A 63,753-nucleotide genomic window follows, 5' to 3' on the forward strand; every position below is an offset into this window, starting at 1 on the left:
CTGGAAATTCCAAAACAACCGTAGTGTGAGGAGAACATCGGCGATTCCTCTTGGCGGCAGTCTGAAATCCCTGCTCTCATATGTCTCATGTTCTCGTGAGGGAGTCCGTCGCTGAAGCAGAGAAATGTAAAACATGTAGAGTGGTGATAAAGAAGGCGGAGAAAAATAAAGCAGCGATGATAGATGGTGGGTGCCGCATTAAACACAGAGATCAGGGAGGGCTTCTTAGAGGAGGTGACTTTTGGGTGGAGACCTGAAGGAGGGGAGGAAAGGAGCCACTGGGATGCCTGGGGGTGGGGGTGGGGGGTGGACAGCGTTCCAGGTGGAGGAATAGCAACTGTAAAGGGCCTAAGTTTGGACGGTTGTTTGAGGGACAGTGAAGAGGCCGGTGTGGCTGAGGCTGCGTGAGCGACGGGGGGGGGGGGGGGGGGGCGGGGGGGGGGCGAGGGCAAAGGGAGCCCGCAGACCGTTCAGGGTCTCGTGGGCCACTCTGAGGGCTTTGGCTTCTACTTTCAGTGAAAGAAGAACCGAGGAGTGTTGTGAGCAGAGGCGTTTCATGAACTCAAGTTTTAAAATTATTATTACTTATAATAAATTATTATTATTGGTGTTATTGTTTTATCATTACTATTCCCATGTTAGGAAGGGAGACAGGGATGGAATTTGAACCCGGGACTGGGAGCCCGCTCGCTCACCCGTCTCGCAACGGCGCCCTGCCACTGCCCACCAGGGGGCGCCAGAGGCCGGGCGCCCGCTTTGGGGAGGGGGGGCGCCTCGTCCCGCCCCCACCCCGCGCCCCTCCCGTCCCTCCTCCCTGCTCTGGGCCCCACCCGGCTCAGACGGCTCCGGACGGGACCGCGAACGCAGGCCGCTCTGCGGGCGCCTCGGATCCCCGCGGGACCCCCGCCCAGCTCGTCTGCGCCGCCCCATCGGTGAGTGGTCCCCGACCGCGGCTGTCTCCTCCCAGCCTCCGCCCGCGGAGCCCCCGAGTCTGCCCTGGCTCTGAATTACTCTTTGCTCACCAAAGACCCTCAGTCCCCACCCCAGTCAGTGTGTAACGGCCTCCCGGGTCTCCCCAGTCCTGTCCAAAACCTCCCTGCCTCCCCCGTTGCCCCCAGCCCCTTCCAGTATGTAACAGTGCCCCCCGCTCTCCTCCTCCCTCTCCTCTCCCGCCCCCCCATCTTCTCAGCCAGAGGAGATCCCCTCCTTGGGGTCTCCCTTCACCGCCCTCATCCGTCTCTGTCCTATTTGGTCCCTCCTCCCATCCAAAAGCTCCTCTCCTGCCTCACCAACCCCATCGCCTGTCCAGCCACCCCAAAGTGGCCTCCCCAAGATGTCCCCCAGGTCCCTCCCTGCATAGGACACCGCCCAGGTCCCCCTCCCTCTGCCAACATCCTAGATCCTGGTTCCAGCATCTCTTTTACCTCTCTGACACACCTTCCCCAAATCCTTTTCCTTTTCCTTTTTTTTTTAAGTTCCATTACGATTTTATGGATTTTAACGTATTTGATGTGCAGTTGTTTTTGATGCTCAAATTGTCCCATCAGCGGCCAGTGGGAGTCCTGTCAAGCTTGGCCTGTATCTCTGTGACATGCCCCATCCATGTTTAAGCATTTCCCCACTGTCTGATCCAGGTTCACTCATTCTTTCCATGTCCCAGCCCCAGAATCAGACATTTCTCCAAGAAGCCTCAGTTTCCTTTAGTGGAAAATCATATTTAGAGACTCCAATCTGACCAAAAGTTGATTCTGTGAAAAGATCAGTAAAATTATAAGTATCTACTTAGACTGACCAAGGAGAAAAAGAAAGAAAGCAAAGACACAAATGAGTAATACCAGGAATGAAAGAGGGGACATCACTACAGATCCTACAGAGAATGAAAGGCTAGTAGGGGAAAGTAGAGAACACAGTCTGGGTGCTGGGGTTGCTCTTTGCTGCTAGGTTGGTAAGTCTTTCTCTCCCTAACTCTTTAGACCTATGATAGGAGTTCAGGCTCTGAGATCAGATTACCTGGAGTCCCAGCTTGAACACTTTCTAGCAAAGTGATCTTCGGCAAGTTATTGCTATCTTCCTGAACTTCCATTTCCTTGTCAAGTGTGGATGATAGTAGCCCTATCTTACAGGTTGTCGTGAAGATTAAATGAGTTAGAGCAGTGTCTGGCGTGCAGTGACCATAAATGTTATTATTCTTGTGAATGCCAAGGCCCATCATGATCTGGGGGGACCCAGGCAGTAGTTCAGACTCATTTCTTATCCTTGTGCCCATGTTTCCAGATACTCTATCCATCTCACAGCTCCAGCTCATGATACCCACCATCCTCTCTACCTAAATGCCCTTGTCATGCCCACTCTTTAGGGAACAGCTCAAAAGTCAGCCCAATCCTATGGTTGGTTCACCATGTCCCCCTCTGGTGCCTACAGTTCCACTGCCCGGCATTTCCCAAGCATCACTGACTGCTTGGTGCCCTGGGTTCTCTCCTCACTGGAGGCTCTGAGTGTGTGGGGGCTGGTCTCTGGTCTATTTTTGGATCTGTAGCTTTTGACACATGGTGTGATTTCAGTGAAAATGTGTGAGATAGTGGAAGGGGTGGCGAAGGAGAAAGAAAAAGATGAAGGAATACATTTCTTCCAATCAGCTTCTGCATCCTTCCCTTTGTTTATCTTTTGGTCTTCCACCATGAATCCTCCTTCTTCAGTCATCCCATTGTTACTCTCTTTCACTTCCTCCAGCTGGAATAATCACCTTCTTCCTCCTTCAGCCATCAACTCCTGCCATCTACCATTAGTGTTCTCAGAAGCTCCTCCCCTCTACCCATTCCTCCATCCTTCTCCCTCTGTTCTACTTTCTGGCTCCCTTTCTTCTCCACCTCCTTCTCCTCCAGGCAGTTCCCAGTCAACACCCTCTCCTCCCACAGGTAGCTCTTCCCCTGTGCCTCTCCATCAGCGAGCTCAGCGGGCAGCGTGCAGCCACCATGTTCAGCTGGCTGAAACGGGGTGGGGCTCGGGGCCAGCAGCCTGAGGCCATCCGCACAGTGACCTCGGCCCTCAAGGAGCTGTACCGTGAGAAGCTACTGCCCCTCGAGGAGCACTACCGCTTCGGAGCCTTCCATTCACCAGCCCTGGAGGATGCTGACTTCGACGGCAAGCCCATGGTGCTGGTTGCCGGCCAGTACAGCACGGGCAAGACCAGCTTCATCCAGTACCTGCTGGAGCAGGAGGTGCCTGGATCCCGAGTGGGGCCGGAGCCCACCACCGACTGCTTTGTGGCTGTCATGCATGGTGACACCGAGGGCACCGTGCCTGGCAACGCCCTCGTCGTTGACCCGGACAAACCCTTCCGCAAACTCAACCCCTTTGGGAACACCTTCCTCAACAGGTGTGCAGCCAAGAGCCAGGACTGCATCTTCCTGTCCCTGGCCCCCATCTCTGCCCCACCCCAGCCTGTGTTTCTCTCCTTTTCAGCCCCAATTCCCTTCTCTCTACTAGATCCTTCCTCTTCCTGCCTTCTCTAGGGGAGCAATTAAGCCAGGGATGCATGTCTAGCTGAGTGGCCTTGGGCAGATGATTTAACCTCTCTGTTCCTCTCTTATCCTCATCTGGAAAATGGGGATAACCATAGTCCTTACTCCATAGGGTTGTTGTGAGGACTAAATGAATGAATACATACACACACAGTGCTTAGAACAGCACCTGGCACAAAGTAAGTGCTCAATAAACATCAGCTCTGATTTTTTTTTGTGTGTGTGATTATTATTCTCTGTCCTGATCTTCCTTTTCTCTTTCAAGATTCTTCCCTTCTCCAAACCTGATTCTCCTCTCTGCCATCCTGGGCTCCCTTCTTATGTGTCTTCTCCTCCTGCCCCTCCCTGCACTGATCCCTGACCTTCCCTCTACCCCAGGTTCATGTGCGCCCAGCTCCCCAATCAGGTCCTGGAAAGCATTAGCATCATCGACACCCCAGGCATCCTGTCCGGGGCCAAACAGAGAGTGAGCCGTGGTGAGTGAGGTCCGGATCTCTGGGTCTGAGGGAGGAGGGGCTGGGGGCCTGGACTCCTGGGTCATGAGGGAGGAGGGGCTGGGGGCCTGGACTCCTGAGTCTGAGGGAGGAGGGGCTGGGGTCTGGACTCCTGGGTCTGAGGGAGGAGGGGCTGGGGTCTGGACTCCTGAGTCTGAGGGAGGAGGGGCTGGGGGTCTGGACTCCTGGGTCTGAGGGAGGAGGGGCTGGGGGCCTGGACTCCTGAGTCTGAGGGAGGAGGGGCTGGGGGTCTGGACTCCTGGGTCTGAGGGAGGAGGGGCTGGGGGCCTGGACTCCTGAGTCTGAGGGAGGAGGAGCTGGGGTCTGGACTCCTGGGTCTGAGGGAGGAGGGGCTGGGGGCCTGGACTCCTGAGTCTGAGGGAGGAGGAGCTGGGGTCTGGACTTCTGGGTCTGAGGGAGGAGGGGCTGGGGTCTGGACTCCTGAGTCTGAGGGAGGAGGGGCTGGGGTCTGGACTCCTGGGTCTGAGGGAGGAGGGGCTGGGGGCCTGGACTCCTGAGTCTGAGGGAGGAGGGGCTGGGGTCTGGACTTCTGGGTCTGAGGGAGGAGGGGCTGGGGTCTGGACTCCTGAGTCTGAGGGAGGAGGGGCTGGGGGTCTGGACTCCTGGGTCTGAGGGAGGAGGGGCTGGGGGCCTGGACTCCTGAGTCTGAGGGAGGAGGGGCTGGGGGTCTGGACTCCTGGGTCTGAGGGAGGAGGGGCTGGGGGCCTGGACTCCTGAGTCTGAGGGAGGAGGAGCTGGGGTCTGGACTCCTGGGTCTGAGGGAGGAGGGGCTGGGGGCCTGGACTCCTGAGTCTGAGGGAGGAGGAGCTGGGGTCTGGACTTCTGGGTCTGAGGGAGGAGGGGCTGGGGTCTGGACTCCTGAGTCTGAGGGAGGAGGGGCTGGGGTCTGGACTCCTGGGTCTGAGGGAGGAGGGGCTGGGGTCTGGACTCCTGGGTCTGAGGGAGGAGGGGCCAGGGTCTCTGCTAGGACTTGGGCTGGTGTCAGCTGGCCCGGAGCTAGCTGAGTGGCAGAAGGGAGCTGGTGGAAGGCTGTGATTCCTCCATGTTGGCACATGTTGAAGGGTAGGGGAGGCGTGTGGGTGAACGCGTGTGAACGGGGCTGCAGCTGCACGTCTGGGCAGGTTTGAAGGATGGAGGGAGAGATCAAGAGAGGCAGAGAGAGAAACACTAAGTTAAAGATGGAGAGGCAGCAGTACAGGGAGACGGGAGACCCAGAGAGGAGACCGAGCTGGGCAGGGAGGCCCTGGACCCGTGTGAGCTCCTGGCTCTGCTTCTGGGCCACAGATGGGGCCGAGGAGGACCTGGGAGGGGGAGTTTGGGCGGGGGCCAAGGGCGGCCTGGAATTTATAAACAGCTGTGCACGGGGAGCAGCGGGGGAGGGGTGAATTCCAGCGGGGCCTCCGCGGGAGCCTGGCCCCCACCCCTGCGCAGCCTGGCTCAGCATCTGCGCCCCGACCCTCTTCGCCCCCCTCCCCCCCCCCCCCCCCCCCCCCCCCCCGGCATTCCTGTCCCCTTCCGCCCCTGCCCCGCAAGGCCCCGGAGGCCAGAAATTGGGGCAAAGGAGGCTGCAGTGTGGGGCACAGGGAACTGGGAGGGGACAAGAGGCAAGGAGGCCGGGCCTCGGGGTGAGGGCGTGGAGGGTTACGGGTGTCCCTGGCCACTGCCCAGGAGGCGCCTTTCCCCAGGGAGAGAGAGCCGGAGGCAGGCTGCAGAAGCATGGGGAGGGGGGAGCTGCCCGCCCGATGGGGGAGGCAGTGGGCGGGGAGTTCCTGGGGCTGGGCCCGGGAGAGGCATCCGAGGGGTGCGGGGTGGGGGCCCAAAGGACGTGGGGGGCCGCAGAGAATGGGGTCTCCTTCCCCGGCAGCAGGGGTAAGGGAAGAGGAGAGTCTGTCTGTACGTCTGTCTGTAAGGACGTGTGTGTGAGCGTCTGGAGTCTGTGCCTGTGATCCTGGCAGGGTGTGACTTTGTGCAGCTCCGAAGGACTCCGGGGGACTTTGTGGGATTGTGTGTCACGGTGACTGACTGCGTCTCTGTATGCGGTTGTATTGTGAAATGTGTGTGTAAGTGTGTCATGCAAGGGAATTTTTATGTGACTGTGTGGATCATCTCGTGTGTGTCTGGCAAAGTGTATAATTGTGGTGTGACTCCGAGGGGTCAGGGCTGTGCTTGGGGTTGTGCTGGTGTGTGGCCGTGTGGGAAGGACTGAGGGGGTTTTGTTGGATTGGGTGTGACCGCGTGTGATTGTATCTCTGTATAGAGTTGTGCCCGTGTGTGCAAGTGAAGGGGCGTGTGTGTATGTACAATAGTGTATCTTTTGTGTAACTATATGATTGTGTTTCTAGTTTGGTGGGTGTGCAAGTGTGCATGGGCTTGGTGTGTGCCTGCTCCTGTCTGTCTGTTCTTTTGTGTGGGTCTCACAACGTCTTTGCAATTGCGTGACCATGGATATCTGTGTAGGTCCCAGATTGTGAGCGAGGGTGTGTTTGGGGGTCTGCATTTTGTAGAATGTGGCTCTGATTGTGTCCAGATGTATGCTCCTGAGTGCACGAGTGTGTGTGTGCGCGTGTGTGGGCATCGGTGGAGTGTGTGACCTCTGCCTGGAATATCTGTGAAGGCACACGTGTGGGATTGAAGCACAGTGGAGCCTTCCGTCAGGGTTAGGGTCTGGCCTGTGCTCCTTCTGAACTATGGGATGTTGGCTGAGCCACTTAACCTCTCCGTGCCTCAGTTTTCTCATCTGTAAAATGGGAACATGATAGTATCAGCCTTATAGGTTGCCCTGAGGCTTCAATTTAAATGTCAAAATGTGTGAAGCACTTAGAACAGTGTGTGGCACACCGTGGGTGCGATGGAAAGGCTGTTGATGACTGCTTTTCCTCTGTGAGGCTAGCATTGTGCAGCCCGGGTGCCTCTCTGCCACGTCTCCTGTTTCTGAGCTGACTCAACCTCCCTCCCTTTCCCCCTCCCTCTCCGAATGAGACACACTTTCCAAATCCTGGCTGGTGTGTGTGTAGACATTGCAGAGGGAGGAGGGGCCCCAGCTGCCATCGCTCCGGTGATCTGGCCCTTCCTCCCCCCAAAGCAAGGTCACTTACCCTCACCCCGTCCCATCCAGTCCCCAGAGGCTGCAGGAGCCCGCTTCCTCCCAGGTGGGACTGGCCTGGCACCAGCTCCCCAGCAGAGTGTGGAGGCCCGTGGGGCTGCAGCTCTGTTGCTTCCTACCTGTGTGTCTGGAGTAAATGCCTTAACCGCTCTGTTCCTCAGTTTCCCCGTTTGGAAAATGGGGATCATAAGAGTGCCTGTCTGCTGGGGTCCTTTTGAAGATTCAGTGAGTTGAGTTGGGGAGGACATGAGGTGACTTCTGGTGAATCCGCGACGGCTCCCTGTTCTGCCAGTGAACTCCGCATCCCCCAGGTTGCCATTCTGTTTCCTCCTCCTGGAAGCCCTCTCTGACCACCCAGGCTGGGTCAGGCACCCCTCTCTGGGCTGCTGCATCCCAGCCTGACCACTCTGGACTGTGAGCCCGGCAAGGACAGCACTGGGGCTGCCTGAGCCACCCTGTGTCCCCAGCACAGAGCAGGCGGCTCTGGGAACGCATCCTGTATGACTCCCTCACCGTGTCTCACAGGCATCATGAGTAATATTTGTACCCATGTGCCTAGCACTGTTTTTTTTTTTTAACAGTTTTATTGGGGCATAATTTACATGCCTAAAGCTCACTCATTTTAAGTGTTTAGTTCAGTGCCAGGCACTGTTTAAGCTCTTTAGATATCTTAGCTCATGTATTCTTTTTTTTTAATTTAAAAAATATTTATTTGGCCCCGCTACGTGGCATATGGGATCTTAGTTCCCCTACCAGGGATTGAACCCGTGCCCCCTGCATTGGAAGCACAGAGCGTTAACCACTGGACCACCAGGGAAGTCCCCCTGTGTGTGTACTCTTGTAACCTTCACACAGTCCTAGGAGGTAGGTCCTATGATGATTTCCATTTTGCCGAAAGAGGAAACCGAGGTTCAGAGAAGTTACCTGCTCGCTTAAGGTCACCTAGCTGATGGGGACAGAACCGGGATTCAAACCCAGGTCTTCCCGACTGCCAGGTCAGGGGGTCTCAACGGCTCCTCTCCGCTCTCCCAAGCATCGCTTTTTGCTGAGTGAATGAGCAAAAAAGCCAACAGTGGGAATGAATGAGTGACTGAGGAAATGAATGGTGAGAGGAATGAATGAATGGACTCAGGAGCCAGCTGTTGGGATGGGTTTCCTACAAAGGCAAGGACCTTGTCTGTGTGTTCTCTGTGGGACCCCCAGTGCCCAGCACAGGGCCTGGTACACAGAAGACTCTCAGTAAATATTGTTAATAAATTTAAAATATTTAACATCTGCAATGCAAGAGTATAACCAGGGCCCGCGTGAAATCTTAGTTGCTGGATGGTGGGGAGATCTGACAGATCCTGGGGAGGGGCTGGGGTGATGGAGGCATCTGGGGGCCTGGGGGATCAGGGTGGTCCGCACAAGCACAGGGGAGTCTATTAGGAAACACTTCGGTGTTTTAATAACCGGACAAATGCACGCTGCTAATCTCTGCCTAAAGAACGAATGAAAAAGGGGAGGGGGTGATTGTCCCCTGTGCTCAGATGGCTTGAGAGACTTGGGCCAGAGTGATGGGGGAAATTCTGGGGGCTGGGGGCGGGAGCAGAGCTGTGGGGCGCTCTTGGGGCCTCAGCTGTTCCGCATAGACAAAAATTTCGATGGTTAACAACCTGAACATCCGTACAGTCCAATCTGAGTCCAAAGGAACTGCTGTGTCCTAATGGCTGGAGGCTCGGGGACTGACCTCTGCCCCTGGTGCCCCTGTACCACCCCCTCCCCCTAGGCTATGACTTCCCAGCTGTGCTGCGCTGGTTCGCCGAACGCGTGGACCTCATCATCCTGCTCTTCGATGCTCATAAGCTGGAGATCTCGGACGAGTTCTCGGAGGCCATCGGCGCCCTCCGCGGCCACGAGGATAAGATCCGCGTGGTGCTCAACAAGGCTGACATGGTGGAGACGCAGCAGCTGATGCGCGTCTACGGGGCGCTCATGTGGGCGCTTGGCAAGGTGGTGGGCACCCCCGAGGTGCTGCGCGTCTACATCGGCTCCTTTTGGTCCCAGCCCCTCTTGGTACCCGACAACCGGCGCCTCTTCGAGCTGGAGGAGCAAGACCTCTTCCGAGACATCCAGGGCCTCCCGCGCCACGCCGCGCTGCGCAAGCTCAACGACCTGGTGAAGAGGGCCCGGCTAGTGCGGGTGAGCAGGGTTGGGGGCTGGCCGAGCAGTAACTGGGGATGGGGAGGCAGCGGCAGCTCTTGCCTTTCCTCTGATCCTCCTCTGCTGCTGGTCCCTGGCATCAGCTCTCTAATTAGTTAGTTCTCTCATCTGAGAAGGTTCTCCCGTGGTGTCTGGCCCTGTGCTGGCTGGTGCTGGGAACACAGCAGGGACCAAGGCAATCCGGGGGAGAAGGCCGCCCTGTCCCCAGACAGTGACCACCCAGTATGGTCAGGGCTGAGACTGGAGAGCCCAGGGGAAATCCAGGAGGGCTTCTTGGAGGAGAGGGCATCTGAGCAGCCAACTGGAGGAGGAGAAGGAGGAGGAGGAGGGGAAGGGAGTCTAGGAAATGGGACCAGAAATGCATGGACTGGAGATGAGAACATGGCCAGTTCAAGGAAGAGGAAAAATGTCAGTGTTTAAGCCAGTGTAGACAGTGGGAGTAACAGAATCTGAGGCTGGGGGTGGGGATGGGGTGGGGTTGGTGAGAGTCCGATCACCCAGGGCTGTGACCTGGAACTTGTGTGTTGTCCTGAGGGCACTGGGGAGCCATGGAAGGATTCAGAGCAGGGAAAGGACAGGGTCAGACGCTAGCTGCCTTCTGGAGGATGGATTCAAGGGCAGTGAGACTCAGCTCCCGGACCAGGGAGGAGGCTGAGGACTGAGGAACAAGGAGGAGACTGGATCAGGACAGGGCCTCCGGGACTGGGAGGGGAGAGCACTGGTTGAAGAGCATTTTGGAGGCCGAATGGAACATTCACAGGGGAGGCTGCCTGCCAGGGTGGAGGTGGGGCAGGAAGCTGGGCAGGCAGGGAGGCCTGGAAGGTTATGGGGGGTGGAGGAGCCTGAGGTGTTTGGTTTAAGGAGCTGCAGAGAGGGGGTGAGTCAGAGCCCCCTCCCCCACCCCAGGAATCCACCTTGGGAGGGAGCCGCCCAGTGTGGTTGGCTCCTGAAGCCTCCAGAATCTACCTTTCTCTCCTCCTCTGCCCAGGCCCTGGACTGTCTCTGTCTGTCTTTCTGTCTCTCTCTCTTTGTCTCTGTCTCTGTCTCTCTCTCGATCTCCTCATTTCTACCTCTTTCTCAGTTTCTCTCTCTCTCTTATTGCCTCTCTTTTTTACTCTTCTCTACCCCCATTCATACTCTTCTCTCTCTCCATCTCTCCCTCTCAGGCCTCCCTCCCTCAGTCTCCCCGTGATTCACCCTCTTCCCCCACAGACCCCGGTCCCCCAGGTCCCTCGGGGAAGCGGCCAGCAGCGGGGGCTGGAGCCCAGGGTCCGTGGGACCCAGGGGAAGGGTGGGGCCGGACACCTGGTGCCCCCGCCACTCAGGAGGCAGCTCCGGAAACCCAGACAAACCCCGGAGTCCGGGACCCGCGCTCCGGCCCACCCCGCCCACCCCGCCCACCCACCTTATCTCTTCCTGGCACCTTCCCCCGCTTCCTCTCTGGAAAAGCCATTAGCGCCTTCCCTCCTCCCGTCTTCTGGGTTCCCGAGGAGCCGCCTCTAGGCCCCGCCCCCTCTCCCCATTGGCCCACTCTCTCAGGCCCCACCCACCGGTGTGGCCACACCCCTGCTCTGATTGGCCCCCTCAGACCTGCAGACCACGCCTTTCCCTTGCCCCTGCAGATCCATCTGTGGCTCCCCAGTGCCGCTCAAGACACAGGATCTACTGTGACCAAACCTCACTGCCCCTTCCCTGCGCCGTGTCACCCGCTCGTCCCCCACGTGTGATTCTGCCACACTTGATTCAGCCATCAAACAACAGCCCAGGCCGTTTCCCTCCCCACATGCTCTCCCCCAACAATACAAGGCCTTTCTGCACTCTTGGTAACTACCCCTCTGTGCCTCAGTTTCCCCGTCTGTAACGATCTAAGGTGTGGATGAGACCGCTGACTCTGCCCTTTGTTTGAAGTGATAGCTGCTGGTAGAAGGGGCGATTTCACTGTGCTGTGACACTTGAGGTCAGAGTCTTGGGACGTTCTGATTCTAAAGAGGCCAGGATGCCCTGAACCTTCATACCGAGCTCTCTGAGGAGACTCAATCGCATTCATTCAACAGTTACTGAGCACCTACAGTGGGCTCCTGCACTGTTCTAGGTCCTGGGGATACAGCAGGGAACAAAACCAGATAAAGTTTCTTGTCTTGTAGAATTGCTTTTTAATGGGGAAGTGGGCATTAAACAGATTAATCTCTAATAATGTATTGTATGTAATAAGGATTATGAAGACAAATGAAGCAGATGAAAGACTGGTGAGGGGCTGTTGTAGGGACTGGGGTCATCCTGGAGGAGGCGATATTTGAGCAGAGACCTGAAGGAGGGTAAGGGGTGAGCAGAGTGGAGATCTCGGGGAGCATACCAAGGCAGAGGGAACGGCAAGTGCAGAGGCCCTGAGGCTGGGACATGTTTGAACAAGGAGCCCAGGGTGGCTGGAGGAGACAGGGTGGTGGAGATGGGAGGAGATGAGGATGCAGAGCCAGCCAAGGTACCACCAAAATGTTTAGCATTCTAGACCTATGACTTATTAAGAGGACTTTTTAATGAGTCTTTTTAATTGAGCATTTAAGATCATATCATGGGAAAGCACTCATGTACTGTCAAACATGCCCCCTCCCACCCCTGATCCCAATGGCTCTCAGGATCTCTTCCCTGCAGGCAACCCCAAGGAGTAGTTTCTTGTGTCTTTTTCCAGATATAGTCTATTTTTATTTAAGCATAGCCATTTAATTATTGAGCTTCCTACTAAAAAATAGGACATACGAGTGCTCATTTTTCTTCTCTTCTTGTTTGCTTTTTGATAACTTACAAGATTGTGGCTCAAAGGTTCTCAAGTTCTTTGGTTTATTCCACAAATATTTCTTGAGTATTTTCTCTGCACACTGTACTGGCCCTGGACAGAGGGAACAGACAAGGTCCCAGCCCTCTTGGATCTCACATTCTGATGAAAGGAGACAGAATAAGTAAACTAAAAAATAAATGAAATAATGATGAATTGTGATAAGTGCTGTGAATGAAACAATAAAAGTAAAGAGAGAAAGAAATTGGATGGTGGTGCTTGGGGCACCTGCTTCCCATAGGATGGCCTCTGTGAGGAGGTGACATTGAAAGGAAGCTGAAAGAGTCAGTTGTTGGGAGCCCAGGGCAGAGTTCCAGGCAGAGAGTAGCATGTACAAAGGCCCTGAGGTTGGAAAGAGGTTGACATGCTGATTAAAAACAAAACAAAGCAAAAGGAAGGCAGGTGGGGAAGCTGGAGCAGATTCAGGGAGCTAAAGTTGGATGAAGCAGCAGGAGGCATGTAGAGCAGTGCTTCCCAAACCTTTCCTTCTCAGGCCCTCGTTACACTCTTAAAAATTATTGAGGACCCCTAAAGAGTTTGTATGTACACGGATTAAATCTTTCTATATTAACCATATGAGAAGTTAAAACGGAAGGAATTCTCTGGTGGTCCAGTGGTTAGGACTCAGCACGTTCACTGCTGTGCCCCAGGTTCAATCCCTGATCGGGGAACTAAGATCCCAAAAGCCTCACGTCGCATCCCAAAAGGAAGTTAATACTGAGAAAACATTTCATATTTTTTTCTCTCATAATATTAATTCACCAACAATACTTACATAATTTTTTTTTTTTTTTTTGGCCACGCTGCATGTCTTATGGGATCTTAATTCCCCGAACCCAGGCCCTTGGCAGTGAAAGCGTGGAGTCCTAACCGCTAGACCACCAGGGAATTCCCAAACAATACTTATATACTTATTAATAAGTAACACTTTGTGATAAATGTGTTATCAATATGTTATTGATCATGTCCGTGTATATTAATGAACAGATATTGATAATAACATTATAAGATCATTTAAAATAGCAAGAAAAAAACCTATTACCTCTTAACCTAAGTAACAGATGTTTTATGAAAATTAACTGTTTTCCAACCCCCCCCAAAAAAACAACTTGAGGAGGAGTGGCCCCGTTTTACATGTGTGCAAATCTCTTTAATGTCTGGCTTCAGAAGAGACATCTGGATTTGTACATCTGTTTCTGCATTCAGTCAGTTGCAATGTCTTTTAGCCTTTAAAAACCCCAGCGTGCACTTGGGAGGAAACGAGAGTAAAAAAGACACATAGCGCTTTAGCATTCTTATGAAAATAGTTTTGAGGGTGCAGACCCCTGAAAGGGTCTCCGGGACCCCTGGGGGTTCCCGGGACCACGCTTTGAGAACTGCTGCGGTAGGGCCTTGTCAGCTGTGGGAGGAATTTTGCGCTTGGATAAGAAGCAAGTTGAGACTTAGTAGCAGTGTCTCGGCTGGTGGTTTGGCACTTGTTCAAAAAAACAAACAAAAAAAACCCTCCAACCTTCCAGCTTCTGGGGAAAGGATTGTGGGGGCCAGAGGGGAAGCGAGGAGTCCAGTGGGGTGACGGATGTGTTCGCCCAGGCAAAAGATGGTGACTGCTGGGATGGAGGTGGCAGCACCTGAGGTGGAGAGAAGTGGAAAAGTAGAAGAGAGATTTAGGAGTGAAAAGGACTTGCTGATAAAATAGATGTGACCAGGGAGGAAAGAGAATCACATCAGGAATAATTTCCAGATTTCTGGGCTCTACTGGGTAGGGAGGGGTGGGAGTGCCGTTTCTCTCCCCAAGATGGGCACAGCTGAGAGTGGCACAGCTCTGGGGGCTGGACCCGAATTCCATTGCAGGCCTCCTAAGACGGAGCTGTCCAGGAATGTTGACAAGGCAGTCAGCTCCGACGCTGCGGGGAGAGGCTGGGGCTGGTATGTAGATTTGGCAGTGGACGTGGAGGGATGTTTAAGCCACGGGAGGGGCTGAGAGTACCTACGAGAGAGGCAGAGCCCTTGTACCCGTAGCAGCAGCAGCTCACCTATAATTGTTAGAAATGCACATTCTCAGGCCCCGCCCTGGACCTAGCGAATCAGAAACTCAACCCATGTTTTCACGAGCCCTCCAGGAGACTGTGAGGCAGGCTCAGGTGAGAACTGTCCTCCCCACAGGTTCATGCCTACATCATCAGCTACCTGAAGAAGGAGATGCCCTCCGTGTTTGGGAAGGAGAACAAGAAGAAGCAGCTGATCCTCAAGTTGCCCGTCATCTTTGCCAAGATTCAGCTGGAGCATCACATATCTCCCGGTGACTTCCCCGACTGCGAGAAGATGCAGGTGGGAGGCCGCCCAGGAGGGAGGCAGAAGGGGTGATGTGGTGGGAAAGTTGGCGTCCGTGGGCTCTGGGATGGCACCTGGAAAACTAGAGGGCCTGAAAGCACCTCCCGCAAATGGTTTTGTGGGAGCAAGGTTTCATGAGTTAAGGGAGTGAAGAGCACTCCCAGAGTAACTGGCTTAATTAGGATAGAAGGTTATTTCTCTCTTTTATAAACATCCTGGAAGATGGTCCAGGGCTGGTTTAGTGCTTTACAGAGCCAGGGACCCAGTCCCCTTCTGTCTTTTTTTTAAAATATATTTTTTAATGTGGTTTTAAAAAATCTTTTATTTATTATTTATTTATTTATTGGCTGCATTGGTTTTTTTTTTATTATTATTATTTTTTATTTTTTTGGGGGTACACCAGGTTCAATCATCTGTTTTTATACACATATCCCCGTATTCCCTCCCTTCCTTGACTCCCCCCCCCTCGAGTCCCCCCCACCCTCCCCACCCCAGTCCTCTAAGGCATCTTCCATCCTCGAGTTGGACTCCCTTTGTTATACAACAACTTCCCACTGACAATTTTACAGTTGGTAGTATATATATGTCTGTGCTACTCTCTCGCTTCGTCTCAGTTTCCCCTTCACCCCCCGCCCCCTCCCTGCATTGGTTCTTCATTGCTGCACACAGGCTTGTCTAGTTGAGGCGAGCAGGGGGCTACTCTTCATTGCAGTGCACGGGCTCCTTATTGCAGTGGCTTCTCTTGTTGCCAAGCACAGGCTCTAAGTGCGCAGGCTTCAGTAGTTGCAGCACACAGACTTAGTTGCTCCGAGGTATGTAGGATCTTCCTAGAGCAGGAATCAAACCCGTGTCCCCTGCATTGGCTGGCGGATTCTTAACCACTGCGCCATCTAGGAGGTCCCCTCCTTCTGTCTTAATTCTCCTCCATGCCTGGTCTCCAGTCCTAAGAACACCTCATGGTACAAAATGACTGTGGAAACTCCAGGTCTTCTGTCCGCATTCCAGCGAGCAAGAAGAGGGGGTGGGAGGAAGGGATAGTTAGGGAGTTTGGGATTAACATGTACACACTGCTATATTTTAAATAGATAACCAACAAGGATCTACCGTATAGCACAGGGAATTCTGCTCAATATTATGTAACAACCAAAATGGGAAAAGAATTTGAAAAAGAATAGATACATGTATATGTGTAACCGAATCACTTTGCTGTACACCTGAAACTAACACAACATTGTTAATCAACTATACTCCAATATAAAATAAAAGGGTAAAAAAAAAGAAGAAGAGGGGGGAGGGGAGAAGCTAACAGTAGTTTCTCTCTTTAAAAACACTTTCTAGAATAGTACTGTCCAATAGTACTTTCTACAGTGATGGAAATATTCTATGCTGTGCTATCCAAGTGGTAGCCACTAGCCACATTAAAACTGAAATTTTAGATTTTAACTAATTTAAATTCAAATAACCGCACGTGGCTACTATATTGAACAGGGCAATTCTAGGGTCGCATGCACAACTTGTGCTGACATCCAATTGGCCAGAACTTAGTCACATGGCCACAGCTGCTGCAAGGGAAGCTGGGAAGTGCAGGCTTTCCTCTAGCTGCCCGGGTAACTAACATTCAGGAATTCCATACTGAGTAGGAAGGAAAGATGGATTTTGGGGTGGGGGAGGGAGGGGTGTCACTGGAGGCTCCTCACATGTTCAGGCCTAGGATTAACCAGTGCTGAGGAAAGCACTGGGTCTAGGTGTGGCAGCTGGGGTAAATGAAAAGCCTCAGGAGGTGGGCAGGGCAGGAGTGACCAGTGGACGTGGGGACAGAGGTCCAGGCTCAGGCATGGAGGTGAGGACCTCCCCCCTGGCCCAGGCTCTGTTTTGAGGTTGTGTTAGGCTGATACTCAAAGCATGTGACCTTTGGGTCTTAGATGTTTCTAGTCCAAGACCGAAGGATTATAATAGAGTGAATTTCCCCTTGGCCACTGACTAGCTCTGTGAACCTGGGCAAGTCACTTACCTTTTCTAAGCCTCAGTTTCTTCAGCTGGAAAATGGGCATCCTGATAGTATCTAGCCTGGATGCTGAATCGTCTAGCGTTTGCAACTTCCTTAGACGGTGTCTGGCACAGAGTTTGGGCTGTGTCAAGGTTTCTCAGCCTCCACACTCCTGACATTTGGGGCCAGATAATTCTTCGTTGTATGGGGCTGTCCTGTGCATTGCGGGCTGTTTAGTAGCATCCCTGGTCTACTCACTAGATGCCAGTGGCACCCCTGAGTTGCAACAATCAAAAATGTCTCCAGATATTGCCTGCTGCCCCCTGGGGGATACTGCTGAGCTAGACAAAGAGCAGCTGTGAATATTACACTGACATTTATTGAGCACTTGGTCCAGATGAATTTATTTAGCCTTTCCTACCTGCCAATGAGGGGAGTGTTAGTTCGCAGCCTGTTTTACAAATCTGGAAACGGACAGGGAGAGCAGAGCGGTCAAGTCACTTGTCTGAGGACACACAGCTCCCAAGTGGCAGAACTGGGTTGGAACCTGGGCAGCCTGGCCTTGGAGCCCTCCCCACGTGTCACCATCACACCCCTGTCTCTTTAAGGTCATGATCAGCAGGCCTCTCTGCCTTGGCTCCGGAAATTAATGTGATGCCCCGCTACTGCTCGGTCTTTGCTGCAACTCTTCTGGTGCAATCGACTTCACAGTCGCACGTGTGAGAAGCAGTGTGACCACAAACCCAGCCCCGCGGTGGCTCTAGCACCAGATGACTTCTTGTCCGGGGGTGGGGTGGGGGGCGGTCCTAGGATCTCCTGAGGACCTGTCCATCCCAAACGTAACCTCCAAATACGGAGGGACTTCCGTGGTCACAAAAAACCAACAACAGTGGAGCAAGCCACTTAGCCCTTACTGTGTGGTGGGGTAACAGGGCCAGTAGGGTGGCCGGAATTGCATAATGGTGGGGGTGCTGGCTGGGTGGCTGGGGTGCCGTAGAGGGTGGGCAGGGCTGAGGGCCGACGGGTGTGCTCTGGTAAAGCTGTGGCTGATGTCAAGATGTTGAAATCCTTCTCTATCAGCTGGTGAATGGCTGCACTGCTGAGTCATCAGAGGGCCCCTGCTCTCCCTGCTGTCCAGTGATTCTGGGCGCATGCCCAGCACCGGGGCGGGGGCGGGGGCGCTTTGGACTTTGCTGCCCAAGTCTCTTCTGAGTGGTGGGTACCCAAGTGGATTGGGGTGTTCAGATCATCAAATACTTCTACGCCTCTCCATCAAGAGCTGCCCAAGTGTCCTGCAGCCAGCACGGGGCTGGGGGGGGTTTCGGGATGGTGCCCGCTGACTTCTCCGTGTTCCCCTCCCCCACAGGAGCTGCTCATGGCTCACGACTTCACCAAGTTCCACTCACTGAAGCCGAAGTTGCTGGAGGCGCTGGATGAGATGCTGACCCACGACATCGCCAAGCTGATGCCCCTGCTCCGGCAGGAGGAGCTAGAGAGCACGGATGTGGGCGTGCAGGGGGGCGCTTTCGAGGGCACCCACATGGGCCCCTTTGTGGAGCGGGGCCCCGACGAAGCCCTGGAGGACGGTGAGGAGGGCTCGGATGACGAGGCCGAGTGGGTGGTGACCAAGGACAAGTCCAAATACGATGAGATCTTCTACAACCTGGCGCCGTCCGACGGCAAGCTGAGCGGCACCAAGGCCAAGACCTGGATGGTGGGTACCAAGCTCCCCAACTCCGTGCTGGGCCGCATCTGGAAGCTGAGTGATGTCGACCGAGATGGCATGCTGGACGACGAGGAGTTCGCCCTGGCCAGCCACCTCATTGAGGCCAAGCTGGAGGGCCACGGGCTGCCCACCAACCTACCCCGCCGCCTGGTGCCGCCTTCCAAGCGGCGCCACAAGGGCTCAGCCGAGTGAGCCAGCCGCCGCCTGCCCGCCCTCCCTCCCTCTTGCCCTGCTGTGGCTCCCCAGCTCTGGATGGCTGCACGCACATCCCCACCCCAGCCCACACGCACCCTGCCTGCCCACTCTCCCAGCTGTAAGGATGGGGGTTCCTCTGCCCCCTACCACCAGACAGTGGGGACCAGGGGAGAGGCAAGGCTTCTCTGCCCCCCCTTCACACCTCTACCCTCACATACACTTAACACATCATTCCAACCCTAATACACACACACACACACACACACACACACACAGAAGCATCCATCCACGCATGAGTCCTTCAAATATTTATTGAGCACCTGCTGTATTCAGGGCTCCTTCTTGGCACTGGGGAATTACAGCAGAGAGCAAAATAGACACTTCTGTCTGCCTGCATGGAACTGACATTCTCAGGAGAGAGCACCTACAGAGTCACTCAGACACACACCCAGGCCTCATCAGTCTGACCCCTGATTCTGAGCAGGACCCCCCATAAGTGAGCGACCCCTTCGTTGAAATGACTAACAGATGGCCCCCTTGCCCGGCTTCCTCTTGCCCAACTAGGCAAGGACCCTCCACCCCATCACGTCCGCAGGCCCTCGGAACACTGAAGGCTCGGAGGGGAGACACAACCTCCCACTTCCTCAGGTGGACCCCTCGTAGCCCCTCCCCCAGTTCCGGCCACACCCCTTTCTTTAATAGGATCCTCCGCAGAGGGAACGCCCCTTCCCGCCCCTCTTCTCCCAGGCCACGCCCACCCTGAAGCGTTTACGTCTTCTGCTCACCTGCTCTGGATTGAAAGCCCAGCCTGCTCCGCCCACCCCAGGCTCCCCACAGCCAATGGTCTGAATTTTAGACTGCCGGGGCACAGCCTCTCGGCCCACTTTCAGTCCATATTTAAGTGGAGCACCTGCCAGACAGAAAGGCCCCAGGACGTTTTTTTAGTCCCCTTTTCAGGGACGTCGTGGGGGGAGGGGTTCTTGGTGCTACAACCCTCCCTCCCCTCCCCTAAAGGGAACTCTCACCCCTCTACACACACCTTTTCCTGCCTTCACCATATACTAGTGCTTGACCTTGGTGGGGGACCACACGGAAAATTGGGGAAGAGTGAACTAGATGGGGACGATGCCCCCTCCAGGGTGCTCTGGGATTCCCACGCCTATCACCCTTCACCCCGTGCCTGGGAGGGGACTGTGAACATAATAGAGTTCCCACAGTGCAAATAAAGCCAAGGCTTCTTTCCATGTGGGAGTCAGGCTGTCTTGGGATGGGTTGGGGGCGGGGATCGCTCTCCCCCCGCAAATCCCCCAGGGAAGGAGAGCAGGACTTCAGGGGGCTCCCCTCCAAGCTCTCAGGGGCGGAGGTGGAGGCCATGACTCAATGCAGCGGGAGCCTTATGACTCAGGCCTGGGCTGGGGGCCAGACCGACATATTTTCCGAAGAAAAGTTGCTCTGGGGCCCTCCCTCCGGGACATCCCTCCCTCCTCCCTCCTGCCGTGGGGGCCTGGGAACCAAGCCCTGGGGTTGGTGTGTGTGTGTGTATGTGTGTGTGCCCGCGAACTTGGGTACGAGGTGTCCCCGCCCTCCTCCCTGTCCGCCAACGTCCACCCACACCACCTGGGTACACAGCTCCTGACACGTAACAGCAGGGACAAGCGGGCTTCTGGAGGGAAGGGGGTGGTGCTGCCCATCAGGACCACCAAGTGTGCGCACGCGCTCGCTCACGCCCAGGGGGCTCTGGACACCGCTGTGCAGGGCACCCCGCTCGCGGTCCCGCCGACTCACACCCAAGGCCACACCCACGACGCCCCGGGACACGCTGGCCTCGCGCCCTCCCCGCCCACACGCGCCCGGTGGCGCGGCTCCCGGCGCCCCCTGGTGGACACTCGAGAGCTAGGCTGGCGGGTCGCTGAAACCCCTGCTTCACGTGGTGGGTGATCAGGTCTCCAGGGCCTGCACCTTCCCCATGCCGAGTTCCGCTGTGTGACCCTCTCTGTGCCTCTTTCGCTTTTGAGTGGAGAAAGTCCCTATGAGGCTCTGCATCCCTATGGATGGTTGCCAGGGCCCAAGGGGCTCTGAGTTTCCTTCCTTATTTGTAAACAGCGTAGACCGGTTGATTCCAAGATGAAGTCTCAGGGCGCAAGGCAGTAACAATAGCTAACATTTAGATCAAAGCACAATCTTAAGGGCTTTGTATATATTACCTTGTTTACTCTCCGGAATAACCTATGAGGCAGATGAACCATTATCGCCACCCCCCCTTTAAGGATGAAGCAACTGAGGCACAACTGGGGCTGCCCAAAATGAATGAGTCTGAGCCTGTGTTTCTAGGATTCTAATAGTGCATATTTCTAACATTCCTCGCACTTAACGTTCTGTGCTCCCAACTTTGACATTCTGAAAGCTCTTTGATTTCCAAGATTCTGCGGTTGGAACATTGACGGGGCAAACGTTCTGAGATTGGGATGTGTCTTGTGCTGAATCTGCCACTGACGGTTCCAACTTTTCTTTTTTAAGAACACTAGATTTTTAAAACATTCAGCAAAAAAGTATTTTTTTTTATTGGCCGTGTTGGTATTTTATTTTATTTTATTTTTTACTGTGCACGGGCTTTCTTTAGTTGCAGTGAGTGGGGGCTACTCTTCGTTGTGGTGCGCGGGCTCCTCACTGCCCGTGGCTTCTCTTGTTGTGGAGCACGGGCTCTAGGTGCATGGGCTTCAGTAGTTGCAGCACATGGGCTCTAAAGCTCAGGCTCAATAGTTGTGGTGCATGGGCTTAGTTGCTCTGTGGCATGTGGGATCTTCCTGGAGCAGGGATCGAACCTGTGTCCCCTGCATTGGCAGGAGAATTCTTAACCACTGTGCCACCTTGGAAGCCCCAGCAAAAAGTATTTTAAAAGTATTCCTGGATTTCCCTGGTGGCACAGTGGTTAAGAATCCGCCTACCAACACAGGGCCCACAGGTTCAATCCCTAGTCCAGGAAGATCCACATGCAGAGGAGTAACTAAGCCCGTGAGCCACAACTACTGAGCCCGCATGCTGCAACTACTGAAGCCCGCATACCTAGAGCTTATGTTCAACAAGAGAAACCATCACAGTGAGATGCCCGTGCACCACACGGAAGAGTAACCCCTCTCACTCTAACTAGAGAAATCCCCTGCACAGCAACGAAGAGCCAATGCAGCCAAAAAATAAATTTAAAAAATTTTTTAAAAATTAGGTTTCCCTATCAGATGAATAAAAACAAAAAGTTTCAGAACAGCAAGTATTGGTGAGGTTTAGAGAAAACAATTAGTCCCCTACCCTCTGGGTAGGAGGGTAAATTGACACCACCAAGAGTAGCCCCCCCCCCCAGAGAAAGCCCGGGTGCAGCAACAAAGACTCAACCTAGCCAAAAATAAAAAATATAAGTAAATAAACCATAAAAGTTATTTTAAAAAAAGAAATTAATTGAATAAAATCCCAAAAGTGTGATTTAAAAAAAAAATTCCTAGGCAGCCAGGAATGGTATTTCACCTAGGGCTAGGGCCCGGAAACGTATAACCTGGGGCCAGGAGGGATCTGCAGAAGAGGGAGGAGCCATTTATCTTTACCAAAATGGCAGCCTCCCCGCCCCTTTGCTGCTCCAGCTACCCTGCCAAGATAGCGGTCACAGGAAGTACGTCACCAGAGGGGGAGGGATTTCGGCGCGCGCACGCTCCAAGCCGGATTTCCGGGTGCCGGGGGCCAACTTCTTCCTTTAACAAGATGGCGGCGGGAAACGGTGGTGGTGGTGGTGGTGGTGGGCAGTGCTCGAAAACCGAGGCCGATTCCGGCTTCCTGGGGCTGCGGCCCACTTCGGTGGACCCGGCGCTGAGGCGGCGGCGGCGAGGCCCAAGAAATAAAAAGCGGGGCTGGCGGCGGCTCGCTCAGGAGCCGCTGGGACTGGAAGTGGATCAGTTCCTGGAGGACGTGCGGCTGCAGGAGCGCACGAGCGGGTGCGTGCGGCGGGCCTTTCGACAGCTGGACCACGTTCTGTGTGGCTCGGGGCGAGGCCGAAGTGCCTGGGGGGACTTCCGGGGGCCTGGGACCTCCTGTCCGGGCACCGCTGGGGAAGCCGGGGTGGGGGGGGGGGGGCGCTGGGAACTCCGGGTGACAGCCTGGGAGGCTTGATAGGGTTATCGGTTGAATTAGAACCCAGATAAACCGCGAATACTTACTTGGCATTAGTAAGTCCCATGCACCCGCCGTAGGTTAGTTGCGTTTTAAGTATTAAATTCTTCAAGCTGGAGGGAGGGGCAGTGACCTGGGGGGGGGGTCCTTGGCGGGAAGAGCGTGCTCGAATGAGCATAATGGGAAAGCTGGGCCCTGAGAGGTTATACTTGCTCCTCCCACAGCGTCGTGGCCCCCCCTACCCAACTTCTGTGGCTAACATTCTGCATTTCCATCTCCCAGTGGTTTGATATCAGAAGCGCCGAATGAAAAACTCTTCTTCGTGGACACTGGCTTCAAGAATAAAGGTGAGGAAAGGTTTTTGTGGTAGTGTGTGGCGGTGATTGGTCGTTCTCTAGGCCATTTCAGCCTCTTAACAGGATCGGTGTTAACCGCGCGGTGTGGGTGGCAAAGAGCTGCAAAAAACGATGTTTACTATAAATAAGGGGAGTTGGAACGAACAGAAAGCCAACTAGGAACTAACCTAAAGAACTCGTTTTCCTTCTGAGGTTCCAGAGATCTCAGTGCCCAGAGAAGCCAGTAGGGATCTGTCTTGGTGAATATTTAAGACATAAATTAAGAGGTCTCTGTTAGTTTGTAGAAAAGCAAGTGAGGGACTTGCTACAAGGAATCAGATCTGTTTTAGTCAGTAAGCTGTGCTTTAAAGAGAACAAAGGGATCAACTTGAGTGAGTTGGTAAGAAACTCGTCTTGATCTGCTTGCTTTAATTTGCCAAAATGCAGGGTTGGAACCTGCTAAAACAAGTGGAGGAGAAGCAAGTTAGGGTTTGCTTCAGTGAGTAATAGGGTTTACTGTTAATACCTAGAAAAACAAAGAATAAGGGATCTGCTTTAAGGAAGGGTTAGAAAAGCTAAGGGGTCAGTTTTAAGGGGAAAGCCGATAGCTTTAATGAGCAGAATGTCAGGCTGCTGTGACAGTAGGACAGCGTTTATGAGCACGTATGAGATCAGTGAAGAGATGTGGTCTAAGGAAGATGAAAGGACCTCTGGTGGGGAAGAGTCTTTGAGTGAGCAGGTAAGAAAGGGTTATTAAAGAGGTCGACTTTCACAGAAGTGAGGAGATCTGCTCTGTGAACAGAAGGGTAAGGCAGGGAGCTGCCCTGGTGAGCAGGCGAGGAAGTAGTTACAGGTTCTGCTTTAGGTTAAAAAAAAAAGGTAGAAATGCAACAGCGATTGTGCGGTTTCACAGGTGATCACTGTGCTGTGGGATTTTGAAATACAGACGACCCTTGAACGGTGCGGGGGTTAGGGGCATCGACCTTCCACGTGGTTGAAAATCCACGTGTAATTTATAGTCAGCCCTCTGTATTCTTGGTTCCACACCTGTGGATTCAACCGACTGCAGATCTTGTATTCCTGTAGTATTTACTGTTGAAACAAATCCACGTATAAGTGGACTGTAGCAGCTCAAGCCCATGTTGTTCCGTGGTCAGTGGTAATTGCGTCTCCAACCAACCCTGTGAGGTAGGCATTAAACCTTATTTTGGCAGCTCAGGAAGAAAGTCACTTTCATGAGGTCTTTTAGCAAATGGAAGGATGTGGATTCCATCCTAGTATGTTTTGTGTTAGAGTTCATTTTACTATTAGGCTTTAGAAGTAAAGGCGGAAAATTCTGTTGTGCTAAGAATCGGCCATCTTGGGTCCTGAGTCCAGCTTCCTGGGCCTCGTGTCACCTGACCACCTGATTTTTTCCTTGTTAGCGTTAATGGTTCTGTGGCCACTTTCCTGTTGCCTCTGGAAGCTTGTCTATAGGGCAGTGGTCTGACTCCTCTGTGTCCCCAGCACAGGGCTGCCTTAGCTGGCCCAGGAAATGGGTGTGTGGGGGGAGTCACAGCTTGGGCACCTTGGGCCCTGCCCTTGGGGACCCCTTTCCTCAGGTGGGAGCCTGGGGTCAGCCTGGGACCTCCAGGTCTGTACTGGGATGCACGTCTGATAGCTGCAGTGGAGCTGGAATGAGGGGAGTCGGAAGTCGGTCTTGAGGCGTGAGGAGGCCTGAAGCCTTGATTCTTACCTTTCTCCCAGCCGTAGAGCTGAACAAGAAGAGGACCAGAGGCCAGAAGAGGTCACTGCTTCTCAAGAAACCCCTTCGGATCGACCTCATCCTAGAGAACACGTCCAAGGTCCCTGCCCCCAAAGAGTGAGTATCCCACCACCCCCAGACCCTTCTTCCCCTCTGGATCTGGCCTCGTGCCCTTCTGTGCGGCCCCTACTTCCTGGCCCTAAAGAAATCCTGGGCAGGGAGGGTAGTTGGTGAAGGGTGCTGGAGGGGAGGATGGGGTCAGATTTGAGCTTTAGAGAAGGGATTGGATGCAGCGAGGCTGGGGCAGGTGAGGATGGGCCTGGACCAGGCCGAGGGCTCTGGGGATGGAGGAGAGGGCCGCGCGGGCACTACGATCAGGGGCTGGGGCGGGCGGGGCTTCGTGACGGCCCCCTGAGGAGGGGAGGGGTGGTCGGGCGGTGGGGTAGACAGCATGCGATGCTGAAGTTGGTTTTGAAGTGAAGGGCAAGGTCCCTGGGAGACATCTAGGGCAGGGGCCATTGTGTTGTCAGGTGGGGCTCAGGAGAGAGGCCTGGGCTGGAGACGGATGTGGGGAGATGGTTTCTGTAGCTGCCGGATCAGGCCAGGAGGAGAAGGAGCCCGGGCAGGCCTCTGTAGAGGGAGGAGATGCGGGGGGGGGGTGGTGGGGAGGGATGCCTGGTGTGGGGGCGGGGCCCGACTTACCTGCTGCGCCTGTGCCGCTTCTCCCCACCCAGTGTCCTTGCCCACCAGGTCCCCAACGCCAAGAAGCTCAAGCGGAAGGAGCAGCTATGGGAGAGGCTGGCAGAGCGGGGCGAGCTTCCGCGGGAGGTGCGCAGGGCGCAGGCCCGGCTCCTCAACCCTCCCGCGGCCAGAGCCAAGCCCGGGCCCCAGGACACGGTCGAGGGGCCCTTCTATGACCTCTGGGCCCAAGGCAGTGAGTGTCCCTGCTGCTGTGTCCTGTATGTGAGGGGGGTGCCCTGTGGGTGTTGCTTTGAGGGTGTTTGGCAGAGTAAGATGGCTTGAAGTGGCTCCGTTTTCCCATTTGCACCCCCCTTTCTGAAGTGGACCACCTCCTGCCCCTCAGCCTTGGGTCCCTTCTGCTTTCTGGACCCCTCCACCTCCACGTGCTCTTGTGCCTAGCGTTCGAAGCCCTTTGGGGTCTGCGGATCAGTGCTGCCCTGGCCACCTTTGAATCAGTGCTTCAGTGCCCTCTTTCTGAAGGGAGGAGGGGTGGGAGGGAGCCCCTCGGGGCCACGATGTGTCCTCAGCAGCTGCCCCTCGCTGCTTCCACAGACCCTTTGGAGGGGCCCTTGGAGGGCCAGGACCCTTTTTTCCTGGAGCAGACCAAGAAGAAAGGCGTGAAGGTGAGAATTCGTCCCAGAAAGGCATCCTAGGTGATGGGGCCGGGGGACGGGGTGGGGGAACTTTCAGGCCGTAGACCCTCAGTGTCACAGCCCAGCTGTTGTGTGACCGGGAGCCCACGTGCTGAGCCAGGCAGCCGGTCCGCTGCCTCCAGGGGAGAGGGCAGAGTGGTGGCGGGTCCGTGGGAGACACTTCAGGGAGACGAGCGAAACCTTCACTGGATAATAAGATGGTACAGATGGGTTGGAGACCTGGGGTAGTGAGTGAGATTGCAGAGATGGAAGGACAGAGCCTCCAGACGAGGGCGGTGCCGTGGGGCAGGCGAGGAGCCTGCATGTGGGGGTGGGATGGGGAGAAGGCTGTGAGGAGCCCAGTTCTGGCTGTGGGCTTTTCTTCTAAGTGCTTTGGCGCAGGAGAGCAGTGGGCTTGCGGGACGCTCTGAGGAGGTGGGATTGTGGTGGAGCGGGCACCCCGGTGTTGTGGGGGGCAGGGTGGCCCAAGACACGCCCTTGGGCAGAAGCACCTGGCCTGGCACCTGGTCTGGCAGGCAGTTGGATGGGGGGGGGGGCAGGGGGGTGTCCGGGTGACCTCCGAGGCGTCCGCTGGAGACCAAGGGCCTTTGCTGGGGTGGAGGCCAGCCGGGCAGGGACATGGCGAGTCCAGACAGGGAGGTGCTGCTCAGAGCTGAGCGGGCACTCAGGTCCTGGGGGTCGGGCTTGTTAAAGTGTAGGTTCCGATAAGCGGGTTTCAGGTGAGCCCGGGGCCCTTCATTTCTCCCAAGCTCCTGGGGGCCGCAGGGCCGCACTCGAAGTGTTTGGCAGCCTTTTGTCTTCGGTGTCCCGAGCTGACAGACAACATCACCAAACGTGGCTTGGTTCGCTGTCGAACATGGCTGCCGATTTCGGTGATGGTGTGGTGACTGTACAATATGATTTTATAAGGGTCACCCCCACCCGCCGCTCGGGTGACAGGGACTCTTCTCAGGAAAGGCGAGCAGAGCTCCTGCGTGCTTGTCCTGGGGCTGCTACACCTGGGGTACCAGCTGTCCATTGTTCAGATGCCGCAGACACCTCCCACCTTGAAGGCCGTGGGCCATGCTGAGGCCTCTGCCGCCTCCCGAGCCCGGGGTCCCAGCACCGGCGCTGTGGGAGCTGGCGTCACGGGGCTCCCGGGCCTTACCCTGCCTTGGTCTCGTCCTTCCCCAGCGGCCGCAGCATCTCCACACCAAGCCCTCCCAGGCGCCTGCCGTGGAGGTGGTGCCCGCGGGAGCCTCCTACAACCCATCCTTTGAGGACCACCAGGTATGCCGCCAGCCAGGCCTCTCAGTCGGTGCTCAGCCACTGGGCCAGCGTACTCTCCCAGAGCTCATGGTCCCGTCGGGGAGACAGACCTCTTCCCAGACAGTGATGGCCTAGCTTGGGCAGGGCCGGGGTGGAGGGGCACAGGGGGGCATCAGAGCGGGGACTGGGGGCAGTTTGCTGTGGCAGGAGAGGGAAGAAGGGGGTGTTCCAGGCAGAGGGAATAGCACGTGCGGAGGCCCAGAGGTGAGTGAGACCGCACCCCCTTTCAGGAGCTCTGTGGGCCATAAACACAAGAGGCCTTCAACTGTTAGCAGCAAACCCTGTGACCGAATGAGCTTCGTGCAGGGGCGAGCGTTGTTCAGCAACAGGAAAAGCTGGCAGCGAGAGTCACCGTGCATTTCACAGATTTCTGTTGGGCGCAGGTGTCCCGGGCCGAGGGGACAGACTCCCGCCCTCGGGGAGCACAGGTCCCTGGAGGGAAGTCGAGGTCCCTGAGCAGCTGCAGGTGCGCCTGTGAGCGCTGTCCAGCGGCGCTCAGTGAGCCGGCCTCCGCCCTGGTCTCTGCCCTGCTCCACCCGCAGGGCCGGGGGCAGAGAGCACGGTGCTGAATGGCAGGAGGACAGGGCGGCCGCAGGCAGGGGGGCGCCTATCACTGTGGGCTCTTCCTCACGGAGAGATCAGACCGTTGCTTTTTGGTTTGGGTTGGTTTTTTTAAACGTAATTGCTTTGCTGAGATGTCATTCCTATGCCATGTGACTTGCTCACTCATAGAACACGGTTCAGGGGTGTTGAGTGTATTGAGACATCTGTGGCCATCACCACAGTCAGTTTTAGGACATTTTCGTCACCTCAGAGAGAAACCTTGTGCCCGTCCGCTGCTGCCCCCCGGTTCCCCGTCACCCCTGGTCTCAGGCAGCCACCGCTCTCCATCCCGTCTGTGTGAATTTGCCTGCTCAGGGTGCTTCACAGACGTGGAGCCCTGCAGTATGTAGAGACCAGACTGTCCTTTAAGAGAAGGGGCAGAGCAGACGTGAGGTTAAGGATTAGAGATCCCCTCTGGCTGCTGTGCAGGGAGGCCTGGTAGAGGACGGGAGCCCTGGGCCGTGGGGTGGGCGTGGGGGTGCCGGTGGGAGGTGAGAGGGCCAGGTCTGTAACTCCCAGGAGGGGCCTCCGGGGCCCGGGTCCTGACCTGCCTCTCCGCCCCCTCCCAGACCCTGCTGCGGGCGGCCCACGAGGTGGAGCTGCGGCGGCAGAAGGCGGCGGAGACGCTGGAGCGGCGGCTGGCCCTGCCGGCCTCGGAGCAGGCGGCCACCCCGGTGAGCGCAGGCCCCCCGCCCGCCCGCCCTGCCCGCTACCTGCCCGGCCCCTGACCCGCCCCCTCTCCCCAGGAGTCTGCCTTCCAGGAGATGTGCCAGGGGCTGCTGGAGGAGTCGGAGGGCGAGGGGGAGCCAGGTGAGGGCCAGGACGCGGGGCCCCAGGCTGGAGGAGACCAGGCCGCAGGAGCCGAGGCCTCGGCCGCAGCTGTGCGCCTGGCCTCCGCGGAGAAGAAGACAGAGCAGCAGCGACGGCGGGAGAAGGCCGCCCGGGTGCTGGTGAGCGCCGTGGGCTGCGGTCTGCTTCCCCTTACCCCGCAGCCTGATTTCTCCTGTCCGCAGCCTGCTTTGGGGGCTGTTTGGGATCCTTGAAGCTGCTTTGTCAGCAGAGACCTGGTGCCTGGTATCCTCCAGACGCCTCTCTGGGCTCAGAGGATGCAGCGGGGAACGTGCTGGACCGGGCCCCTGGTGCTGATGGGTGGGGGTGGGGAGGCTTTATGAACCCCAGAGAAAAGTGGATAAGGAAGGTCGGTTGAGAAAACAGGCGCCTAGGAGCAGCTGCTGTGCCCTGGGAGCAGGTGAAGGAGAGGCCCCCCGGGGCCGGATGGTGCTGACCCCGCCTGTCCCTGCAGAGGGTGCAGCAGGCCGCGGTGCGGGCTGCCCGGCTCCGGCACCAGGAGCTCTTCAGGCTGCGCGGGATCAAGGCGCAGGTGGCGCGGTGGCTGGCGGAGCTGGCTCGGCGGCGGGCGCGGCGGCAGGCGAGGCGGCTGGCAGAGGCGGACAGGCCCCGGCGGCTGGGGCGGCTCAAGTGAGGCCTGGGCTGGGGGCTCCCGGGAGGCTGGGAGGGGTCCGGGTCCCCGTCTGGTGCCTTCCTGCGTTTGCGCAGCCTGGGCCCCTCCTGGGAAACCCTCTCTTCCTCCAGCGCCCCGTGTTCTCAGCCCTGCTGCCGGGCCTGCTGTTCCCAGGAGGGGCCTTTGGCCCTGTGTCCTGGGCCAGGCTGACCCCCGGGTGCCCCGCCCCGTGTTCTCCAGGTATCAGGACCCTGACATTGACGTGCAGCTCAGCTCGGAGCTGTCTGACTCTCTCAGGACTCTGAAGGTACTTGTCCGTCTGAGGTGCTGGGATGCTGTAGGGGAGACGCCCGTGCCCGGTGATGACACCCATCCTTGCTCCCCGTGTCCTCCAGGGACTGTGGGCGACATCATGGCTGCCCCCAGGCTGGGCTGGTTGGGCCGATGCCCGGGGGCTGAGGGCGCAGGGTCTCGGGGGGGGGGTGAGGGGCTAAGTGATGTGATGGTTTTAGCCTGGGACCCTCAGAAGGCCTTTCCTCCCGGCCTGGTCCCGTCGCAGCCCCTGGTCTCCTGACCCCACGCTCACCATCTTCAGTCCCGGGGGGTTCTTTCTAAAGCTCAAAACAGACCCTGTTCCTCTCCCACTCAGAACCTGCTGTGGCTCCCCAGTGCCCCCGGGAGGAAGCCCAGCTCCTCACACAGCCACGGGCCCTGTGCGGTCTGGCCTGCCTCGGGCTTCCAGCCAGCTGTGCTTTTAGTGGTCTCCCTCTGACCCCGCCTTTGCCCGTGCTGCCCCTCTGCCAGCCACGCCTGTTCCCATTTCTCCTCCAGCTGCCTTCGTGTTGCTTCCTCCAAACCCAGCTCAGGGCCGGCCTGTGATCCGTGCCTGTCACCCCATGAGCTCCGGGCCACGCTGAGCCCCTGGTGTACATGAGGCCAGACTGGGGGCCTTGGCTGACGGGGGAATCCAGTGGAGAGGTCGGGGCCCTGGGGTTTCTGCCAGGTCCCGGCTGAGGCCTTCCTCTGTGTCCCACAGCCCGAGGGCAACATCCTCCGTGACCGGTTCAAGAGCTTCCAGAGGAGAAACATGCTCGAGCCTCGGGAGCGAGCCAAGTGAGGGCCTGGGGCTGCCGTGGGGGGCGGGAGTCGGGAACCTTCCTGCGCCGGGTGGGCTTGAGGTCGCCAACTGCTCTCTTCTCCCTCCCCCAGGTTCAAGCGCAAGTACAAAGTGAAGCTCGTGGAGAAGCGGGCGTTCCGCGAGATCCAGTGAGTGGTGCTCTCCTTCTCCCTGGTGGTCTTCAGTTGTCCGGGGCCCCTCCCAGACCTGGTTGTCATGGCCAGTGCTGGAGCAATGGTCTCTGGGCAGGCGCTGGAGAGGGTCAGCCTGCCAGAGCCAGCTGACCCCAGAGTTAGGCCAGAGAGAGTCCCCAAGGGGAAATGGAAGGGCCCAAACCAGAAGAGGGGGTGTCACATGGCGGAGGAGGTGGGGCCCCCCACTCCCCTTGTCCACTCTCAGCCTCCCCTCTGTCCCCAGGTTGTAGCTGCTGGAGCCCCCGCCCTTCAATAAAGCACCTGCTGAGCAACACCTCGGGCCTCGCATGTGACTTGTCTCCCTCCTGGGGTGGCTTCTCCCTCTGCTCGTCCTCCCCAGCACACAGGGATGTGGGTACCAGGACCTTCGTCTCCGCCAAAGCCTGGTGGGAAGCCAGGGCATGGCAGAGGGCCCGTCCAGCAGAGGCAGGGAGCAGCCGTCCCAGGAGTGAACAACGTCTCACAGAAATAGGAAGAGGAGATGGGCCTGTGGCTCTTGGGCGGGGGTGGGGTGGGGCCTGCACTTGGGTTTCTGATGGGAGGAGGTGGCCCATCCCGCTCCAGTGACAGGGAGGCAGACCTTGACCACAGCCCTGTTACATTGTTCAGAGCAGCAGCTGACGTTTGCTGCCCACCTGTTCTTCCTCATCGAACCCTCATGACAGCCAGTTTAGGAGGGCTGGAATTGCCTATTGTCTGCCGCCTCCCCGCCCCCCCCTTTTTTTTGGCTGCACTGTCTGGCATGTGGGATCTCAGTTCCCTCACCAGGGATTGAACCTGCACCCCCTGCAGTGGAAGCGTGGAGTCCTAACCACTGGACCACCAGGGAAGTCCCTATCCCTGTTCCCCCTTTAAAGGTGAGGTTAATCCTCCCACCCCCACTCTCACTATAAAGGACTTTTTAAACCTTTATTGTACAAGTAATAAAGGACTACGGCCTCACTGTAAGTCATTGATACGATTCATAAACATACCAGAGAAGCACATGAACGGTCCCCCTTGATCTTTGCCCTCCATTCTGGTCCTCTGCAGAGGTAGCCATCTCCGTGGTTTGCTGTGAATGGTTTCATTATGCTCCACTTGTGAGTCTGTTAAATTACATACATGTACATTGGAAAACAGAAGTGGTTTAATTTTCCTGTGTCTTGGGGTAGGATCATACCGTATGTGGTTCTGTAACTTGGCATTTAGCGTATGTTGGGGAACTTTCTGTGTCTGTGTAGGGTGTGTCCTCGTTCTTTTTCACAACTGCATAGAATTCCACTGTATGGCTGTGCTGTGATTCTACTCACCCAGGCCAATATTGCTCCTGGTGAAGCTGGAAGAGATACCTGTGTAGCTGTGCCGTTTCATATGTGTCTGTAGGATAGGTACCTAAAAGTGAATCTCTGGGTTACAGGGAAAGTATCTAAAAGGTCATTTGGATTTAGCCAAATTGCTCTCTGCTAGGCTGTGCTGATGTTTACCCTCCAGGAGCCTGGGGGCCCCGCCATTTGCTTGTAGCTTTACTACTGTATGGTCTCACTATTTTTATTTTATTGTGTGTGGTTATCAGTTAAGGTTAAGCACCTTTTCATATGATCACTGGTGGTTTCTTCTATGCTGGTTCAAACCTTTGGACCATTTTCCTTCTAGGTTGTTTTCTTGTTTATTTGTAGTAGCTCTTTATTTATTAAGGATCTGAAGACTGTCATACATGTCACAGACAAAAGGCTCTTCCTTTTGACTTTGTGCATGGTATCTTTTCAGGAGTGTTCATTGCTTTTAGTTTTCTGTTAGTCTTCCTCTATTTTTTTTATCATGGCCTTTAGGCAGGTTGCTCCAGGACAAGCTGTTTATAAAAATAGAGCAGGCGATTTATAAGACAAATAGCTGAAGGGAGAGACCAATGTCAGAACCTCCCCCTTACCCCCATGTCTCACGGCCGGTGGCAAAGACTTGATTGTGGGTTTCCCTGCATGTCAATTACATTTCACTTCTGATTTTTACATTAAAAGAAGAAACTTAAAAATGCTGAACTCTAGTTAAAGATTTGCAAGCTGCAGTTTTGCCCTCATGTCTGCAACTTCTTTTGTTATGCATAAAATAATAAGGGGGACGAACGGACAGATCAGGGAGGGACAGTTGCCCAGATGCATCATCAAACAAGTTCAGGGAAATGTTAACGGTAGAATCTGGCTGCTGGCGCGTATGGGTGCTCCCAGGAAAACTCGTTTGCATTGACTGTTTGAAACTCTTCCTAGCAATTATTGGGAAAAAGCACATTGGGATTTAGCGTGATGTTGATGGAGCTTAAGGTTCAAGGCCAGTTACTTGCACTGGTCCCTTCCAAGGTTCTGCACCTCCTTTTGAACTTGTAAGTTACTATTTCTGCTGCAGCGGGTCCCCCAAATTGTAAAAGCCCCAGGCACCACAAAACCTGAATCTGCCTGATTGTGGTATTGGAATTGAATTACCCACCAGTTGGGTGATGGCTGAATAAATGATAGAACATCTGTACTGCAGAGGGAGCACGAGTTGGTTATTTAAAGGATGGAGGCCATCTCTAAGCAGCGGCCTTAAATTGTGTTTAAGAGCATGGACTTGGGAGCCAGCATCTTGATTTCAAATCCCAGCTCTGTTACATACTAGCTGTGTGACCTTTTGAAGGTACCTTCACCTCTCTGTGCCCCAGAGTCCCCAGCTGCAAAATGGACATAAGGATAGTGCCTACCTCATCATGGGTTATTCCAAGGATGGAGTCTGCACACGGAAGTGCTTAGGGACCTGGCACAGAGTAAGCTCTAGGTGTGTGTTGGCTAGTATGATAATGCTAGGGAAAAAACTAAAATGGTTGGGGAAAAAAAGTGTGGAAACTTGTAATCTGTGCCAAAGACGACTCACACATGCTCTTACCTTTTGACCCACTGATTGTACTCCTGGGAACATGCCCGAAGGAAACAGCCGGAAATTTGGGGAAAAGCATAATGTAGAGGCAGGTCGGTCAGAGAGCTGTGTATAATGGAAGGAAGCGTGGTCATGGGCGCGGGGAAGGGAGGCCTCTGCAGCCAGAACCCAGGGGTCGGAAGCTTGTGTAATAACCGGAATGTGTTTATGTTCTGCTCTTTTGTGGAATAAAGCAAACAGGATCTGCCCCCATCCACGCTGGGGTTCCTTGAACTAACCCCATGCCCAGAACCTCTTGGGTGGGGGATTCCAGAGGATTCTTTTTCCATCAAGACTTTTTCCAGATTTCCCCAAAATTTTGAAACTAGGAATTCAAAATATGGACAAGGACGCCTCGATGTAGGCAGAGATGTTGGCCATCGTGCTGTCTGCAAGATTAGAAACAGAAACAGTCCAAATGTGGACAATAGAAAATGGGTTTTTATAAGTGAGATGTCTACACAATGGGATATTTCATCACCATTTAAGAAAAAAACAGCTTTGGGGACAATATTTGGTGGGGAGGGAAGAGGAAGACTTCTCATGATTGGGAGAAATAGTTATGGTCTGTCTCGGAGAACTGTTGAATGGGGAAGGGACACAGTATGACCCTGACTAGTTTAAAAATGTAAATAAACACATAGGCAGAGAAGGGCACTTGGGAGGATGTACAGCAGGGTTAACAGGGACTGTGCTCAGAGGGTGAGTCATGCTAGATTTTTCTCTTCCTTAAATCTGCTTTTCTGTATCTTCGCGTCACTGGGGCAAACCCTGAGTGGGCTCGGCTGACCTCCACCCACCCCCTCACATAAGGGGCTGGAGGCAGCAACTGCATTTCCCAGGTGCCCTCACAGCTGGGTGCTGGGTGTAAAACAGGCCCCAGCAGTTAGAGTCCCTTCAGAGATGTGGACAGCAGAAGTGACCCCAGGCTCACAGCCAGGACTGGGCATTCTTGAGCCCAGAGGTTTCCTGGAGGCAGGTGGGTTCTGTGCTGCCATCCTGAGCATCATCCGTGAGGGCCTGCCTCGAGCCCACTGCCTCAGCCTCCCTGGGTTTTGTAAGCACCCGATTCCCTGTATTAAACCCCTTCCTGTTTAAAACACCTGGAATGGTTTCTCATTAGGTTCTGAACCCTGCGCAAGGTGTATTGCTTTTACACTCAGGAAAGTAATTTTTTAAATTCTAAGAGCTTTCCAAGGTCTGCAAGAAACTAAACCACTGTGAAAAACTGACATTTTTGCTGTGTTCGTTTGCCAGCAAAAGAGATGGTGGCCCAGAGAGGGCAAGGGGTTTACCCGAGGCCACACAGTTGCTGAGTCAGGGGCCAGGCAGGACTTTGTCCATTCCACATAGAGAGCCCAGCCTTCCACGTTTGAGGCAGGAGCACAGACAGACAGTTGCTGGATGACGCCCCCAACCCTTCGTGCTCACCAGCCCCATGTGCTCATGGTGGGGGAGGGGGAAATTGGCCTATGATCTAAAATCCTCCTGTGACCCAAACTCTAGAATGTTATTCTGGTCCCAGTGTGAGCTGAAGCACAGAGAAGGAAGTGACTTGCCCAGATTTGAGATTCCACCCAGGTCATGTCCATTCTCCCTTTGAAACAGCCCTTCCATTGGTCCCCACCCTCACCCACCCACCCAGGTATTAACCCAAAATACTGAGTCCTCTCCTGGTAACTGACATTTGAGCAGAGACTGGAATAAAACAAGGGAGGCAGCCCTGAGGATATCACAGGGAAAATTGTTTCCAGGTAGAGAGAACTGCCAGTGCAAAGGCCCTGGGGTCGGGAGCCTCAGGAAGGGCAAGGAGGCCTGGGTGCCTGGAGCCAAGTGAACCAAAGAGAGAGTGTGGGAGATGAGGCCCATGGTGCATCCTGGGACCACATCACGCAGGGCCATTTGGACACACAAGGAGGGAGGGTCCCTCTGGCTGTGGTTGGGGAACAGACTGTCTGGGGCAAGAGATGAAACGAGAAAGCGGCTGCAGTAGTCCAGGTGGGAGATGATGGTGCTGGATGAAGGTGCAATAGGTAGAGGGGAGAAGCGATCAGATTCCGGATCCATTTTGAAGATGGAATGCACAGATTGGCTAAGAGGTTGCACATGGGTGTGAGAGAGTGGGAGAGAGACCAAGGATGACACCGAGGATATTCTGGGTGGAACATCTGGTTGGAGAGAGATGCTCTATGTGAAGATGGGACATAGATGGTTTGGGGAACCCAAGTTCCAAGAAGTAAAGCTCTAACACCTTCCTGGCTGGTGGGGAGGGGCAGGGGGAGACAGAAAATGAGAACTGAATGGATGGAGGAGGAATAGTAAAAGCAGGTTAACTGTGATGGGGACAACTCAAGTAAAAGTGGGTTTGGGGCAGAGAAATTCCGACTGAATTTTGACCGGATCAAGCCTGAATTGCCTATTGAGCTTGTAAAAGGCAAAGTGGCATAAGTGGCCCGACCCAGGAGTTGGAGCTCAGAGGACCCATCAGGGAGAGACTAAGGTGGTCAGCGAGTGGGCATTGGTGGCATTTAACGCTGTGGAAACTGAGTAGACAAAAGCAGGAGAAGAAGAGTGAGCGGGGTGGGAGAGGGTGGGTTGGGGGAGGGAGGGAGGCGAGGAAGGGGGAGGGGACCGGCAAAAGAGACCCAGCGGAAGCGGCCAGAGAGGTGGGAGGGAATCAGGGCGGCAGAGGAACCACTCCCACGAGGCTAGACGTGACCCCAGCAGGGAGGAGGGGTGGCCAGGAAGGTCGGGTCGGGATGGATCGCTGAGAACTGTCGCGGGGGATCCAGGGCGGGGACGCCCCTGGTGACCATGCCTGGAGCAGTCTTGCGGCGCCGCCCGTGGTCCTGCGTGAACATTTAACGTCACCTTCTCTCTCAGTGTCCTGTGTGGGCCGTCAGACGCGGGATTTCAGAAGTTCAAGGGGAAGCTAGTGGAGCCGCGGGAGAGATGGTGGCCACCAGGGGGCGTGGAGAGCCCCCCCCCCCCCCACCCGAAACCTGCTGGCCTGGGAGGTTCCCGCGCGACCCTAGCTCCCCGTCGCCCTTACTCAGGACCCCTCAAAGGGCCACATTGGAGCCGGCGGGATAAAAGCTAGACCCCCCACTCTGGGCAACGCAGTAGCTGCTGGTTTCTAAATGGGTGGGAGCTGATCAGAGGAGATGTCTTCTAGGCGCACCCAGAGGGGCTTTTGGAGTCTGGGGGCTGCGGTTTGGGTCTTGAAGGTCTGTGGCAGTCGATGAGACTTGATTAATTTGTCCACACTGGTTACAAACACCCTCCACTCAGACCTGGTCCAGGACCTCGGCCTGGTGGAGTACGGGTAGGCAGGGGTCCTGGACATGGAAAGGTGGGGGCAGGGGGCTGTTAAAGGGGAGGGCCAGAGGGCGCATAGGACAGACTGGGATCCTGCCATGAAGGACATGTGTAGATCCCGGCAGGGGCGAGAGCAGGAGGTGTGGAGACAGTTACTCTACAGGGCCTTTTCACTTTGCTGTGGGCAAGGGGTGTCAGGCCTCTCCCCTGACTAGCCCTCTGACCTAGCTGCCCTGTGCCTTCCTCCATTGCCAGGCTGAGCCCTTACCCGGAACCCCTAGGGGCTGGCAGGCATCATTCCACCCCATCCATCCATCACTGTATCCACCTATCCATCAATCCATCCATTTCCATCCACTATCTGTCCATTGGTCTATCCATCCATCTGTCTATCCATCCATCCACCCACCCACCCATCCATCCATCCACCCACCCACCCATCCATCCATCCACCCACCCACCCATCCATCCATCCATCCATCCATCCATCCATCCATCCATCCATCCATCCACCCATCCATCCATCCATGCATGCATCCAGACATAAAGAGTACATGCTGTATGATTTTGTTTATACGAAGTTATAAAACAGGCCAAACTCATGTATGGTGATATAGGATAGTGGTGACCCTTATTGGGAATTGACAAGGAAGATGTGGGAGAAAGCTTCCTGGGGAACAGGAAATGACTTATATCTTGATATGGGAGATGGTTAAATGGTGTTTCACATATGAAAATTTCACTGAGCTGTACATTTAATATTTGTGCACTTTACTGCATTAAAAAAAAAAGGGTAATTTTTAAAAAAGAGGATGCTCAGGGAAGGCCTTGCCTAGGAGGTGACATTTGAATAAACACTCCGGTCACCAGCACCGCTGAAGGTTCCCAGGCTTCTGCAGGTACCATATTCCTCAGTGTAGCCTGCACCAAAATACTTGCCCTAGTTCCTTCGGGTACCTCAGTATGCTCCATGTGAATGAAAGGGGCCTGGTGGAAACTCAGTGGGACTTTGGACAAATCTGCCTCCAGTGGAAGAAGAGCCTATAAGCTCTACTTTACAACATTTAAAATCAGAAATACGCCCTTTCCCTTTAAGGATGTAAATTGGCTTCTTATCGGCCTAGGGCCAGTGTGCAAGGAAATGAACCGCTTTCCCCTCACTTTCCCCCATCCAACTTGCCTGAATTCTAAGCGCCTGCTACTTGCCTAGAAAGAGATAAGAATTATCACAGGAAGAGGAAGATAAGAATTCTCCTCGTGTTAACAGATGACTTACTTTGTGTTCCTCTTTCACATACATTTTTTACATGATTCAATTGTTTCCGGTGTTTAGGAACTAACATCCAAATATATGACCTGTTTTTTTTTATTTGAATTCTATGTTTAATTTATTCAGACTGAATCTTTTTTTTTTTTTTTTTTTTGCCACACCATTTGGCATGCGGGGACATTAGTTCCCTGACCAGCGATCGAGCCCATGCCCCCTACAGTGGAAGTGCAGAGTCTTAACCACTGGACCACTAGGGAAGTCACTAACCTGTTGTTTTAAAGATGGTTTTTGTGAAAATTAAAGATGTTCACAATTGTAGCCATTGATATAAGCAACTCATTAATAAGCTTACTAAATACTTTCTTAAAGATGTATTTATCTGACAAGTATTTACTGAGTGCCTGCCACGTGCCACTCACCACTTTAGATGCTAGACACATACCACGAGGGAGGAAAAAACAGAAAAACACGGAGTGCACATTCTAGGAGGGGGAGATGGCTAACAGCATTAAAAAAAAAAGAACATAGACTGTCAAGGGCATCAGTGCCACGAGGTAAAGGGGGTACAGAGGGCTGGAGGAGGTGTTGCAATCTTAAATAGGGTGTCAGAGAAGAAGTGACATTTGAGGAAAGATCTGAAGGAAGTAAGGACAGTCGCAGGACTGTCTGAAGGAAAAGTGTTCTGGGCAGAGGGAACAGTAAATGCAAAATCTCTGAGGTTGAATATATACTACAACACAGATGAACCTCAAAAAAATTTATGCTAAGTCAGACACAAAAGACCATGTATTGTATGATTCCATTTACACAAAATGTCTGGAACAGGCAAATCCATAGAGACAGAAGGTAGGTGAGTGGTTTCCAGGGGCTGGGGGGAGAGGGGAGTGGGGAGTGACCGCTTAATGGGTACAGGCCTCCTTTGGGGGTGATGAGAATATCCTGGAACTAGATAGAGGTGCTGGTTGCACAACACTGTGACTGTACCTAATGGTAAAGTAGTATTAGGTATATTTTACCGCAATTAAAAAACACAACTCCCGTCTCCCATCATTTCCAATAAAAAATGATGATTTAGAACCATGTCTCAAAAATAGGTAGAATGTACTCTGCGAATGTACTACATGCCACTGAATCGTACACGCAAAGATGATTAATTTTATGTGAATTTTTTGAAAAGGGGAAAAAACTCCACAAAAAACCAGAAAACCTCTGAAGAGCCAGTGTAGTTGGAGTGTAGTGAGGGAGGCATAAGATGAGAGAAGTAAGAGGGGGTCAGAACATAACCCTAACCGTAACCCTAACCCCAACCCTAACCCTAACTCTAACCCTAACCCTAACCGTAACCCTAACCCTAACCCCAACCCTGTGGTCCACGGTGATGACTTTGGATGATGAAGCCGGGCGTGAGCTGCCGCTAGGGGGGACTGGCGCCCCCTGGTGGCCGTCTGGGGAACAGACTTTGAGGTAAAGCAGGGCTGGGCAGGAGCTCCTTGAGTCCTGCCCAGTGGTAGCGGCTCCATCAGTGCCAACACGTGGAAGTGCTGAAGGGTGAGGGCATCCATGATCCATTCTAAAAGTAAATCCACCATCAGTGGCTGCTCTATAAAGAAAAAAGCCAATGGGCTCCAAGGTTTTTTTTTTTTTTTTTTTTTTTGGCCTGGTCTGGAGTTGCCATTTCGAGATGGGGAAGACTGGAGAAGACAGGGCTCAGAGGTGGGCTGGGTGAATCAGGAACTCAGGTTGCTGGTGTCCGATAGACGCCCAATTGTCAGTGTCAAGTAGGCAGCTGGATGTAAAAATCTGGCATTCAGAGACTGGAAATATGCATTTGGCATTTGCATTAATTATACCCCAAACCCGAGAAAAATGCCCGTTGTCTCCCTAGCTAGTGCAGTAAAATTGAAATTTCATAAAGTGATTCCTGGCAGCCCCCCTCAAGCCCAAGCACAATGGAACAGCAAACAGCGTGGCGTGGTTTGTGTTTTAGACTTTTTCTTTCACGTACCCCCTCTCCCTCTGGGTCTGACCAGGGGTACCAGTTATGTCAGGGTCCCCAAACCACCCCCATGTTCAGAGATTTGCTAGAAAGTCCTAGAGGAGTCAGTATAGAGTTGATTTATTATAGTGACATAGTAGGACAGGCAGTGCATCGTAAGGAGAGTCTGGAGAAATCCACGTGCAAGGTTCCTCATGCTGGCTGCCTCCCACAAGGGCTCCCTCCCACGACCACGTTCGTTTCCCCAGCAACAAAAACGGTGAAACATGTGTGCGATGTTTCTGCACAGAGAAGCCCATTAGAGACTTTGGACCCAAGGGTTTGGGGGTGGGGTGGGGAGTCTGGTCATGTAGGCACCCTCTGCCCGGCGTGTACCCAAATTCCAGACTTCCAGAAGGAAAGCAGATAGTTTTGTACAGTCTAGTCAGAGTGAGAATCCTTATCTTTAGGAAAGTTTCACGTCAGTGGAGGAAAATTCTTATCAGTCAATTTCCCTGATGTGAGGTGAGGACCAAACTTGCATGCAGACCTTTTTAATGCTAGCAGACCCAAGACTACTATACTGTTTCTGGCACTCTACCCCCCCATGCCTGCAGGTTGAATCTTTTTTTTTATTTAATTTTTTATATTTTTGGCTGCGTTGGGTCTTTGTTGCTGCACGCGGGGGCTACTCTTCGTTGTGGTGTGCAGTCTTCTCAGTGCACTGGCTTCTCTTGTGGCGGAGCACAGGCTTTAGGCGAGTGGACTTCAGTAGTTGCAGCATGTGGGCTCAGTAGTTGTGGCACACGGGCTTAGTTGCTCCTCGGCATGTGGAATCTTCCCCGGCTCAGGGATTGAACCCGTGTCCCCTGCATTGGCATGCAGATTCTAAACCACTGTACCACCAGGGAAGTCCCAGGTTGAATCTTTATCTGTCCAAGAAGCCAAGTGGCAGTGATGGATTTAAATGAGATAAGAAACCAGATAAGAAAAGGAAAGCATAAGCTCTAAAGGAAGAGCTAAAACTGTTAAACTTCTCTAAGAAAATAGAGGAGGAAATTTTAGTGACCTAAGGTTTGATATAGACACCTTATACATGACACCAAAAATTATGAAGTATAATTAAAGGAAAAAAATATATTGGACTTCATCAAAATGAAAAACTTCTGCTCTCCAAAAGACACTGTTGCAAAAATGAAAAGGCAAGCCACAGACTGGGAAAATGTTTGCAAAACAGATATCTGACAAAAAAATTTGTATCTAGTATATATAAAAAAAAACTCTTACAATTTAATAAGAAGGCAACTCAAAAAAATGGGCAAAAGTTTTGAGGAAATAGACACTTCATCAAAGAAGACATGATTGGCAAATAAGGTCCTGAAAAGACTTCATTAATCTTTAGGGAAATGCAAATTTAAATCTCCATAGTCAGATACTTCCCTAGGCCCATTGGAATGTTGAAATTAGAAAGACGGATTCTCCCAAGTGCTGCGGAGGATAAGGATGCGGATGGAGCAACTGGAACTCTGGCACCTGCTGGTGGGAATTTGAAATGTTACAACCACTGTGGACAACAGTTTACCGGTTTCTTAAAACGTTAACCATACACCCACCCTCTGATCCAGGGATTCTAAGAGGAAACCAACGTGCAAAGATACGTCTGCATGAAGGTACAGGTCAGCTTTGTTTGTGAAAAGCTGTAGGAGCCGCTCAGGCGGGACCAAACTCTGAAGTTCATGGGGCTCCTCGGAAAGGTCTCCTGGCAGGCGCTGCTCTAATTGCTAAAAGCTCAGGCCTTGGGACAGCCCATGGGGCTCAGCGCAGAGAGCGCTGCATGGGGAGGGTGAAGCTCAGCGGGGAGGTGGACTCACCAAGGCCACCCAGCCAGGTCTGGCTCTTGGGACCTGTGGGTCCCATGTCAGCAGCCCCAGCGAAGGCAGTGTGGAGCAAAGTGGGAACCCCAGACGGCGAGGGGCACTCTGAGATCACTGTCCCCGCCCCTCACATCCCTGATGGAGGGCTTCCCCCCACCCCTACCTGGGCTTACGGTACCTGGCTCCCATCACCGCCCCGGGCCTCCTGCTTCTGCGTGTGCAGCACCTCGGGGCTGTTGGCAAAGACGCAGGTGGGATGCAGCACGTCGCCCTGCTTGGTCTGGGTGTGGAAGATCTGGAGAAGCCAAAGGCGGATGCTAGGTGACAGAGGCTCTCAGAATTGCTCTTCCTGCTGCCAGGTTCCCTCCTCCTTGGCTGAACTCAGAAGTCTCCTCCTCCAGGAAGCCCTCCCTGACCTCCTCCCAGGCTGGCCAGATGCCCCCTTGGGATGCTTCCAAACTTAGCCCCGCCTACTCTGGGTTTTTCTTTGTCTTGGGACTGCACAAATCAGGCCTCGGGGAATATTTGTTGAATCAATGAATGAAGGAATAGATGTCACACTACACAGTTTGAACCTTGTCTAGAAGGCACTGGGGGGTGTGGGCACAGAGGGGAGTGACAGGATCTGGTCAGTGCTTCAGGACAAGCTCCAGGCTACCCCTCAAGCCAGGGCCTCTACACATGCTGGTCCCTTGAGTGGTGGAGTCGGGGTCCTCCCCAGACAGGTCTGGCTTGTGGAGGGCTCAGTGGTCCTCCTTGGGGTGGGTGTGGGGTTCACAACAAGGAGCCACAGTCTCAGAGAGGCCTGGACTCTGTGCAGAACGACAGACAGATTGGGGGGGGGGAGCCCTGCCGTTAGCCTTACATGCACCCAGGTGTTGAAGACATTGAAAGCTTGATGGGGTCACCCAGGTCACTCTCCGGGGCCACCAGATTAGACACAGAGCCTCTGGCAGCATCTTCCCTGGGGCAGGGATAAGGCAGAGGCTAGATCTCCTGTCTTCTGGGAAGTCCAGGTCTCTTTCACCCCTTGGAGCTTTTGGGGTCCCTGACAAACCCACCCCCTGCCCCACCACACCTGCCCCCCCTTTCTCCATCTTGTTGACAGGCAGGTGGTTCAGAGTGAAGGCTCCACAGCAAGACAGCAGGGTCATATCCATGCTCTGTGCCTCATGTGACTGCAGCCCTCAGTTTACCCATCTGTAAAATGGGATAATCACAATTCCTGCCATTTGGGGCCTGAAGGAGGCTTTTGTGTCATTGTGTATTTAATAACAGAGCTGTCTTCCCGGATCTATTTACAAAACTCCCCGCCCCAGTGCTCCCTGCCATCCTTCCTGGCTTTGTTTTTCTTCCCAGCACTCACTGTGCTCTAAGTAAATAGGAATCACTATTTATTTATGTTTTCCCATGTCCATCTCCCCGACCATAACATGAGCCCCAGGAGGCAGGGACCATGTCTGTTTACTGCGTGTCCCTGAGCCTGAGAGTGGGTCCCTGTGAGGCTGTGAGTGGGAGCCTTCGTTTGTTGTGTGATTGGGCCGCAGTGTCTCTGCCTGGGTGTGTCCCTGGGGTGGTATGTGGTTGTGCAATGGTGTTCACGTCCAGACGCATCCAAGTGAGAATCTGTCTGGGAGTCTGGCTGGGTTATTGTGTTAGTTAATGTTGTGTGTGTGTGTGTGTCTGTGTGTGTGTTTATGTGTAGCTGCACTGTTGTGTGTCGGTGTCTGCCTCTAAGTGTAGCAATGCGGTTATATAGCCTCATGGTGTGTCTCCTCCCTGGCGTGATGATGTGTGCTTTTTAAAAAAAAAATTTAATTAATTTATTGCTGTGTTGGGTCTTCGTTGCGGTGCATGGGCTTCTCATTGTGGTGGCTTCTCTTGTTGAGGAGCACGGGCTCTAGGTGCGTGGGCTTCAGTAGTTGAGGCACATGGGCTCAGTAGTTGTGGCTCTTGGGCTCTAGAGCGCAGGCTCAGTAGTTGTGGCACACGGGCTTAGTTGCTCCATGGCATGTGGGATCTTCCCGGACCAGGGATCGAACCCATGTCCCCTGCATTGGCAGGCGGATTCTTAACCACTGCACCACCAGGGAAGCCCTGATGTGTGGTTTTGTGTTACTGTGTTGTTGTGTGGCTTTGTCCCTTGGGAGCAGGTAGAGTTGTGTGTTACTGTGTGTGTGTTTCAGTGGGCATTATTGAATGTCTATATGTGCCGTTGTGCAGTTGTGTATCAATGTCAGTGACCAATTCAGCAGCGTGTGCTCTCTATACAATTGTGTGTCCCAGTGAGTGGGATCTCCCGCTGAGCTGTTGTGTCTCTGGCCGGATACATGTGTGTTGTGTTACTGTGTGTCCAGGGTACAGTTGTGTGTTCTACCAGGTGGCCTGGTACAGGCAGGAGCCATTGTGAGTTGTGCATTTGGAGGTGGTGTTGTTGTGACCCTGGCTGGGTATGGGCTGGGCTCTTGTATATGAAGAGCCTGGTGTGCTTTTGTGTCGTTTGTGTAGCAGAAGAGAGGTATGTGCTGTTGCCTTGTATCTCTGGCTGGGCTGTGATTTGTCTGGATGTGCAATTGTGGAGCCAGGTAAGGGTGAGAGCTGTGTGTTACCATTTGTGTGTGTGTGTGTGTGAGAGAGAGAGAGAGGCTGAGAACGTCAGACCATGACAGAGTGGTTGGGGCAGTGATGTGGGAGCCCCATGGGGACCCTGGCCAGCCAGAGGGGCTCAGGTGTCCTTCCTTGAGGACAGCATTGTTAGAAGATAATTTTGGGGAAAAAAAGAGACAATCATGGCTCATACAGATCTAAAAGTGAACACACGGTAAAGATTCCACTTAACACGGTGAGGTGTTACAACTGGTTCAAAGGCGAATCAAAGAACAAACACGCTTATAGATCAGGAATACTGAAACAAAAGTGCAAATTGAGGCAAAAACATTTGGGGGGGGTCTTATGGTCTGAATGTTTGTGTTCCCCCCAAATTCATATGTTGAAATTCTGCCCCCCCCCAAATGATGGTATTAGGTGCTTAGGCCATGAGGGTGGAACCCTCGTGAATGGGATTAGTGCCCTTATAAAAGAGACCTCAGAGACATCCCCTGCCTCTTCCATCAGGTGAAGACACAGTGAGAAGGTGGCAGCTGTGAACCAGAAAGAAGGTTCACTCACTCACTCAACCATACTAGCTTGATGGTTGAACTTGGACTTGATCTTGGACTTCCCAGCCTCCAGAACGGGAAGCAATAAAATTCGGTTGTTTGTAAGCTATGGGCTGTAGTATTTTGTCATAGCAGCCCAAATGGACTAAGGGAGAGAGGGTTGTCCCTCCACCAGACAGAATTCATTTGCATGTCTGTACAGAAGAATTATTTTGCACTTATCTAGTTTATGGAGTTGTAAAACACACCCTATAGAATCAGATAACTCTGAATGGTTTGTTACAGGTTGAATTACGTCCCACCCAGAATTCATATGTGAAGTCTTAACCCCCAGGACCTCAGAATGTGACCTTATTTGGAAACAGGGTTGTGGCAGATGTAATTAGTTAAGATGAGGGCATACAGGCATAGGATGGGCCCTAATGTAAAATGACTGGGTCCTGGGAATTCCCTGGTGGTCCAGTGGTTAAGACTTGATGCTTCCACCGCAGGGGTCAGGGGTTCAATCCCTGGTCGGGGAACTGAAATCCCACATGCCACATGGTGCAGGCAATAAATAAATAAATAAATGGAAATTTGGACACAGACATGCACACAGGGAGACTGCCATGTGAAGGTGAAGGCAGAGATTGGCTGATGCTCTTACAAGTCAAGGAACAGCAAAGATTGCCTGCAAAACATCAGAAGCTAAGGGAGAAGCAGAGAACAAATTCCTTCTCACAGACTTTAGAGGGAACTAACTCTGCTGACACCTTGCTTTCTGACTTCTGGCCTCTAGAACTGTGAAATAAATTTCTGTGGTTTAAGCCCCTCAGTTCGTGGTAGTCTGTGATGCCGGCTCTAGCAAACTAATACGGCTGTAATATGGAGAAGCTATAATTTATCACGGCACGAAATTTTCCCTACAATTTGTTGGAGCTGATTTCTGCAGGATAAACAGGATCAGGCAGTAGGAGAGGGTAGAAACAATATATGCAAGGCCCAGAGTCACGTGAGTGGGTGAGGTCTGTGATTTCACATGGCTAAGGCACTGGGAGGGGGGAAGAAGGGAACAATGGGACCAGTCAGGGACAGAGATGCTAAGGCTTGGGTTTTATTTGTTTGGCTTTTTTTGGCCAAGCTGCGCAGCTGGCGGGATCTCAGTTCCCCCACCAGGGACTGAACCCCGGCCACATTAGTGAAAGCCTGGGATCCTAACCATTATGCCACCAGGGAACTCCCAAGGCTTGGGTTTTGTTCTGAAAGAGACCTCTGTTTAGGGCTATGTTCAGCCATGTGTTAACTGCTTTATATCACAGGCTCATTATATCTTCCCAAGACCATGGAGATCAGAGGTCACACACCCAGCAATGGGGCGGGGGTGGGGGGGGATGCGGGGGTGGAGGGGATCCTTGAATCTTGTCTGCCAAGTGCCCTGAGATATCAGGGTCACAGCAGGTGAGGACCAGCGGATCAAAGACAGAAGCTGGGGCGGTAAGACCTCGGGCAGAGCTAAGGGCAAGGACTTTGTCTATTTTTTCACTGCTGTATCTTTGGAACCTATGACGGCAGGTAGGTTACCCAATACGTATTGGGTAAATATTCTCTGAAGGTGAGTTTGCCCATCTTCTAGACGAGGAAACTCAGGTTCAGAGAGAAGCATCCGCGCCCTAAGGCCTTAACTCAGCTTCCAGCACTTTCCATGAACCCCTTGCCAGGGAGAGGACTGGAAGGCGCAAAAGTGGGGGGTGGGGTGGGCGTTGCAATTCTGATCAGGCGGCTCCCGGGTGCGGATGCCAGGCCTTAATAAGGCAGTGGGGGCCCCGGGGCGCTCACTGGAAACCTCAGCTTCAGGGGCCGCCCCTGCCTACCCCGAACCCTTCCGGACTCGGCCCTCTCGCCCTCTCCCCCCGCCCCGTCCCGGTCCTCGCTGCGAAACGACCACCTGCACTTGCAGTTCCCTTTCCAGCCAGTAGCGGTTGGCCCTGAACCCCCGCCCCACGAGGCCATACCATTCCGGCCCGGAGGGGGGGATCCGGGAGGGGGCGCGCGAAGGCTTCTCCCGGGGACTCCCTCTGTCGGGATGCTTCCTGGCCTCACAGGGGGAGAAGAGGGAGACTTGCATGGGCGGAGCTCAGGGCGGTGGGCCGCAGGGCCCCCCTCGTCCCCGCCGTGGGGGCCTTTCTCCCCTCGTCACCCCCCCGGCGTTGGTCTGCGCTGCGGGACGCCGGGTACCAAGCCTCTGTGCGCATGCTCCGCCCGGGGGCGCAGACCTCGCCTTTCCTCGCCTGGGTTCGGGTCGGGCGTCCGCTCTGTGGCGGATGCTGCGGTCCGGAGTCATGGCAGTCACCGTCCGAGTCGTTTATTGGTGAGCACGAGGGCTAGAGGTCTCCTCTTCGAATCCCACCCGGGGCCCCGTCCTGTCCCGGCGGAGCTGGGGGCGTCGGGGGCAGGACCCATGGGGATCCTTCCACTGGGAAAAGGATTCCGTGTGGGTGGGGTGGGCGTGAGAGGGGGCGGGAAACAGGGCGTTGATTCCTGTGCCCCCCCCCCCGCCCCCGTCCCCAGTGTGTGACATTCTAGACGTCTCAGGTCATAAAAGGTAGAACTGAGACACGTATGTGTGGTTTTAACCCCCCCCCCCCGTTTCCGGGGCTCAGCGTGGGTAGCAGGTGGGGGGTCAGTTTGTAATGCGAGGGGAGGTTCCATCCGCGCGTAAGTTTCCCCTCCCCCAGGACCAGGGACAATGGTGGGGTGGGGCCGGGCAGAGTCGAGAAGGTTCCAGCGTGTTTGGAGAGGACTTGGATGCCTTTCGCTACTAACCCTAGTCTTTTTCTGACCTCACTTTTCCCATCCGTGGAGGGAGTGCTGTGTGTTGGGTGTTATGCATGTGATGTAATTGCCTCGTTAAGAGTGAAAAAGTGTCAGGTGGGCAGAGAATGTTCTGTCCTGTAGACCGTTTTATCGTCCTGGCACCTAGGACCGTGCAGGCATGCACAGGCATGCTCTCCTGTAGGCGCTTAATAAATGCACGTTCAGTGAAATCCCTTGAATGGGGCGGGGGTGGGATTTTAGCTCCATTTTACGGGTGGGGAAACTGGGAGTGAGGCGGAGGCAGATCAGTAACTTGAGGTCCGGACTGAGGATCACAGGCATAACCCGAATCTGGATCCGCTGGCTGTTAATGTCTGGGGAATGTCCAGTGGGGGTTTTGAAAGGCTCAGGTTTGTCCCTGCCCGCTTGGTCACGCAGAGGGTGGAGTGACATTTTGAGGCCCCCGGGAGGCCTGTGCGCCAGACTCCAGTCCCGAAATAGGCTGCCTGCCGTGGGGATTGGGGAGGCTTTTAGATGTCGTCCTCAGGCCTGGCAGGGCCTGGGGAATCCAGGGATCATGGGTTCGCTTGGGCTCTTGCCACGGGCTGTGGGTGGGGCTGCTGTTTGGGCAGTTTGTGTGCTAACCCAGTTCTCTCCATTGCCTCCCTCTCTCCTCCGCCTCGTGCTTGTGGTCTGTCCTCGTGGCTGCCTTTCTACACCCTCCCTCGTCCCTTGTCTCCCTTGCTGTGTCAATTTTACTTGTGTGTCTGCCCCTTTCCTGTATCCCTGCCTCCACATCTCTGTGCTGCTCCACAACGCTCGGTGTGTCTTTCCTCTCTCTTGAGGGTGTCTGTCCCCTGCTTGGTTTTGTCATCTGTGTCCCTCTTCATCTCTTCCTGCCCCGGCCCCCCCAATTTCCCTCCATCCCTGCTCCTGCCTGTCTGCCTCTCCCCTCCTGTCCCTGGATCCCCACTGCCTCCCTCTCTCCCGGGGTCCACTCTCTTGGACACTCTCCCACCAGTGGCGCTTGAGGCTACAAACCCAAGGTAAGCAGGGTGGGCTCCCAAGAGGCATCCCTGGAAGATGGGGGAGGAGGGCTCGCAGGTGTGGCTCCTGGGGACCCCCGTTGTGATCCCCTCACCCCTCCTTCCAGTATCTTCAGCTCAAGAAGAAGTTAGAAGATGAGTTTCCTGGACGCCTGGACATCGTGAGTCTTGGGGATGGGGAAGGAATCAGGCATGGGTCACGTCTGTCCCTCAGCCCTGGGTGTCCGTCCCTCAGCTCTGGATGGCAGTGGGGGTGGTTTGGGTCAGCCCCACCCTTCGCCCCTGTTCTCCCTTCCCTGGGAAGGGGCGGGTGTCCCCAAGAGGGCATCTCAGCCCCTCCAACACCTCTCCCTCTCCCCAGTGCGGCGAGGGGACTCCCCAGGTCACCGGTTTCTTTGAAGTGTTTGTAGCTGGGAAGTTGGTTCACTCCAAGAAGGTATGTTGGTCTGTCCATCCTACCTCATTTTGGGCTAGTGGGGTGTCGGGACTGGGGTTGGCGTCTTGTCCCAGCTTAGCCATCCCCCTTCCTCCCTTTTCCAGGGAGGCGATGGCTACGTGGACACGGAGAGCAAGTTTCTGAAACTGGTGGCCGCCATCAAAGCCGCTTTGGCTCAGGCCTGATGTGCCCTGAAGGCAGAGGTGAGGGGGCCCAGCTCCTAGACAATAGAACTGACTCCTAGTTCGCAGAATTGACTACTAGTCCAACCCAATACATTCCAGAACAAGTGGCAATTTCCATTTTGTTCTCTGGATCATAGAACTGCTTTTCAGCCCCTTCTAAACCTGATTTTCAGTCTTCAAGCCTGTATGTTCTACATGAGCTTGAAACCCAACCTGTTCTAGACCTGGGCCCTGGTTACTAACCTAGTCCATAACCAGGCTCCGACTTCTGGTTTTTGAAAGCCAGGAAGCACTTTCTGCCCAACTCTGAGCTTGAGAGCCAGTTCCCACCCCATGGGGTGCTAGAACCGAGTGTCTTATCCCAGGATGCTGTGGTCCTGGGTACTTGCCCCAAGCATGCTTTGCACCAGAAACCAGGTTCTCAAATGCTTTGAACTCAGGTTCCATTTCTTATCCTCACTAGAGCAGAGTGAGTTTGCTTTCAGTGGGAATTTGGACCTGCAAGTTTGAACTAATGCAGTGCAAAAATAGGAGTGCCTTGCGTCATGAGCAGGTCTGAAAAGAAGTGAGTCTCCCCAGATTAAAGAAAAGAAAATCAAGAGTTGCATAATTCCAAAGCCGCCTGAGCTGGCTATGTGTGGGCTGTTGCTGTAAGGAGGGGAGGGGGCGGGGGTAGGGTGTCAGCTTCGTGGGGTTTGAATTCTTAAAGACAAATGGAGCGCATCCCTTGCGTAAACACACCATTTGCCACCTCCAGACTGTCAGGAACTCAAAGGCATTTGCTTAAATCAGCACAAGGTTTTGCTTGGATTCCAGAAAAGTCCGCCAACAGATGATTTCGTGTAAAATAAGCAAACATAGGATTTATAAATGAGAGAAGAGAGAGGGGAAGAATGATTCTTGGTCACATGTGTTTTGAATGCACTTTCAGGAGTCCCGAGACCACTCTCAGGCTCAGTGATTCTCTTGAAGGCCTCTCAGAACTCAGCAGAGCTGTTACACACACAGTACAGTTTATCACAGAGAAAGGCTAGAGATGAAAGTCAGTGAAGCAGCTCGCTTTAATCTGGCCTCTCTCCCTGTAGTCTGAACCCCCCTCCCCACGTCTTGTCTCTGCACAGTCCAGTGACCTTGGCCCAGCCCCTCTCGGCAGACGCTTCATGACAGGAAGGACTGAAATGTCTCGTGGACGCCTGGTCCTTCCCTGATGTTCTCACGGCCGCCGGTTGGGGCAGAGATGGACAGCCCTGGTCTTTGCCTGTGTGTGTGGGAGTGTGTGTGTGTCCCCAGGTGTCTAACTGTGCACGCTGGTCCTCTTCCTCCCCGCCCCACCTCCCCACATCTCTCATCTCCCTGCATCCCCACGTGTCTTCTTTCTACCCTCTGATGTTTGGGATGGTCCTGCTGCAGGCTTCCTTTTCAAGGGGAAGCTGAGAGAGGGATTGGCGTGAATGAGTTTCAGATTTCAGCAGGGATTGCAATGGTTCGCAATTCAATAAACATTGATGAGGTTAACAAAATATGCCTCTGTCTGCGTGTGTCCCTTTTAGCCCTGGAACCTCCTCCCCCTGGTCTCCAGTGCAAGAAATTAATGGTTCGATTTGTACAGAGCTATAACAGTAACTCGGGTGAATTTTTACTGGTCCCCCAAGCCAAGATTCTGGACACCGCCTGGAACTCCTTGTAACCTTCACTGGTATAAGTCCTCCAATGTGACGTGGGTCCCAGGTTCCTGTGTCTAGGAGAAACACTGGCGGTGATGGGAAGAAAAGTGCTGGGTGGTGTGGTAGATTGCGTTTTTGGCCCCTGTATTTCACTCCTCCTCATGTCTCTGCCTTGCCCCCTTCACGGTCCTCACACTAGAGATGAGCTGTACCTGCTCACGTTGGGTGTGATCACGTGGCTTGCTTTGGCCAATGGAATGAGGCAGGAGTAACTGTGTCAGGTCTGAGCCTGGGCCTCAAGATGCCTTGTGTTCCGGCAGTGTGAGGACACTGGGAAGTGCCTGGAAGTCTCACAGACCCCCTTCTGAATATTTCATGAATGTTTCTTAAGATTTACGGGTGACTGGCTGCTTTTGTACAAACCACAGTCAACTTATTTTTTAAGAACTCTATCTTGACATTATCTCAGCTGATTCTGGCGTGAAGATGTATACCAGTCACTGAGGTTTTAAAAACTACCATCAGGATCCATTTAGTAAAGGGTAGGTTGTCGTGGGTATTAATAAATAAAGGTATTTAGAAATTTCAAAATTTGGAATAGTTTCTCTCAGAAGTCCTTTCACTGAGGGTCATTATATCTTACCTGCATGTGCATATCCTCAAAAAGTTGATTCAGGTCACTAAGACATGAACAAAATTTCACCTGTATAGAATCCACTAGAATATTTATAAAAGGTCCCCCAAACAGGAAGATGTTACTTTTTTTGTGTTGAGGGTTCTCCCCTTCGATGTGGGCTAACAAATGGAGAGCTTTGACAATCCCACCACAGACACCCTGGGAAAGATTGTAGCAGATGAATCATGCCTGGTTATGCCTTGGTTTACCCTCTGTTTTCATCTGAGCCAGGTCACAGTGTGGCCTGGGTGAGGTGAGGAAATCCACTAGACGCTACAAAGAAGCGCCCAGGTGCAGAAGTCCCATTTTGAAGGTTTCTAAGTCGGAGACGTTAAGAAACCACAGCTGGAGGAGACCAGTCACTGGGCAGAAGATGAGAGGATAAGTACCTGAAAATTAGAAAAGAATCACAGCCTCAGAAATACTTTTTTTCTTTAAGGATAGCTTTATTGAGATGTTACATGCCGTGCAAGTCACCCATTTAAAGTATACAATTCAGTGTGTGTGTTTTTTTATAAATCTGTTCACAGATGTATACAGCCATCACCGCAGTCAACTTCAGAACATCGTCATCACCTCAGAGAGAAACTCCCACAGCCTTTACCATCCCTCCAGTCCCCAGCCCCGAGCAACCACCAGTCTACTTTCTCTTTCTATAGATTTTCCTATTTTGGAGATTTCATAAAAATGGAATCATACAATACGTGGTCTTTTGTGTCTGGCTTCTTTCACTCAGCATAATGTTTTCAAGATGCATCCACGTCTTGATGATGTAGCATGCATCAGAACTTCGTTCCCTTTTTTCTTTTTTTTTGCTGTGTTGGGTCTTTGTTGCTGTGCGTGGGCTTTCTCTAGTTGCACTGAGTGGGATCTACTCTTTGTTGCGGTGTGTGGGCTTCTCATTGCTGTGGTTTCGCTTGTTGCAGAGCACAGGCTTTAGGTGCGTGGGCTTCAGTAGTTGCAGCTCGCGGGCTCTAGAGCTCAGGCTCAGTAGTTGTGGCACACGGGCTTAGCTGCTCCGAGGCATGTGGGATCTTCCCTGCCAAGGGCTCGAACCCGTGCCCCCTGCATTGGCAGGCAGATTCGTAACCACTGCGCCACCAGGGAAGTAAGTCCCTTCACTCCTTTTTATGGCTGAAAAATATTCCACTGTATGGATAGACCACATTTTGTTTATCATTTCATCAGCTGATAGACATTTAGGCTGTTTCTACTTTTTGGTTACTGTGAATAGGGCTTCTATGAACGTTCATGTTCAAGTTTTTGTTTGAACACCATTTTCAGTTCCTTTCGGCAGATACCTAGGAGTGGAACAGTGGGGTCAACAACAATGATTTTTATTTTATAACCTTCCTGGCAGAAGGTTATATAAAGGCCATTAGATTCCCTCAGAATGGAGGACCTCTTCATGCTTTTGATGGCCACGAAGTCCACCCTTATCTCAAATACAATACACTTCTAACCCTGATGAACTCTCAAACCTTAAGCCATTTGTTCTAGGAGGACAGACCCGAAATTGTTTCTCCCTGTAGCCAAATGCTGATGACCCGAGACTGTGCCCGTGCTCCATGCCTCTGTCTGGGAAAACTCCCATGACAGCTGGCAATAATAGCAACAGGAAACGGAGCCCCCACACGTCTTCATTTCTGAAGATTCTGACCATTCTCTTAGTAAAACAGTTCTTTGGTGGTTTAGGTCTAAACCAAGTAGGTGGAGACAGACCACAGCGAGCGACTAAGAGCCAGTGGAGCTTGATCTTAACCCCACCGGAGTCTGCACGGTGTTATCTTCAGCTCTCCATTTGCTTTTTGCCAAGTCACATTATGCTATCAGTGGATAATTTAGATGACACAAGACTCTCACGTCCTTTCTAAGCAAGAAATCTCGTGGGTCAGGCTGGGCTGGGTTATGCTTCAGTGGAAACACACAAAACCAAACCCAAATCTCAGTGGATTAACGCAACACGTGCAAAGCCCTTTGCGGGGCAGCTGTCCGTCCTGCACCCATTCAGTGACCTAGAGCAGCACTGTCCGATAGAATTTTCTGTGATGATGGAGTTTTTCTATATTTGTCCTGTCCAACACCATGGCCACTGGGCACATGCCCCGTGGTGCTATCGAGAGCTTGAAAGGTGGTGGATGTGACTTAACTGCATTTTTATTTTACTTTATTTAAACTTACATTCAAATTCATGGCGAGTGTGGCTAGTGGCTATGTTATTGGACAGTGCAGATCTAGACAGATGGAGACTGTTTTCCTGTTGCTGCACACGGACCTACAGCATCCTCAGTCCACATGGCAGGGAAAGAGCACAAAGAAACACGCACTAGCTCTTAAAGACATCAGCCAGGAAGTGACCCCTGTCACCTCTAGTCGCAGCCCATTGGCCAGAATGGTCACACGGCCCCACCCACCTGTAGAACCTGCCTGGGGACTGGGGTCAGGAAGAGGAAGAGAGCTGGGAAAATGGTGAGCACTAGAAATACTGTCCTTTTATTTTAATTTTACCTTATGCATGGAAGAGAAAGAGAAAATGCCATGATTCTAGTTTGGCTTAACCAAGACAATTCACATCTTCAAGAAAAAGAGAATTCAGCAAGAGCATCACTGGAAGCCTGAACCTGGTGAAACAGTGAATTCTTTTCCGACAGCGACACTATGTGGCCAATTGGGAGAAGTGCATCTTCCCACACCAACTCAGATCCCCAGGAATCAATATTGGGACCATGGAATCACTTCCACTTGTTGAGGTTTAGTGTAAAGAGAATCACCCTCTTAGGCTTGGTGACATGACACTTTTTAAAGAAGTGAGGAAGGGGAAAAAATACGTCTTTTCAAATCCTTTCTCTCTCTAGACTCCTGCCCGTCCTGGTTTCACTACTTGCTGCCTGTGGGACCTCAGACAAGTGACCTCACTTCTCTGGATGAAGATTTGGTGGAGGGAGGAAGCAAGGGAAATGGGAGTCGGGGATTAAGGCAGCCCCAGGCTGGGACTGGCCATGACTAGGATCATGTTCAAAGTGATAGATTTTGCCCTCAGTGCCTGTTGCCTCCTTCTTCCCTTCTTGACTCAGAACTGCCTCTTGTGACTCCCTGCCTTTCCTCACTTCTCTTCATCCAGGGAAAAGACCGAGTCCTCCTATACCCTTAGCCTAAACCTTTCACAGACTCCGCTTTGCAGCACCTCATGACAGGCAGCTCCCCCATCCCCCCCTTTTTTAAACTTCAAGGACATTTATTGTTAAGAAGTCTTGAGGTTGGTAGTCAGCTCAACAATGTAATCAAAGTTTCAGAATTGTTCTTTTTCATGCTCTCCTTTCTTTAGCTTGTTGGATTTTCATCTGTTTGGTTTTTGCCTCATGGTGGCAAAACGGCCCTTGCAGCTCCAGGCATCACATCTGTGTTCAAAGCAGGAAGAAGGAGAAAGGCACCATACCAGCACACTTTCCTTTTGTGCTGCCATTTAAATGCTGCCATTTCCTCCTGCCATTTAAAAAAATTGAAGTAAAATACACATAACATAAAATTTGCCATTTGAAAGAAGACAGACACAAAAGAACAAATATTGTATGATTCCAATTATATGAAATATTCAGAGTAGGCAAATATATGGAGGCAGAGAGTGGATTCATGGTTGCCAGGGGCTGGGGGAATAAGATTTGTTTTGTGTCTGGCTTCGTTAACTTGGCATAATGTTTTCAAGGTTTGTCCATTTTGTAGCATGTGTCAGTGCTTCGTTCCTTTTCTTTTTTTTTTTTTTAAGATTTATTATTTATTTATTTATTTTTAAATTTTTGGCTGCATTGGGTCTTTGTTGCTGTACATGGGCTTTCTCTAGTTGTGGCGAGCAGGGGCTACTCTTCATTGCAGTGTGCCGGTTTCTCATTGCGGTGGCTTCTCTTGTTGCAGAGCACTGGCTCTAGGCACGTGGACTTCAGTAGTTGTGGGTGGCACATGGGCTTAGTTGCTCGGAGGCATGTGGGATCTTCCGGGCCCAGGAATCGAACCCATGTCCCCTGCATTGGCAGGCAGACTCTTAACCACTGCGCCACCAGGGAAGCCCTTCATTCCTTTTTATGGCGGAATAATATTCCATTGTACGAGAGTACCATATTCTGTTTATCCATTACTCAGTTGATGGACACCTGGGATGATTCCATCTTTTGGTTATTGTGACTAGTACTGCTGTGAACATTCATGTACAAGTTTTTGTTTGAACACCTGTTTTCCATTTTTGGGGGTTAATTTTTCTTTGTAAACACAATGGCCATCATTGCATCTCACAAAATTAGTAATTCCTGCGTATCATATAAGCAATCCCTGGTCCATTTAAAAATTTCCCTGATAATTACAAAGATGTCTTTTTGCAGTTGGTTTGTTTGAATGTGATCCCAAATAAGATCAAACACATTGTGTTTGTTCCTTACGTTCCTTGAACGTCTTTTTACTCCGAACCTGTCCTTTGTTTCCCCCTTGTTTTTTCTTGTTATTTAATAATACCTGTCTTAGAAGTTTGTTACCATCCTTTGGTTATGAAGCTCTGCATCAGCCTTTTACCTAAATGTGATGGTTCCTAACCCTGGCTGCTCACCAGAATCGCTTGCGGAGAGATTTGAACACTCTCAGTCCTAAGCCCACTGAGACTAATTAATTCAGAGCCCTTGGGTATGGGGTCATTGTCTCTATTTCTATTATTTTTATTTTAAATTGAAGTATAGTTGACTTATAATGATTCAGGGATACAGCAAAGTGATTCAACTATATATTATATGTTTTTTTTCAGATTCTTTTCCATTATAGGTTATTACAAGACATTGAATATAGTTCCCTGGGCTATACAGTAAGCAGGTCTTTGTTCTTTATTTATTTTATATACAGTAGTGTGTATCTGTTAATCCCAAATTCCCAATTTATTCCTCCACCTCTTTTCCTGTTGGTAACCATGTTTGTTTTCTATGTCTGTGAGTCTATTTCTGTTTTGTAAATAAGTTCACTTGTCTCATTTTTTTAGATTCCACATATAAATGATATCATATGATATTTGTCTTTCTCTGTCTGACAGTATGATAATCTCTAAGTCCATCCACGTTGCTGCAAATGACATTATTTCATTCTTTTTTATGGCTGAGTGATATTTCATTGTGTGTGTATATATATATACACACACCACATTTTCTTTATCCAGTTATCTGTTGATGGACACGTAGGTTGTTTCCGTGTCTTGGCTATTGTAAATAAAGCTGCTGTGGACACTGGTATCTTTTTTTCCTTGGCTGTGTGGCGTATGGGATTTTAGTCCCCGGACCAGGGATGGAACCCGTGCCCCCTGCATTAAAAGCACGGAGTCTTAATCACTGGACCTCCGTGGAAGTCCCAGGGTGTGTGTATCTTTTCAAATTAGAGGTTTCATTTTTTCTGGATATATGCCTAGATGTGGGATTGCTGGATTATACGATAACTCTACTTTTAGTTTTTTTTTTTTTTAATTAATTATTTATTTATATTTGGCGACATTGGGTCTGCGTTGCTGCGCCTGGGCCTTCTCTAGCTGCGTAAGCAGGGGCCACTCTTCGTTGCGGTGCACGGGCTTCTCACTGCGATGGCCTCTCTTGTTGTGGAGCTCAGGCTCTAAGCATGGGGGCTTCGATAGTTGTGGCTCGTGGGCTCTAGAGCATAGGCTCAGTAGTTGTGGCGCATGGGCTTAGTTGCTCCACAGCATGTGGGATCTTCCCCGCCCAGGGATCGAACCCGTGTCCCCTGCATTGGCAGGCGGATTCTTAACCACTGAGCCACCAGGGAAGTCCCTACTTTTCGTTTTTTAAGGCAGCGTCTGCATCTTAAATTTGAAACAGACTTTATTTTTTTAAGAGCAGTTTTAGATTTACAGCAAAATCGAGCGGAAGGTCCAGAGATTTCTCATATACCCCCTCCCCCCACACATGCACAGCCTCCTCACTACCAACATCCCCATCAGAGCGGTGCATTGGTGCATTTGTTACAATGGGTGGAGTTACACTGGCACATTGTATCACCCAAAGTCCATAAGTTACATTACTGTTCACGCTTGGTAGTTGTACATTCTGTGGGTTTTGACAAATATATAATGACGTGTGTTGATTATAGTATCACACAAAATAGTTTCACTGCCCTAAAAATCCTCTGTGCTCCCCCTCTTCATCCCTCCCTCCCCTCCAACCCTTGGCATCCACAGCTCTTTTTACTGTCTCTCTAATTTTGCCATTTCCAGAATGTCATATAGTTAGAATCATACAGTATGTAGCCTTTTCAGATTGGCGTCTTTTTTTTGTTTTTAATAAATTTATTTATTTATTTATTTTATTGGCTGTGTTGGGTCTTCGTTGCTGCACATGGGCTTTCTCTAGTTGCGGTGAGCGGAGGCTACTCTTCGCTGTGGTGCTCTGGCTTCTCATTGTGGTGGCCTCTCTTGTTGCAGAGCACGGGCTCTAGGCATGTGGACTTCAGTAGTTGCGGCACATGAGCTCAGTAATTGTGGCTCACGGGCTCTAGAGCGCAGGCTCAGTAGTTGTGGCACACAGGTTTTGTTGCTCCGCGGCATGTAGTATCTTCCCGGGGCAGGGATCGAACCCGTGTCCACTGCATTGGCAGGCAGATTCTTACCCACTGCGCCTCCTAGGAAGCCCTCAGATTGGCTTCTTTCACTTAGTAATAGGCATTGAAGTTTCCTCCACGTCCTTTCATGGCTTGGTAGCTCATTTCTTTATAGTGCTAAATAAAAGTCCATTTTCTGAATGTACCACTCTTTATTTATTCATTCATCTACTGAGGGATATCTTGGTTGCTTGCAAGTTTTGGCCATGATGAACAAAACTGATATAAACACCTGTAAGCATCTCTATTTTTAAAGCCCCCCCCCCATATTCCAATGTGTACCCAGGGCTGAGAACCATAGGGCAGATGGTTTGGTATCCACTGCTGATGCCTGTTTACTGTCACCCTGCAGTATGGTAGCCATCAGCTACCTGTAGCTATTTAAATTAGTTAACGTGATATACAATGAAAAATTCAGTCCCTCAATCATAGAGGTCACATCTCTTAGGCACTTGTAGCCAGTGGCTACTGGATTGGACAGTGCAGATGTAGAACAGTTCCATCATTCCAGAAAGTTCTTTCGTGTAGCATTGGCCTAAACTCCTTACTTCACAGGAGATGCAAGAAGATATTTCCTAACTCCATCATTTCTTCTTTATTTATTGGCTATAACTCTTCTACAAGGAAGAAATATCTCTTTAGATATTTGTTTACTCTGAATTACAATTTTCACAGGAAAGGCAGGAGACATATACAATTCTGCCTACTTTAGCAATGTTTAAATCAGGGCTGCAACAAATTGCTCTCTTTTTTCCTTTCTTTTTTGAGGACCATTATGAACCTGTGTGTTTTTATGTATTTGACGCCTTTCAATCTGCTGCTGACGTTCTTCTTTTGAAGCTCAAATAATTCCACTTTTGGTTTCTTCAAGTTGGCCCCCGAGTCTTTGGACAGAACCCCAGTCATCTCTGAGAGCTTCCTATTTTTGTTGTGACAAGATGTTCTAGATTTTTTCTGCCTCAGACATGCAGCTAGCCTTTATGCCAAAACTCGGGTTACTTCCCAGAGGAAAATGATATTTTAGAGACAATAATCTGGGCTCCTAGCAATCTAGATGAGAGATAACAAAACCTCCAGGCTCTCAGAGGTCAAGACGCCCAACACTGTCCACCCGTCTTTGAGGGGGAGAGACTCATTCTAATTGGTCAGTGCCTCTGCCTCACGGGTCTCCCGAGAGAACTGCTCCTGTTTCCTCAGTGTGCTTCTGTATCTATCCCTAACACGGTCTGTTAGATAAGCAGCAGGAGCTTCTGTTATATCCTGGTAGCCCCCAGAGGTGTCAGTCCTGTTATGTCTGTCCACGCCCCCCCAGCCTCTATAACCTGTCACATGACTCCCTTCCCTCTCTCCAATCTGATCTAATTCTCTCTGCTCTTCTGAGACCGGCCTGCTGTAAGAGGATTGGAGCATTTTCTAAATGGGACCAGGACAGGGTCAGAGGACCGGCTGTGGGGAGACTCAGGGGCCAGGATGGCCACAGGAGGGTGGTAGAGGAAGACATGGGAAAACAGAGGGGTAGAGAGGAGTGAGTTATGCTCCCACCTGAGACTGGGGGAAACAGAGGGAGGGGACATGCTCCCTGGCTGTGATGGTTAGCAGTATTTGCATGGTCACTGGATGTATATTTTAAAAATATAATAAAATAAAATATAAATGAAGGTGTGAGAAAGAGAGGGATGAAGGAACTGAGAGACAGAACAGGGAGAGGAGATTCTGCAGCTTCCTCTTCTCTTCCTGAGAGCATCTCCCCAGTGCTTATGTTGAAGAGGGGATCCCAGAGACCCTGACAACAGCAACTGCTGAAATGTAAGTCTCATGGCCACCAAGGAAGCACGAGGAGACGTGAGCAGACATTTGAGAAAGGTTTGGGCATCATCTGCCAGCATGTCCCATGTCCCCTTCAGCTCTCCTCTGACAGTGCTGAGATTCTGTAGACGCTGGCCTGGACTTCCCTAAGAGGTTGGGGCACGTGGTGAGTCAGACTAGGTCAAGGCCAAGGAAACTTGCTGGGGAGAAGCCCAGGGACTGAGGGGGAGGGAGAGGGACCAGAGAGGGAGAGGAAAGGGGAAGCGTGGGTCTCCACAGGGCAGAGAGATGGGAGGTGGATACATCAGAGGAGGGAAGAGTGGGGGGTTGTTTAAATGGCAGAATAGTAAGACCACCCATTTACTCAGCACCTCCTGTAAATCAGGCTCCGTGCCCAGTGTGTAAATGGCACACTCTGTGTAATTCGCACCCACTCCCAGGCGGTTGTTACCCAAAGTCTCAGATGTCCAGCTGTCCACATGGATTTCTCTGAATAGTCCAAGAAGCAGATAGACTTGGTAAAACTTGAGAAAGTGGAGGGTTTAAGGGCTGTGGTCTCCAACTGGGCAGCATGGTTCATGCTTAGCCCAGACTCCTGAGGTCTTCTCAGAAAGGTACTTGAATGCTCTGATGTTTGGTGTGACCTCCTATAGGCAAGGGATTAGGCTGCTGGCCTTAAAGGACGTTTTGTAAGGGTATTAGAGCATAGAGGACAGCAGCTGTCATGTGGGGAGTGACACATGTTGGGGGGACCTTGCCCGTTTTGGTCTTGAGAGCAAAACTCGGGTTCCTCAGTTTCCTCTCTTTTCTGCCCTGCTCCCATCTCCCCTCTCTGTCCCTCTGTCTCCTCTGATCTCTCTCCTCTCTGCTCCGCAGTCTCCTTGTGGGATCTGTGTTTTTTCTGTCTCTATTCCTACCAGAGTCTCTCTGATAAGCACAAAGGGTCTCATTCTATTCTGGCAATTGTCTCTCCACCCCCAAACCACAGCCTGTCACGTGCACCTCTAAATCCCTGCTAATTCTCACTATATTTTGCTGAGGCCGGCCTGACCTAAGAGGATTGGAGCATTTGCTAAATGGGACCAGGACAGGGCCAGAAAACTGGCTGTGGGGAGACCCAGGGGTCAGGATGGCCACAGAGAGCAGCAGAGAAACTCAAGACAGAGGGAACATGTAATTGGTGCAAGGTTATAAAGACCATGGACACCAATTAAAGACTTTGTAGATATCTATCCATCTACGATTGGACCCTCGATTTATGACAAATTACCCAGCCTCTCCATAAACTGACCATTGGAAACCCATGAGGAAAAACCAAAAAAAAATCCCTACCTCACACCATGTATCCACAATCAATTCTAGATGCTTTAAGACCTAAATATGGGAGTTAAAACTGTAAAGGTTTTAGACAAGAAGACAAAATCTTTTTAACCATGTGAGAATGAAAGATTTCTTAAACAACAGAAAAGAAAAAGCATTACTGCTAGAGAGGAAAAGAGCAACTCCCCTTCCCCTCCCCCCCCACCGGCCTCCCCAAACCCCTGAGCTATATTGAAAACAGTAGACTGGGGACCTCAGACTCATGTTACCTGTAAACTGTTTCCAGTTTGTGACAAGGCAAGTAGACCTTGAACTTCAGCTTTTATAAAAGTTTATGTCAACTTGAAAATGGGGGCATACCTTGTGAAAATCATTTTACATTTTAAAAAAATAAATTTATTTTGTTTTACAACATATCAGCGTGCCAGTGATGGAAAGGAAAGAAAAACACTGGTTTATCACAACAGAGAGGCACTGAAATACAACATTAAAATAAAGAAGTTTTACTTATAGAAAAAAGACACATGGGAAAAATGTTTGCAACACTTTCACCACCAAAAGGGATAGACATATACCTTCAAACAAATTAAGAAAAAATGAGGAAAAAAGGACAATTTACAAGTATTTCTAATGTCCCATTAACACGTAAGAAGAGCTTACTTAACTTCTCCATCATTGGAGACATCAATATTAAAACTACAAAGAAGCCACAAGACAGCAGATCAGCAAACATTAAAAGGTCTCAAATCCTAAACGTCTGACAGGCTGGGCTGGAGCACGGAGCGAATAAGGTTGGTCCAGGTCGCATAAGCAGAAGTTCTTAGGCAGTGTCCACAAAGCCGGAACACAGACCGCGAGCAGCCAGGAGCAATTCCACTGCTCACTTAGGCACTGACAGAAATACCCGCGTGCGCCTCACATAGCGGGGCGGGGATGTTCAGAGCTGCGCGGCCCCGTGGTGGCCTCACAGTGACACAAAAACGCCCCCTCCCCAGGCTGGATCAAGGGAGGTGCGGTCACGCTGCAGAGCGCAACCAGCTGTGAACACCAAGCCGCCACATCTTCCCGCACCGCGTGCGCCCCACGCGCAGGCCCACAGCGCCCTAGTCTCCTCTGGCCCCGCGGGGTCTGCAGGACTTTTCGGGGACAGATGACCCTATAAATTCAGTAACCGCTCGGGGTCTAAGTCGTTCTCATCCACAGACTCATCTCTCTTTCTGGACCCAGACATTAAGGGCGAGGGGGGTCCAGGAGAGGGGTCTTGGGGTGAGAATACCACTGTAAAATCTGGAATTGGAAAAGGATTTGGGCCAAAGTTCAGGGCGTAGGGGTCCTGAGGCCAGACTGGGGCCGGGGCCGGGGCTGAAGCAGCCGGGACGTTCGCCTGGGCGCCCGGGGCCGGGGCCCACAAGGCCGGGCCGTGGCTGAAGATGCTGGGCTCTGGAGCTGCGAGCATCCCCGCGCGGCTGGGCGGAGGGGGGCTGCAGAATCCCGGGCCATCTGGGAACGCGGGGCCGGCAGCTGCGGCGGCAGCGGCCACAGCAAAGACAGGCGCAGGGGCGGCGACAAGGCCATGCGCGGGGCCGGGGCCTCCGGGGTCCGTGGGAGCATCGCGGGCCCTCTGGCTTCGGTCCTTGGCCAGTCGCTCCAGCCGGGAGCGTTGGGCCCGGCGGTTCTTGAACCACACCTGGGGAGACAGAGGGGACCGGGAAGGGATGTAAGAGGCATTCGCCTCTGCCCCGGGTGTGAGGCTGCCCGGGTGAAAAGACGGCCTCCCCTCCTTCTCCGCCCCCAAGACCCAATTAGAGGCCCCTGGGGCTCAGGAGGCGGCCTGGGAGGGGTGCAGAGCGAGGAGGGGCAGGGCTTCGGCACCCAGGAGCCCGGGGGCCAGGAAGGGGTTTGCCCGAGAGGGTCCGCGGGTTCAGAGGCCCTGAGGTCTGGGCGCGGGGAGACCCCGG

At 52.7% G+C, this 63,753-nt stretch overlaps 3 protein-coding genes and 1 non-coding gene across 7 annotated transcripts; all 4 read left to right on the forward strand.

Annotated features, from left to right (window-relative positions):
• The first annotated feature begins 846 nt into the window (after window positions 1–846).
• EHD2 (EH domain containing 2) lies at window positions 847–19,654 on the forward strand. Its single transcript, XM_057712803.1, has 6 exons — window positions 847–932; window positions 2,916–3,376; window positions 3,900–3,997; window positions 8,908–9,320; window positions 14,335–14,499; window positions 17,856–19,654. The coding sequence occupies exons 2-6, from the start codon at window positions 2,973–2,975 to the stop codon at window positions 18,405–18,407; spliced, it is 1,632 nt and encodes a 543-aa protein (XP_057568786.1). The 5' UTR covers window positions 847–932; window positions 2,916–2,972; the 3' UTR covers window positions 18,408–19,654.
• Window positions 19,655–22,128: 2,474 nt separating this feature from the next.
• NOP53 (NOP53 ribosome biogenesis factor) lies at window positions 22,129–30,993 on the forward strand. Of its 3 annotated transcripts, none has more exons than XM_057712685.1 (13): window positions 22,130–22,387; window positions 22,845–22,909; window positions 24,644–24,758; window positions 25,376–25,575; window positions 25,935–26,005; window positions 27,209–27,304; window positions 28,516–28,620; window positions 28,693–28,896; window positions 29,250–29,425; window positions 29,649–29,715; window positions 30,445–30,521; window positions 30,618–30,674; window positions 30,943–30,993. In XM_057712685.1, exons 1-13 carry the CDS (start codon window positions 22,158–22,160, stop codon window positions 30,947–30,949), a joined length of 1,470 nt encoding a protein of 489 aa, XP_057568668.1. In that variant the 5' UTR covers window positions 22,130–22,157; the 3' UTR covers window positions 30,950–30,993. The 3 variants fall into 3 exon arrangements, with proteins under 3 accessions (XP_057568670.1, XP_057568668.1, XP_057568669.1); XM_057712686.1 differs by having other exon boundaries at window positions 24,650–24,758; XM_057712687.1 differs by lacking the exon at window positions 30,943–30,993 and having other exon boundaries at window positions 22,129–22,387; window positions 24,650–24,758; window positions 30,618–30,678.
• LOC130839417 (small nucleolar RNA SNORD23) lies at window positions 29,762–29,872 on the forward strand. The gene has a single exon (XR_009049821.1). It is a non-coding gene; the product is annotated as a small nucleolar RNA SNORD23 (small nucleolar RNA).
• A 16,452-nt stretch (window positions 30,994–47,445) lies between the features above and the next one.
• Window positions 47,446–51,219, forward strand: SELENOW (selenoprotein W). 2 transcript variants are annotated; one of them, XM_057713121.1, is made up of 6 exons: window positions 47,446–47,586; window positions 49,054–49,078; window positions 49,186–49,239; window positions 49,440–49,514; window positions 49,619–49,717; window positions 50,821–51,219. In XM_057713121.1, exons 1-5 carry the CDS (start codon window positions 47,540–47,542, stop codon window positions 49,697–49,699), a joined length of 282 nt encoding a protein of 93 aa, XP_057569104.1. In that variant the 5' UTR covers window positions 47,446–47,539; the 3' UTR covers window positions 49,700–49,717; window positions 50,821–51,219. The 2 variants fall into 2 exon arrangements, with proteins under 2 accessions (XP_057569104.1, XP_057569105.1); XM_057713122.1 differs by lacking the exon at window positions 47,446–47,586 and adding an exon at window positions 47,847–48,442.
• Window positions 51,220–63,753: the final 12,534 nt, after the last annotated feature.

This window comes from Hippopotamus amphibius, chromosome 16 (assembly GCF_030028045.1).
Source record: "Hippopotamus amphibius kiboko isolate mHipAmp2 chromosome 16, mHipAmp2.hap2, whole genome shotgun sequence".
Classification (NCBI taxonomy): Eukaryota; Metazoa; Chordata; class Mammalia; order Artiodactyla; family Hippopotamidae; genus Hippopotamus; species Hippopotamus amphibius.

Excerpts from the sequence above, each read along its gene's own strand:
- EHD2 (XM_057712803.1), top strand. The coding sequence starts at position 2,973 with ATGTTCAGCTGGCTGAAACGGGGTGGGGCTCGGGGCCAGCAGCCTGAG. Across the intron at positions 3,377-3,899 it reads GGGAACACCTTCCTCAACAG|GTTCATGTGCGCCCAGCTCC; the intron begins GTGTGCAGCCAA and ends CCTCTACCCCAG. Across the intron at positions 3,998-8,907 it reads CAAACAGAGAGTGAGCCGTG|GCTATGACTTCCCAGCTGTG; the intron begins GTGAGTGAGGTC and ends CCCTCCCCCTAG.
- NOP53 (XM_057712685.1), top strand. The coding sequence starts at position 22,158 with ATGGCGGCGGGAAACGGTGGTGGTGGTGGTGGTGGTGGGCAGTGCTCG. Across the intron at positions 22,910-24,643 it reads CACTGGCTTCAAGAATAAAG|CCGTAGAGCTGAACAAGAAG; the intron begins GTGAGGAAAGGT and ends CCTTTCTCCCAG. Across the intron at positions 28,897-29,249 it reads AGAAGGCCGCCCGGGTGCTG|AGGGTGCAGCAGGCCGCGGT; the intron begins GTGAGCGCCGTG and ends CTGTCCCTGCAG.